This window comes from Pleurodeles waltl, chromosome 7, assembly GCF_031143425.1.
Source record: "Pleurodeles waltl isolate 20211129_DDA chromosome 7, aPleWal1.hap1.20221129, whole genome shotgun sequence".
In the NCBI taxonomy this organism is placed as follows: domain Eukaryota; kingdom Metazoa; phylum Chordata; class Amphibia; order Caudata; family Salamandridae; genus Pleurodeles; species Pleurodeles waltl.
Window position 1 is genome coordinate 1,518,083,921 of NC_090446.1, and position 68,040 is coordinate 1,518,151,960.

At 48.3% G+C, this 68,040-nt stretch overlaps 1 protein-coding gene across 2 annotated transcripts; it reads left to right on the plus strand.

The window, feature by feature from the left end:
• The first annotated feature begins 20,971 nt into the window (after positions 1–20,971).
• On the plus strand, positions 20,972–47,795 carry LOC138246627 (zinc finger protein 394-like). Of its 2 annotated transcripts, none has more exons than XM_069201338.1 (3): positions 20,972–21,249; positions 35,037–35,399; positions 45,283–47,795. In XM_069201338.1, the coding sequence occupies exons 1-3, from the start codon at positions 21,081–21,083 to the stop codon at positions 45,729–45,731; spliced, it is 981 nt and encodes a 326-aa protein (XP_069057439.1). In that variant the 5' UTR covers positions 20,972–21,080; the 3' UTR covers positions 45,732–47,795. The 2 variants fall into 2 exon arrangements, with proteins under 2 accessions (XP_069057439.1, XP_069057440.1); XM_069201339.1 differs by lacking the exon at positions 20,972–21,249 and adding an exon at positions 21,260–21,391.
• Positions 47,796–68,040: the final 20,245 nt, after the last annotated feature.

Here is a 68,040-nt window from a genome sequence, read left to right on the forward strand (position 1 = left end):
TGTCGTGGAAGTCCTGGGATGGAGGGATATTAGTGGCCTCAGCTAGTGGTTTGATGAAATCCTTGATGATGGAGAAAAGTTATTTTGTGTTGTGAGTGGTGGTGTTGATATAATCCTGCAGGGCAGTTTTTCTGGTAGCTCTGATGAGATCATGGTGGGATGTTGTGGTGGATTTGATGGCTGCAAGGTCCTCTGGGGATTTGCTGCTCTTCCATTTTTTCTCCAGTCTCCTGCACATGCCCTCCGATTCCTGGAGTGCAGGGTTGAACCAGCTGGCTTTCTTGGCGGTATGTTTCCGTGTGGTCGTGTGGATGCTGTTGACAGAAAAGAGTGTGTGTCCGGCGATGTGCGTTGGTGCAGTGACTAATTGCTTTAGACCGATTGTGTAGTGAGGAGGTGTTGTGGTCGTCGATGTGGAAGTTGAGGCGAGTGCGTGGGGGGCTATGATGTCGACGATAAAGACGTTAAAGGCTTGGCATGGGACGGGTCGTCTGTGGATGAGGGTTCTGCGGATGGTGGTCTTCAGGGTGATGTGGACTTGGAAGTGGAGGTGTTCCATGAGGGGGAGTTTTCCTGTGTGTGGATTGAGAGGCGGAGGGTGGTCTTGTGGGCAATGGCTAGTCTGCCGCCTGGCCTGGAAGGTCGGTCCTTGCAGAGCAGTTTGTAGTCGCTGGGAATGTTGATGGTGATATCCGGTGCAGATGCTGTGTTTGTCCTTGTCTCACTGAGGAAGGTGATGTCCGCGCGAGTGGAGTCTATCAGGTCCCAAAGTTCCACGGCCTGCTTGTGAAGGAAGTGAATGTTAAGGAGGATGCACTTTAGGGGATCTGAAGGGTTTGTGAAGGTTCTGTGGCTGGGAGGGTCTAGTGTTTGGAGTGCGGAGAAGGTGTGGTGGCAGTTGTGGCAGGCAAAAGGTCCATGGGTGCCTCTAGGGGAAGCGAGGTGGCAGGTGGTTGAACATCCTGGGTTCAGTGCACTGAGGGTTTCGGCATCGTATTGGTGGATGCTGCAAGAGCCACGGTCTGTGGCACTGGGCATAGTCCAGGTAAGGATGGGGCAGATGGGCTTGCCTTTGGCACGCCTCCTGTACGGCCGTGCAGTGGCCACCCTTAAGAAGAAGAGGGAGGGTGGAGGGATTGGCCAGCTGGGAGGCGGGATGGTGGGAAAGTGCTTCGAGGGTGGGTTTGCGAGGACAGCAGCAATGGGGAGGGAAGCGCAGGAGCAGCAAGAGTGCCAAAACCAGTGAAAAGTGAAAAAAGAGAGAGAAACAGAAAAAGGAGTAAAAACAGACAAAAGAGGAAAAACAGAAAAACAGACAGACACAGATGGCCTCTAGGCCACCAGGGATGAGGCACAGGTGGGTACTTGAGGGTGGAGACGGGCCTCAAAGAGCCGGAAGGCTCTGTAAGGCACACACACCGGCAGCAGCAGTGGTCACGCAGGAGAGAGCGATGGACGCTGACCAGAAGGGTCAGTGGAGTCACCACTCACTGCGCAGCGGCCACCCTTAAGAAGAGGAGGGAGGGATTGGTCAGCTGAAAGGGTGGGAAATCGCTGGGCCGCAGGGGCAGCATCAGAGGGGAGGGACGCGCCGGAGCAGCAAGAGCGCCAAAACCAGTGAAAAGTGCAAAAAAGAGAGAGAAACAGAAAAAGGAGCAAAAACAGGAAAATTAGGAATTGACAGAGTGAATGCTGTAGGATGCAACTTGGGCACCCAGGAGAAAATGAGGAGAAACTGGATTGACCTGCAGTGGAGAGTGCGTTCCCTGGTCTCCAAGCGTCACCTTGAAGCTTAGAGGACTGGTGGTGGTTCTCCCTCCTTACAGCTACATCTCTGGAAGGAGAAGGTCTTGCATATCCTATACCCTGAGGAGTGGAGACTGGTAAGTTATACTTTTGAATGTGTCACTAAAGCTAAATGTTGTTTTTGCTTTTAATTTAGCTGTTGCAAATGTGTGTTCCACCTTTTTCAAACATATAAACAAATATATATGTATTTTCTTTTTTCGGGGGGAATGTGTAGCATTATTGTTGCTTTTTTCGTTTAACTAATAGAATGTTTTGTCAATGAGTTTTTTTTCTCCATGTTAAATATTTCTTTTTGCCTTCTTTGTTTGCATGAATGTATTTTTTAATGTAAGATTACAGGTTTCATTCTCCATCAAATGTTACATGATGTTATGGTCCTTTTAAGTGTTTCGTCACCGAATACCACATTTCTTATATGTGTCCTGTATTGCAAATGTCTGTTTATTTCTACTGAATATCTTTACAAGGTATGTTTAACTTACAATTTTGCAAGTGTTGTTAATGTTTAATTGAAATGACTACAACTACCACAATGCCTTTCTTTTGTTTTTTTCAAATAATATTGCAATGTTTTTGGTCATTCTCTCTCATCTTACATATCTTCACATATGTTTAAATTGTCTTTTATTTATTAATCTCTATTTTATGCTATGTTTTGAACTGGTTCTTTGTTTAATTATGTAAGTTGTCATTTTCTTGTTATTTTATTGAATTGATGTTATTAATCTCACAAATCAAAGTTTGTTGACTTGCAAATTTTAATGTATGCTATTTTGTAGGCTAAATAGAAGTACCTTTTTTAATAAATGCACTTTGCAATGTTTATATGACGACTGATGCTACCTATCCAAGTTGTTTAATTTTCAGAATTTTACCCTGCTAGGCCTTTGAATGGTTTATTTCACATTTCTCCTCTCTACTGTGTTGTGTCGACAGTTTGGTATAGTTTATGTATACTTTATAACTTTTTTTTACATTTCAGGGCATCATTTTACATTCTTTTTTGAAGTAGTTTTGTGTAAAAAATAAACTGTTTTTATAACTTATTAAAGCGCCACTAAAAGGTATAATAATGATATTAATTGTCTTTTACCTTTTAGGTTGCATCATCTTTTGCTTCAAACTCATTTGATGTATAATCCAGACTTTAAAAACATTTTTTGTTGCAATTATTTATAGGTCCAACATCCAGAGCACGTGGACAACCATCTGCCCCTGCTGCTGAGGATACCTCCAGTCCAGACCATGAACAAGCCTTCAGTGTGGAATCCACGCCTGCAAGTCCAGATGATGAGGAGCAGGCTGGTCCAGCTGGTCTGTCTGGGCAGACAGCGCCAATGAGTCTCACTCAGCCCACACCTACACCTCAGCCTTTGGATACTTCCACTTCCTGTGTCTAAAAGGAACATCACCCCAATCTTGAGCCCACCAGTCTGCTGTTGATCCACTACCAACACCACCACCTCCAGTTCAGCCCCGACCCAGTGGGATGGAGCATACTGGGGTCAAGGGCACGGGGTTGTGAGGGTAGGGTTCATGGGAGGGAATCTGGGGGCCAGCAAAGTGAGACCTCTGGGTTGATTGTCACCCGGGCCATCATCTATAAGGTCTTTCGATCTCTCAATTAGCCCCAAGACATGGTGGGCCAGGTCCTTAGAGAGCTCTGGGAAATGAAGCAGTTGCAGAGGGAGCATAATTTTCAGATGGAAAATCTTAATTCAAATGTGGGGTCCCTGACTGGTGTGCTGCATGACCGTTTTACCCATATGTGCAGGATCTTCCTAGCAACATCTTTCATTGTCTGCAGTCCAACAACATATGGACCTACTACATCTGCCTCAAACACAGACAGGGAGGCCCTGCCACAAGAGGAAATACCTGCACCTAGCATAGTCCCTGCAAAGGTGTATCCATGAGTCCCCCTCAGGAGGGGACGTTCATCCAGACCAGCTGGAAAGGATGGCACGTACTCCATCACCACCAGCAAGAGACGCAGAACCTAATTTCCTCCAGTAGATGACTAGCATTCACTCTGTGGACTATTTTCTGGACACATATACCTTTTTGATGCCAGTTGTATTTTGTGCATTGGACTTCAAACAAGTTTGGATCTTCAATAATAGTTTAATTCACCAGGATTGTTTTTTACATTTAGTTTTTAGTTTTTCTTTCAAATCTTGTTTTTTTGAAAAATGTTGCTGAATAAAATCAAAGCATTACAAATTCAAAGACTTGTGTTGTATTTCTTTTCTCAGTTTGTTCTACTTTTATGTTTCATCATACATTTAAAAAAGTTTAAATTTAAAAAGATTGTTCATGCATAAATAAATTACATGTACGTAATGCTATTCTCATCTTTCAATGATAACAAAAACTTGCAAAAACAACAAATAAAAATGTATTATTTTGTTAAATTAGAATGAAGAATTGCTTTTAACATTTATCAAATACATTAGAATCCAGGCATAATCCCAATTCTTTTGGCTATATTTTCATATACAGTTGCATTCCTTGCCACCAAGGAAGAGCGGGATATAACCTAACAATTCTTATTAAATAGGCTAGTTAGTATTGATTTATGTAATCAGCTGGAGCTAGATGTTCTATCTCACAATAGGAATCCCACATCAATAACCAAAAGTGAAAATAAAGGCAGTACTCTATTTTGTGGCCACTGGATCATTCCATTACACTGTTGCAGTATCTGGTAGAATGTCACAATCAACATTCAGTGGTGTGTTACAAGACGTTCTTTCTTCAATGATAAGACACATCAACAGCGTCATACAGTTTCCCCAAAATGAGACTTTTGCCAACGTGAAGGGTGATTTCTATGCGTTGGCTTGACTTACACGCAGTTAGAAAAATGTAAGCAGCACATATTGCCTTGGTGGAAACATTCAACAGAAAACAAGTCTAATGTAATCGTAATAACTTCAATTCAACCACTGTGCAAGTTCTCTTCATACAGGATATACACATCCAAAGTGTGTGTGTGTCTTTCACATGATCATACCATGCTCCCTTAGTACTTTGCAACAACAGCATACAACTGCAAATGTCACAACTTTGAAATGTCCACATGAAGATGGCATGGTAAAGGAACATAAAAAAGAGTAAAACAAGCATTTCTTATTCTAAATACATTACAAAATAGACACATTACACATGACAAATTTTGAGGACACATTTTCTAAAAACTATCAAAGATATACAATGTAAATAAACACAGTAGTCATGTATCAAAACTTACATCAACAAACATCTTTGCCCTAGATTTTCCTTCACTTGCCCTTTTTAACAAATGTGTTGCATAGACTTTTATACTCATTAGATTGAAATTTGTTTCAACATGTAGTGTGTATATATATATATATATATATATATATATATATATATACATATATATACTTACACTCATGTGAAGAAGTTGTCAATAACATCTTGACATCAGTCTATTCCTTCTTCTTCAGAACTATCATCTTCAATTGCCATTTCAACATCCTCATTTTTCCAACAACATAAGTAAATATATAGGATGTTATATATTAATAAGCTGCTTAAGTACAGAATTGAAAATTTTAATTTTAACTTTAAAAAACAATATAACAGACACAAGATGCACAAGCACATACACATTAACACAAATACCTAAACACACACAAATGACACACCAACAAGCACAACTACAAGCACCATAACCACCAACACATGCCTAAGCACCACAACCACCACCACCCCGTCCACAAGCACCACAACCATCACCACACTCACAAGCACCACAACCACCACCCAACCCACAAGCACCACAACCACCACCACAGCCCCTAGAAGACATACCAGCTACCACCACAACACACTGTGACGCCGCGCTTAACAGCTGCGTTTCTGTTTACTAACGCAGTCGGACAGCACCTCTGATTATCAGAGCGCCGTCCTCCGCATTTTTGTCCAGCTTTTGCGATGCGTCCCAGGAAGCATTTTTTATGCTCCCAGTCGGGTCGTTCTTACCTGTCCTTGTAATATTTTTCTTTCCTGTCGGTGGTGGACTCCTTCCTTTTTTCTTTTTCTACATTTTTTCTGTCTTTTCTGTGCTCTTGTCTTTTTCTTCTTTTTGGTCTCAATGCTATCTTCTTTCAGGGATCCATGTTGTCTTGTTCTGTTCCTTTTTACCAGCATGCCTTTTTTCTCTTATACTGCTATTTTCTTCCCATTCTTTTCTATGGGCCTTTTCCTAATCCAAGATGGTGTTGTTTCCTTTTCCTGTGTTGTCACTTCCTGTATATAAGTCACTCAGTCCTGATCGGTTTTGCGTTGCAAACACTTCCTCTTGGTGGTGATCTTCGCTCCTGTTCATTGGGTTATTTCCGGTTCCTGTTTGAGATTTTTCCTTTTTCTGTTGCTGATTGAGAATTTTCCTTTTGTGCCTCTTTTAATCCCTGTTTTTCCTCTATTTCAGGAGTTCCAGTTTTTGAGGTTTTTCCCATTTGTGGGTTTTTTCCCCTCTGGGACTCCTTCTGGAGGGTACTGTCTGCTTAGGCGTTTTCCTGTCAAGCAGCATTGTGGCTACTAGAAAGGGTCGTCTCTATCTTGTTCTATCCGTAACCAGCAGAAGACTGTGTATCCTTTCAAATCCTTCAGTCAAAGGTGAGATGCATCATGTAGACCCTGACACACACTCATCAAAACCAATACACTCACCCAAAAGCACACCTACACACAAAACACCAACCAAGAGCAAATGCACACACTCACCAGAATATCACACAAAAGCGAAAAAACACACCCAAACATACAAAACAAACACCAGACCCACATGCAACTGACAAACATACAGACACAGGCACATCACCCACTCCAGCTCCCTCTACCTCCACAAGTCAATCCTCTACCACCCCTCCTACCCTTACTCCTCCTTCAGAATTATTCTCCTACCTTGCCTTGACCCCTACTATCCTTAAACAAAGCCTCCCAAGAAACAGCCTTGAGGTGCCTGCTCTGTGGCCAATAGATGCCTCTTCCTGAAGAGGTTAGGCTTCGACTGGGTTTAGGAGGCAAGTGATAGACAACAAATGTAGGAAAGTACCATCTTGCCTGGCATGTTACCCCCATTTTTTACTTATATGTCAGTTTGTTTTTGCCTGTGTCACTGGGATCCTGCTAGCCAGGACCCCAGTGCTCACAATTGTTGCCTGTATGTGTCCCCTGTGTGGTGCCTAACTGTATCACTGAGGCTCTTCTGACCAGAACCTCAGTATTTATGCTCTCTCTGCTTTTAAAATTGTCACCGCAGGCTAGAGACTATTTTCTCCAATTCTTATTGGCACACTGGACCACCCTTATAATTCCCTAGTATATGGTACCTAGGTACCCAGGGTATTGGGGTTCCAGGAGATCCCTATGGGCTGCAGCATTTCTTTTGCCACCCATAGGGAGCTCAGACAATTCTTACACAGGACTGCCACTGCAGCCTGAGTGAAATAACGTCCACATTATTTCACAGCCATTTAACACTGCACTTAAGTAACTTATAAGTCACCTATATGTCTAACCCTCACTTAGTGAAGGTTAGGTGCAAAGTTACTAAGTGTGAGGGCACCCTGGCACTAGCCAAGGTGCCCCCACATTGTTCGGGGCAATTTCCCCGTACTTTGTGAGTGTGGGGACAGCATTACACGTGTGAACTACATATAGGTCAATACCTATGTGTAGCTTCACAATGGTAACTCCAAACATGGCCATGTAACATGTCTAAGATCATGGAATTGTCCCCCTAAGCCAAATCTGGTATTGGGGTGCCAATCCCATGCATCCAGAGGCTCCAGCATGGACCCCGGGTACTGCCAAACTAGCTCTCTGGGGTTTTCTCTGCAGCTACCGCTGCTGCCAACCCTCAGACAGGTTTCTGCCCTCCTGGGGTCTGGGCAACCCAGTCCCAGGAAGGCAGAACAAAGGATTTCCTGTGAGAGAGGCTGTTACACCCTCTCCCTTTGGAAATAGGTGTTAAGGGCTGGGGAGGAGTAGCCTCCCCCAGCCTCTGAAAATACTTTCCAGAGGGTGCCCTCCTTGCATAAGCCAGTCCACACCGGTTCAGGGATCCCTCAGCCCCTGCTCTGGTGCAAAACTGGACAAAGGAAAGGGGAGTGACTACTCCCCTGTCGTAAGGAAATACCTCCTTGGCATGGTTACCCCCTGAATTTTTGCCTTTGCTGATGCTAAGTTTTGATTTGAAAGTGTGCTGAGGCCTGCTAACCAGACCCCAGCACCAGTGTTCTTTCCCTAACCTGTACTTTTGTTTTCACAATTGGCACACCCTGGCATCCAGGTAAGTCCCTTGTAACTGGTACCCCTGGTACCAAGGGCCCTGATGCCAGGGAAGGTCTCTAAGGGCTGCAGCATGTCTTATGCCACCCTGGGGACCCCTCACTCAGCACAGACACACTGCTTGCCAGCTTGTGTGTGCTGGTGAGGACAAAACAAGTAAGTCGACATGGCACTCCCCTCAGGGTGCCATGCCAACCTCACACTGCCTATGCAGTATAGATAAGTCACCCCTCTAGCAGGCCTTACAGCCCTAAGGCAGGGTGCACTATACCATAGGTGAGGGCACCAGTGCATGAGCACTGTGCCCCTACAGTGTCTAAGCAAAACCTTAGACATTGTAAGTGCAGGGTAGCCATAAGAGTATATGGTCTGGGAGTCTGTCAAACACGAACTCCACAGCACCATAATGGCTACACTGAAAACTGGGAACTTCTCAGCTTTAAAACAACTGCGTTTCCCGCAGGAAGCGTGAGACTTGGTAGTCTGCACCCGACGCCCCCGGCTCGACTTGTGGAGAACAAACACTTTAGGGAGGACTCCCCGGCGACTGCAAGACCGTGAGTAGCCAGAGTTGCCCCCCCCTGAGCCCCCACAGCGACGCCTGCAGAGGGAATCCCGAGGCTCCCCCTGACCGCGACTGCCTGGCTCCCAGATCCCGACGCCTGGTAAAGACTCTGCACCCGCAGCCCCCAGGACCTGAGAGATCGGAACTCCAGTGCAGGAGTGACCCCCAGGAGGCCCTCTCCCTTGCCCAGGTGGTGGCTACCCCGAGTAGCCCCCCACTTGCCTGCCTGCATCGCTGAAGAGACCCCTTGGTCTCCCATTGATTCCTATTACAAACCTGACGCTTGTTTGCACACTGCACCCGGCCGCCCCGCGCTGCTGAGGGTGTACTTTCTGTGTGGACTTGTGTCCCCCCCAGTGCCCTACAAAACCCCCCTGGTCTGCCCTCCGAAGACGCGGGTACTTACCTGCTGGCAGACTGGAACCGGGGCACCCCCTTCTCCATTGAAGCCTATGCGTTTTGGGCACCACTTTGACCTCTGCACCTGACCGGCCCTGACCGGCCCTGAGCTGCTGGTGTGGTAACTTTGGGGTTGCTCTGAACCCCCAACGGTGGGCTACCTTGGACCCAAACTTGAACCCCATAGGTGGTTTACTTACCTGCAAAAACTAACTAACTCTTACTCCCCCCAGGAACTGTTGAAAATTGCACTGTCTAGTTTTAAAATAGCTATATGTGATTTATGTGAAGACTGTATATGCTATTTTGATTATTCAAAGTTCCTAAAGTACCTACCTGCAATACCTTTCATTTGAAGTATTACATGTAAAATTTGAACCTGTGGTTCTTAAAAATAAACTAAGAAAATATATTTTTCTATACAAAAACCTATTGGCCTGGAATTGTCTCTGAGTGTGTGTTCCTCATTTATTGCTTGTGTATGTACAACAAATGCTTAACATTACTCCTTTGATAAGCCTACTGCTCGACCACACTACCACAAAATAGAGCATTAGAATTATCTCTTTTTGCCACTATCTTACCTCTAAGGGGAACCCTTGGACTCTGTGCATAATATTCCTTACTTTGAAATAGTGTATACAGAGCCAACTTCCTACATTGGTGGATCAGCGGTGGGGTACAAGACTTTGCATTTGCTGGACTACTCAGCCAATACCTGATCACATGACTAAATTCCAAAAATTGTCATTAGAAACTGATTTTTGCAATTTGTGCTATTTTTCTAAATTTTTAAAAGTCCTGCTAGGGCCTTGTGTTAGTCCCTGTTAGCATTTCTTTTAGAGTTTAAAAGTTTGTGAAAGTTTGAATTAGGTTCTAGAAATAGTTTTAGATTCTTAAAAAGTATTCCAACTTTTAGAAACATAATGTCTGGTGCAGAAGACAATGTGATGGAACTCAACCTCACATCTTACCTCCATCTTAAGATGAGGGAGCTAAGGTCTCTCTGCAAAATAAAGAAAATCCCAGTTGGCTTAAGACCCTCCAAACAACAGCTCCAGGAGCTGCTGGCAGAGTTTGAAAAAGCCAACCCCTCTGAGGATGACCTCACAGAGGGGGAAGATAATGACTTGGAGGAGAATTCCCCCCTTCCAGTCCTAATTAGGGAGATCAGGGACCCTCAATCCCTGACTCCAACCATAATAGTCAGAGATGCTGCTTCCCTCACAGGAGGGCACATCACCTCTGTTATCACTGAGGAAAGCCTCGTGAAGATGACCTCCTGTTAGCCAGGATGGCCAAAAGATTGGCTTTGGAGAGACAGCTCCTAGCCATAGAAAGGGAAAGACAAGAGATGGGTTTTGGTCCCATCCATGGTGGCAGCAACATAAATAGGGTCAGAGATTCTCCTGACATGTTGAAAATCCCAAAAGGGATTGTAACTAAATATGAAGATGGTGATGACATCACCAAATGGTTCACAGCTTTTGAGAGGGCTTGTGCAACCAGAAAAGCAAACAGATCTCACTGGGGTGCTCTCCTTTGGGAAATGTTCACTGGAAAGTGTAGGGATAGACTCCTCACACTCTCTGGAAAAGATGCAGAATCTTATGACCTCATGAAGGGTACCCTGATTGAGGGCTTTGGATTCTCCACTGAGTAGTATAGAATTAGATTCAGGGGGGCTCAAAAATCCTCGAGCCAGACCTGGGTTGATTTTGTGGACTACTCAGTGAAAACACTGGATGGTTGGATTCAAGGCAGTGGTGTAAATGATTATGATGGGCTGTACAATTTATTTGTGAAAGAACACCTATTAAGTAATTGTTCAAATGATAAACTGCATCAGCATCTGGTAGACCTAGGACCAATTTCTCCCCAAGAATTGGGAAAGAAGGCGGACCATTGGGTCAAGACTAGGGTGACCAAGACTTCCACAGGGGGTGACCAAAAGAAAGGGGTCACAAAGCCTCCCCAGGGGAAGAGTGTTGAGACATCCAAAAACAAAAATAGTAAAGAGTCTTCTACAGGCCCCCAAAAACCTACACAGGAGGGTGGGCCCAGAGCCTCTTCACAAACCAATTTTGGGTACAAGGGTAAAAGCTTTGATCCCAAAAAGGCCTGGTGTTGTAGCTGTAATCAGCCTGGACACCACCTGGAGACAAGGCCTGTCCTAAGAAAAGTACCACTTCTAACTCCACTCCAGCTAACACTGGAATGGCTAGTCTCCAAGTGGGATCAACAGTGTGCCCAGAGCAAATCAGGTGTCACACTGAAGCTACATTAGTCTCTGAGGGTGGGGTGGATTTAGCCACACTGGCTGCCTGGCCCCCTAACATGCAAAAATACAGGCAGCAGCTCTTAATTAATGGGACAAGTGTAGAAGGCCTGAGGGATACAGGTGCCAGTGTCACCATGGTGACAGAGAAACTGGTCTCCCCTGGTCAATACCTGGCTGGACAAACTTATCCAGTCACCAACGCTGACAATCAGACTAAAGTACATCCCATGGCTGTGGTAACTTTAGAGTGGGGAGGGGTCAATGGCCTGAAACAGGTGGTGGTCTCCTCAAATATCCCAGTAGACTGTTTGCTTGGAAATGACCTGGAGTCCTCAGCATGGGCAGAGGTAGAACTGAAAACCCATGCAGCCATGCTGGGTATCCCTGAACTGGTGTGTGTCAAGACAAAGGCACAGTGCAAGGCTCAGGGTGAAAAAGTAGAGCTGGAGCCTGGAAAAAGGGCCCAGCCTACCAAGAGAAAAGGAAAGACAACTGGGAAACCAGCTGCAACACAACAACAAAAAGAGAACCTCTCTTCTCAGGAAGAAGTTCTGCCCTCTGAGGGAACTGAGCCTATGGAGTTAGAACCTTATCAGGTTGAGCTTTTAGGCCCAGGGGGACCCTCAAGGGAGCAGTTGTGTAAGGGGCAAGAAACCTGTCCCTCTCTTGAAGGCCTTAGGCAGCAAGCTGCTGAAGAGTCCAATGGCAAGCAAACTGGAACACATAGGGTCTATTGGGAAGATGGACTCCTTTACACTGAGGCAAGAGATCCCAAACCTGGTGCCACTAGGAGAGTGGTAGTGCCTCAGGAGTTTAGGGAGTTCATACTGACCTTAGCCCATGATATTCCTCTTGCTGGGCATTTGGGACAAACCAAGACGTGGGAGAGACTAGTCAAACACTTCTATTGGCCCAAAATGTCCCAGAAGGTCAAGGAGTTTTGTGTCTCCTGTACCACCTGTCAAGCCAGTGGTAAGACAGGTGGGCACCCAAAGGCCCCCCTCATTCCACTTCCAGTGGTGGGGGTCCCCTTTGAAAGAGTGGGTGTGGACATAGTGGGTCCACTTGAACCTCCCACAGCCTCAGGGAACATGTACATACTAGTAGTAGTGGATCATGCTACTAGATACCCTGAAGCTATTCCTCTTAGGTCGACTACTGCCCCTGCAGTAGCCAAGGCCCTCATTGGTATTTTTACCAGAGTGGGTTTTCGTAAGGAGGTGGTGTCTGACAGAGGTACCAACTTCATGTCAGCATACCTGAAACACATGTGGAATGAGTGTGGAGTGACTTATAAATTCACTACACCCTATCATCCACAAACTAATGGCCTTGTTGAGAGATTCAACAAGACATTAAAGGGCATGATCATGGGGCTCCCAGAAAAACTCAAAAGGAGATGGGATGTCCTCTTGCCATGCCTGCTTTTTGCTTACAGAGAGGTGCCTCAGAAGGGAGTAGGGTTCTCACCCTTTGAACTTCTGTTTGGACACCCTGTAAGGGGACCACTAGCTCTTGTGAAAGAAGGCTGGGAGAGACCTCTTCATGAGCCTAAACAAGACATAGTGGACTGTGTACTTGGCCTATGTTCAAGGATGGCAGAGTACATGGAAAAGGCAAGTAAAAACCTTGAGGCCAGCCAACAGCTCCAGAAGTTTTGGTATGACCAAAAGGCTGCAATGGTTGAATTTCAGCCAGGGCAGAAAGTCTGGGTTCTGGAGCCTGTGGCTCCCAGGGCACTTCAGGACAAATGGAGTGGCCCTTACCCAGTGCTAGAGAAGAAGAGTCAGGTCACCTACCTGGTGGACCTAGGCACTAGCAGGAGCCCCAAGAGGGTGATCCATGTGAACCGCCTTAAGCTCTTCCATGACGGGGCTGATGTGAATCTGTTGATGGTAACAGATGAGGAACAGGAAGCTGAGAGTGAACCTCTCCCTGATCTCCTCTCCTCAGACCCTAAAGATGGTTCAGTTGATGGAGTGATCTATTCAGACACCCTCTCTGGCCAACAGCAATCTGACCGCAGGAAGGTCCTGCAACAGTTTGCTGAGCTCTTTTCCATAACCCCTGGTCAGACACACCTGTGTACCCATGATGTGGACACAGGAGACAGCATGCCTGTCAAAAACAAAATATTCAGACAGTCTGACCAAGTTAAGGAAAGCATCAAAGTGGAAGTCCACAAGATGCTGGAATTTGGAGTCATTGAGCACTCTGACAGCCCCAGGGCTAGCCCAGTGGTCTTAGTCCCCAAACCTCACACCAAAGATGGAAAGAGAGAGATGAGGTTTTGTGTGGACTACAGAGGACTTAATTCTGTCACCAAGACAGATGCCCATCCCATTCCAAGGGCAGATGAACTGATTGATAAATTAGGTGCTGCCAAATTCTTAAGTACCTTTGACTTAACAGCAGGGTACTGGCAAATCAAAATGGCACCAGGAGCAAAAGAAAAGACAGCATTCTCCACACCTGATGGGCATTATCAGTTTACTGTTATGCCCTTTGGTTTAAAGAATGCCCCTGCCACCTTCCAAAGGTTGGTGAATCATGTCCTTGCTGGTTTGGAGTCCTTTAGTGCAGCTTATCTTGACGATATTGCTGTCTTCAGCTCCAGCTGACAGGATCACCTGGTCCACCTGAAGAAGGTTTTGAAGGCTCTGCAATCAGCAGGCCTCTCTATCAAGGCATCCAAATGCCAGATAGGGCAGGGAACTGTGGTTTACTTGGGACACCTTGTAGGTGGAGGCCAAGTTCAGCCACTCCAGCCTAAGATCCAGACTATTCTGGACTGGGCAGCTCCAAAAACCCAGACTCAAGTCAGGGCATTCCTTGGCCTGACTGGGCATTACAGGAGGTTTGTGAAGGGATATAGATCCATAGTGATAGCCCTCACAGAACTTACCTCCAAGAAAATGCCCAAGAAGGTAAACTGGACTGTAGAATGCCAACAGGCCTTTGACACCCTGAAACAAGCAATGTGCACAGCACCAGTTCTAAAAGCTCCAGATTACTCCAAGCAGTTCATTGTGCAGACAGATGCCTCTGAACATGGGATAGGGGCAGTTTTGTCCCAAACAAATGATGATGGCATTGACCAGCCTGTTGCTTTCATTAGCAGGAGGTTACTCCCCAGGGAGCAGCGTTGGAGTGCCATTGAGAGGGAGGCCTTTCCTGTGGTTTGTTCCCTGAAGAAGCTGAGACCATACCTCTTTGGTACTCACTTTGTAGTTCAAACTGACCACAGACCTCTCAGATGGCTGATGCAAATGAAAGGTGAAAATCCAAAACTGTTGAGGTGGTCCATCTCCCTACAGGGAATGGACTTTGTAGTGGAACACAGACCTGGGACTGCCCATGCCAATGCAGATGGCCTTTCCAGGTTCTTCCACTTAGAAAATGAAGACTCTCTTGGGAAAGGTTAGTCTCGTCCTCTTTCGTTTGGGGGGGGGGGGGGGAGTTGTGTAAGGAAATGCCTCCTTGGCATGGTTACCCCCTGACTTTTTGCCTTTGCTGATGCTAAGTTTTGATTTGAAAGTATGCTGAGGCCTGCTAACCAGGCCCCAGCACCAGTGTTCTTTCCCTAGCCTGTACTTTTGTTTTCACAATTGGCACACCCTGGCATCCAGGTAAGTCCCTTGTAACTGGTACCCCTGGTACCAAGGGCCCTGATGCCAGGGAAGGTCTCTAAGGGCTGCAGCATGTCTTATGCCACCCTGGGGACCCCTCACTCAGCACAGACACACTGCTTGCCAGCTTGTGTGTGCTGGTGAGGACAAAACAAGTAAGTCGACATGGCACTCCCCTCAGGGTGCCATGCCAACCTCACACTGCCTATGCAGTATAGATAAGTCGACCCTCTAGCAGGCCTTACAGCCCTAAGGCAGGGTGCACTATACCATAGGTGAGGGCACCAGTGCATGAGCACTGTGCCCCTACAGTGTCTAAGCAAAACCTTAGACATTGTAAGTGCAGGGTAGCCATAAGAGTATATGGTCTGGGAGTCTGTCAAACACGAACTCCACAGCACCATAATGGCTACACTGAAAACTGGGAAGTTTGGTATCAAACTTCTCAGCACAATAAATGCACACTGATGCCAGTGTACATTTTATTGTGACATACACCCCAGAGGACACCTTAGAGGTGCCCCTGAAACCTTAACCAACTACCCGTGTAGGCTGACAGGTTTTAGCAGCCTGCCACACTCGAGACATGTTGCTGGCCACATGGGGAGAGTGCCTTTGTCACTCTGTGGCTAGTAACAAAGCCTGTACTGGGTGGAGGTGCTTCACACCTCCCCCTGCAGGAACTGTAACACCTGGTGGTGAGCCTCAAAGGCTCACCCCCTTTGTTACAGCACCACAGGGCACTCCAGCTAGTGGAGTTGCCCGCCCCCTCCGGCCACGGCCCCACTTTTGGTGGCAAGGCCGGAGGAGATAATGAGAATAACAAGGAGGAGTCACTGGCCAGTCAGGACAGCCCCTAAGGTGTCCTGAGCTGAGGTGACTGACTTTTAGAAATCCTAGGGATAGGAATGTGACCCCCTCCCCTTGGGAGGAGGCACAAAGAGGGTGTACCCACCCTCAGGGCTAGTAGCCATTGGCTACTCACCCCCCAGACCTAAACACACCCTTAAATTTAGTATTTAAGGGCTCCCCAGAACCTAGGAACTCAGATTCCTGCAACCTAAGAAGAAGAGGACTGCTAAGCTGAAAAACCCTGCCGAGAAGACTGGGACACCAACTGCTTTGGCCCCAGCTCTACCGGCCTGTCTCCCCCCCTTCTGAAGACACTGCTCCAGCGACGCTTTCCCCAGGGACCAGCGACCTCTGAATCCTCAGAGGACTGCCCTGCTCTACAAGGACCAAGAACTCCCGAGGACAGCGGCTCTGTTTATCCAAGACTGCAACTTTGTTTCCAAAGGAGCAACTTTAAAACAACTGCGTTTGCCGCCGGAAGCGTGAGACTTGCTACTCTGCAGCTGACGCCCCCGGCTCGACTTGTGGAGAACAAACACTTCAGGGAGGACTCCCCAGCGACTGCGAGACCGTGAGTAGCCAGAGTTGCCTCCCTGAGCCCCCACAGCGACGCCTGCAGAGGGAATCCCGAGGCTCCCCCTGACTGCGACTGCCTGGCTCCCAGATCCCGACGCCTGGTAAAAACTCTGCACCCACAGCCCCCAGGACCTGAGAGATCGGAACTCCAGTGCAGGAGTAACCCCCCAGGAGGCCCTCTCCCTTGCCCAGGTGGTGGCTACCCCGAGGAGCCCCCCCCTTGCCTGCCTGCATCGCTGAAGAGACCCCTTGGTCTCCCATTGATTCCTATTACAAACCAGACGCTTGTTTGCACACTGCACCCGGCCGCCCCCACGCTGCTGAGGGTGTACTTTCTGTGTGGACTTGTGTCCCCCCCGGTGCCCTAAAAAATCCTCCTGGTCTGCCCTCCGAAGACGCGGGTACTTACCTGCTGGCAGACTGGAACCGGGGCACCCCCTTCTCCATTGAAGCCTATGCGTTTTGGGCACCACTTTGACCTCTGCACCTGACCGGCCCTGAGCTGCTGGTGTGGTAACTTTGGGGTTGCTCTGAACCCCCAACGGTGGGCTACCTTGGACCCAAACTTGAACCCCGTAGGTGGTTTACTTACCTGCAAAAACTAACTAACTCTTACTCCCCCCAGGAACTGTTGAAAATTGCACTGTCTAGTTTTAAAATAGCTATATGTGATTTATGTGAAGACTGTATATGCTATTTTGATTATTCAAAGTTCCTAAAGTACCAACCTGCAATACCTTTCATTTGAAGTATTACATGTAAAATTTGAACCTGTGGTTCTTAAAAATAAACTAAGAAAATATATTTTTCTATACAAAAACCTATTGGCCTGGAATTGTCTCTGAGTGTGTGTTCCTCATTTATTGCTTGTGTATGTACAACAAATGCTTAACATTACTCCTTTGATAAGCTTACTGCTCGAACACACTACCACAAAATAGAGCATTAGAATTATCTCTTTTTGCCACTATCTTACCTCTAAGGGGAACCCTTGGACTCTGTGCATACTATTCCTTACTTTGAAATAGTGTATACAGAGCCAACTTCCTACACCTGTCCATCACCACCCCAGGGGTGGTGCAGAGCCCCTCCAGTGTGTCCCAGACCTCTCCCATCTTGAATGCAGAGGTGTGAGGGCACAATGGAGACCTCTAAGTGGCCAGTGCCAGCAGGTGACGTCAGAGACCCCTCCTGGTAGTTGCTTGCCTTTCTCTGTAGCCAATCCTCCTCTGAGGGCTATTTAGGGTCTCTCCTGTGGGTTTATTTTCAGATACCGAATGCAAGAGCTCACCAGAGTTCCTCTGCACTTCCCTCTTCGACTTCTGCCAAGGATCAACCGATGACTGCTCCAGGACGCCTGCAAAACCGCAACAAAGTAGCAAGAAGACTCCCAGCAACATTGTAGCGCCTCATCCTGCCGGCTTTCTCGACTGTTTCCAGGTGGTGCATGCTCTGAGGCCTGTCTGCCTTCACCCTGCACTGAAAGCCAAGAAGAAATCTCCTGTGGGTCGACGGAATCTTCCCCCTGCCAACGCTGGCACCAAACTTCTGCTTCACCGGTCCTCTGGGTCCCCTCTCATCTTGACGAGCGTGTTCCCTGGAACACAGGAGCTGGATCCAAGTGTCCCCGACAGTCCAGTGGCCCTTCTGTCCAAATGTGGTGGAGGTAAGTCCTTGCCTCCCCACGCCAGACAGTAATCCTGTGTACTGCGTGAACTGCAGCTGCTAGGGCTTCTGTGCACTTTAGCAAGACTTCCTTCGTGCACAGCCTAGCCCAGATGTCCAGCACTCCATCCTGCATTGCCCAACTCGCTTAGTTGGACTCCGACTTCGTGGGACCCTCTTTTGTTGTGCTGAGACGACCGACGTGCTCAGATCTTCTGAACGCCTGTTCAGATGCTTCTGCGGGTGCTGCCTGCTTCTGCGTGGGCTCTCTGTTGCTGAGCGCCCCCTCTGTCTCCTCCTCCAAGGGGCGACCTCCTGGTCCTTTCTGGCCCCGGGCAGCACCCAAAACCTTCAACCGCAACTTTTTCAGCTAGCAAGGCTTGTTTGCGGTCTTTCTGCGTAGAAACAACTCTGCATCCTCCAGCACGCCGTAGGACATCTTCTGACGAAAGGAGAAGTTCCTGGCACCTTCTGTTGTTGCAAAATCTTTGGCTTCTTCCACCCAGAGGCAGCCCTTTTGCACCTTAATCCGGGGTTTAGTGCGCTCCTGCCCACCCTGGACACTTGCAGGACTCTTGGACTTGGTCCCCTTCCTCTGCAGGTCCACAGGACCAGGAATCTATCTTCAGTGCTTTGCAGTCAGTTGTTGTCTTTGCAGAATCCCCTATCTCGCCTTTACTGTCTTTCTGTAGTGGTAGGGTAACTTTACTCCTACTTTTCAGGGTCTTGGGGTGGGGTATCTTGGACACCCTTCATGTTTTCTTACACTCCTAGCGACCCTCTACACACTACACTAGGCCTGGGGTCCATTTGTGGTTTGCATTCCACTTATTGAGTATATGGTTGGTGTTGACCCTAGGCCTATTGTCTCCTATTGCATTCTATTGTGTTCTACAGTGTTTGCACTACTTTTCTAACTGTTTACTTACCTGATTTTGGTTCGTGTGTATATTTTGTGTATATTACTTACCTCCTAAGGGAGTATATCCTCTGAGATACTTTTGGCATAATGTCACTAAAATAAAGTACCTTTATTTTTAGTAACCCAGAGTATTGTGTTTTCTTATGATATAGTGCTAAGTGATATAAGTTGTATGGTAGGAGCTTTGCATGTCTCCTAGTTCAGCCTAAGCTGCTCTGCTTTAGCTACCTCTATCAGCCTAAGCTGCTAGAACACCTCTAACCTACTAATAAGGGATAACTGGAGCTGGCACAAGGTGTAAGTACCACAAGGTACCCACTATAAGCCAGGCTAGCCTCATACAGCAGTGCATTCCCATAGTCCAGGCAACTAGTGATTAGCGCCTGGACTAGGGTCTTTCTTGATGAAGCAGGGTGTCAGAGGAAAGTTTTCCCAAGCAGGCGCAGAGTGCAGAAACAGGTGCCACATATAGTGCTGATTTAGCCATATTAGGAGCTTGCCCAAAAGAGATGACTAAAGTTGGGTATCATCAGCATAGGACACGATCTCAGACTTGCAGGATCTGACAATCTGCGTGATCGGGGCGATGTAGACATTGGATAATGTTGGGGTCAGGGAGGAAACCTGTGGGACTCCTCTGTTAACTCACATAGAGCGAGAACTGAAGGAGTCTAAGTGATGGTTTGGGTATGATTGCAAAGAAAATGCCTAAGGCACTGTAGTGTTCTGCCATGTATACCTGCATCATGCAGTCTGTGGATTATAATGGAATGTGAGACTGTGTTGAACTCTGCCGACACATCCTGCAGAACAAGCATTACTGGTTTGGCATAACCAATATCTCCCACGTGGGGAAGACCTATTGGTTTTGCCAATGTTTGTTTACATAAGTCACACCTCTAGTAAAAGATTCAGAGTTGCTCCTGCTTGACCATGCCAACAACTGCCCCTACTAGACCTCAAACTTTTTGATCCCACTTAAAGCCCTGCCAGTCATGCTTTCTTTTTCTAGGCTATTTGTAGCCGATGAATACTACCCTGTCCTCGATGACCTCTGCTTTTTTTACTTTGGTGATAGCTTAAGCTATTGGCTAATCCTTCTGTCCTGTGCTCTTTGTCTCAGAAAAGCTCATCTCTAGAGATCCGTCACTGCTCCGCTCTCTTTCCTGGTCTGTGCTCCACTATGTCTCTGGTGATCTGCACTATACCCTTGGGCTCTCTATCTCTGGTCTTTTGTAGGTCGAACATAGCAGCGTGCAAGGGCTGCTTTTCCAAGGTATTCATATGTATCTGGGCTTTGAACAACACCCATCTCACGCCCATCACGTTCACTCGTTCATGGGCTTGCCTTTCAAAAATAGTTTGTTATCATTGGTAAATGCTTTACGTTTGTCCCTCCTTGGGGCGGTTTTGTTACCGCCTTGGCCATCGTTCCTGTTACATGGATAATTGCTATTCTGCAGATAACTGACTGCGAGCGCACTTCTTTTTCCTTTTGTCGCTCTCCTTCGTGCTCATGCTCATGGCGGCCTTGGCGCTTTGAATCGGCTGCTTATGTCAACCGCTTAACTTTTTATTTTCAGTGTGTGTGGCAAGAACAGTTCAGTTAGGATTTTTTTAACGCTAATAGATCTACATCGAGCAAAAGGGAGACCCACTGCATTGCAAATACTTGTTATGCTCTGTATACATGCTCTACTTCCGGTTCATTTTATTCTACCCCTAGGCTCTGTTATTTCTGGTGATTTCTACTCCTTCACTGGTCACCCATGGGGATCTCTGTAAGACACATGCTTCTGCTTACATCTGCCTCCGCCTGAGTTAGTAATGAAACAAGAGTCCAGAGCCCTAGCCATTCTGGGGCCACCTCCACCCAGTGCAGAGCTCTGCGTTCCAAGCCTCGCTCTGAGGCGGGCGTTCCGCGTGCTGGGCTCCGCTCCGGTAGTGGTGTAACCCGTCAGGTGAATCCATTTGTACTTGTGTGCCTTTTGCTGCTACAGATAGGATCTCTGTTAGAGTGCCCAGCTGGGGTCTCTCGGTTTGAATAACCGCTCATAGATGGTCGTGTTGCTCATGCGTTTCAAGCCTCGCCTCGGCAGCGCTTCCGAGGACCCGGAAGTGACGTCACGCAGCTTCCTGCGCTTCCTCGGGAGGAGAGGGGCTTCTTCCTGTGGTCTTTGTGCGGCATCTCCACCGGCCCGGGGCGCTGCAGAGGCTCGGGGGTGGGGTAGGTAAGGCGAGAGGGGAGGGCGGCGGAGGGGAACATGGCCCGTTCGTGGCATGTCACAGCGCAGACATGCCCATACTGTGTGACCTCTGACCCATAGGGTCAGCCCATGGCTGAGGTCAGTGTATAGTGACCCTAAAAGGTGAGCACGTACTACCTGTCCGCGGACGTGAGCCTATGATGTCAGGTAGTGCCCGCCCCCGTTGTTAAGTGGAGTGCTGTGTGTGTGATTTAAGTAGCATATAGTGCCTGCTGCATCATGAGCTGCAGTCACCCCACAGCTTAGCCACGCAGTGTCTGTGTCTAACGTGTGAATATAATGCATGCCCCCAATTTGCACTTGCAATAGCTTTACCCTAACATAAGTGTATACTGTCTGCTCTAACAAGACTATTGGGCCTGCTCCTAAACCGAATATATTGTGTCTGCCAAACCAAATGTATAATGTCTCTGTTCTTTAGTTAAGGGTAATGTCAACCCCTAATATATATATACATATGTATATATATATGTGTTGTCAGGCCCTAATGGTAGCATATATAGTGACACCCTTAACTGTAGTGTTCAATCAATCAAAGCATTTGTAAAGTGCACTACTCACCCGCGAGGGTCTCAGGGCGCTAGGGGGTGGGGGTGGTGGGTGCTGCTACTGCTCGAACAGCCCTGTCTTGAGGGGTCTCCTGAAGGTTAGTAGGCCCTGTGTCTGTAGCAGGTGGATGGGAAGAGTGTTCCACGTCTTGGCGGTGAGGTGGGAGAACGATCTGCCACTGGTGGTCGTTCTGTGGGACGGTGGCAAGGACAAGGTCAGTCGAGCAAAGCTATCAGGTCGAGGTGTAGAAGGAGAGCCGTCTGTTGAGGTATTCTGGTCCGGTGTTGTGTAGTGCTTTCTGAGCTTGTATGAGGAGCTTGAACGTGATTCTCTTGTTGACAGGGAGCCACTGCAGGTCTCTCAGGTGGGCTGTGATGTGGTTGTGGCAGGGGATGTCCAGGCTGAGGTATACAGAGGCGTTCTGTATGCGTTGCATTCTTTTCTGGAGCTTGGCTATGGTTCCAGCGTAGAGGGTGTTGCCGTAGTCCAGTCTGCTGCTTACAAGGTCTTGGGTGACCGTCCTTCTGGTTCCGGTGGGGATCCATTTGTAGATCTTCCGAAGCATGTTGAAGCAGGAGGAAGAGATGGCGTTGACTTGCTGGGTCATTGATAGCAGTGTGTCCAGGATGAACCCCAGGTTCCGTGCGTTGTCGGTGCGGTTCCCAGTGTGGCAGGCCACCAGGAGTCTTCCCAGGCGGAAGGGGTGGAGCTGAGGATGAGGACCTCAGTTTTGTCAGAATTTCAGTTTCTACTGCAAACGTCTTTTCCTTGGAATGGTGGAGTTTGTCTAAATGTTCTGGTTCGATATTCTGTATTCTTAGAATGTCGTTGTTTAACTGCTGGGCTTGGCTGGAGTCCTGGAGCAGTGTGGACAAGCTCTTTTCAATAAAGACCAGAGTACAGCGATCTGGCCTGGTTCTTAGAGTAAGAAAATACTACAGATTGAGTGGCGAGCATAGCACCGAATGACTATAGATGTCACGATTCACCCTGAGCTTACCGTCGATGTTGGAGAGAGGTGGTGAGCGGCCCCGGTTCCTGCAAGTCCTGCTCTGGCCGAGGTAGGGGCGACCCCTTCCGGTAGCCACAGTGCTGTTTGACAATAGTAAGCCACTACAGTCCGTGCCCTCCAGAAGGAGTCCCAGAGGAAAAACCCCAAAAGGGTAAAAAACCTTCAACAGGAACTCCCTGAAACAGATGGAGGACACAAGGAATTACGATTTAAGATTCTGGATTTCTGGAGACTGAAGACACGTCAAGAACAACTGGCGCCACAAGAGGAAACCAGCCGGAGCGTGACTACCACCGCAGGAGTGTTGCAACGCAATGAGAAGGAAGATAGATTCCCCTTATATACCCCTAGACCGGAAGTGGGAAACAGGAAGTAGTAATACTACCATCTTGGTTTGGGAAAAGGTCATTACTTAAAATAGAAAACATGCTCCTGAGAAAAGAGAAACCATGCATGCAGGGAAGAGAGGAGTGAACAGCATGCTGGGAAGGAGAAAGGCATGCATAAAAACTAGTCATGTGCAGGCAGACTGCTTTTGACTGTGTGACAGGTAAGTGGGTAAAAGGAGGGAGGTCCCGGGCATCCAAAGTGCGTTATTTATATCTTGCGCGCTGAGCGCGGCAAGGACCGTGACCCGATTCAGGGTCTCCGGTCCTGCCGCGCTTGCCATGGAACTCGCGGCCGGAGGAAAGGGCCGCGGCGGGTGCTGCGACCCTTGAACCGAGCCGTGGCTTCTCCTGTGGCCCGCCCGCGGGCCGCCGCAGTTTCCACGAGTTGCGCCGCAGCGGGCCGTTGCTAGCGGCCGCGGCGCAACAATAGACCACATATGTCCTGATATTTTTGTGGCATGGGATCGCTAAAACTGACTCAGTCATTTCTGTTGGTGATATATGGCAAAAAAGATGTTTTTTGAGGTGGGTGCCGACTCAAGGTTTGGAACTTCAAGCATCGTCCTCAAAGAATTGCAACAGCCCCACATGACATTCAATTGGATGTATTCAGCCTACTTGTTCCTGGCAAATCAAGATGGGTTTTCCTAGAGAGAGGTATACTGAACTGAGTGCTATGCTGCAAATACACACAAGTGGCAGAGGAGATTGATTCATAAGCACCACAACACAGATGGCTCATGATTATGTATGGGCATTTGTGGTAGACTACATATAAGTGTGCATATTAAAAAAAAAAAAAATGGAAAACTGGTCATTGGAAGCTACTCATACCACTGGAAAAAATGGTCCTATATTGTGAACTTAGGTTACTTAGACAATAGCGGGATGAAAGCCTTCAGCTTCCTTTTTAATCTGCGTTTTGCCTCCCTCTTACTAGCATTGTGCTATTGACAGTTGAACCACTGCCTGAAGGCTTCCTAGTCTACAGTGTTTGAGATTTATCGCCTCACCTTTTGCATGGTTTGCGTACCCGGGGGCTGCATTAATTCTCAGAATTTTATCTCTGAGGAACCCAGCGACCTTGTCACTTATCAGAGTCATCCTGGATACAGTGCACGAAGTGGGGAGTCCAGGACATTTGGCTCTGGTACTGATTTTGCCGCCTTTCTCTTGGATTTCTCTGAGGAACATTCTGAGGCTACTGGGACTGTTTGTCATCTGCATCCTGTTGGTCAACATGGCTAGTTGACACATGCGGGCTCTCAGTGGGATCTAAAGTCCCAGTGGGTACAGCACCAGGTGAACCTGTCGCATTCCATCCAGGTTTTAGAACAATGGGGAGAACCCTGGCTAGATCTTCTTCCCTACCACCGAGAACATGTGAACAATTATGCGCTCTGGAGTTCCTAAGAATATAGACATAAAGTGGAACTTCAGGGTCCTGTTTACCTTTCCAGCCCTCCTCTCCTTGCACAAGTTCTCAAAAAGATAAGGAAACACCAGGCCCAACTCATCTTAGTGGCTCCGGATTTGGCAAGGGTAGTTTGGTACCTAGAACCCCTGGGTATCCGCATCTGTCCACTGATTAAGCTGCCACTTTGAGAGAACCTTTTGCTGCAGCAGCAGGGCCAGGATCTTGTACCCAGGTCTGCGTAACATCCCCATTGTGTGGAGATTGAGTGGCAGCTGTTGATTCCGTTTGATCTCCCTCTTGAGGTTGTTCATGTCATTCTGGCTGGTCAGCACCCTGCCACAAAGTCTGTGTATGCCGGCTTCTCACGCAGGTTTGTGGCTTGGTGTGGCAGCCACCAGATGGGCCCTTTACATGTCAAACATTTGGATGTTTTGCAGTTTTTTGTAATCTTTGGCCCAGCATGGACTTGCTCTGGGAATTGTTAAAGGCTATTTGTTGACTCTTTCCATTTTGTATGGTTACCTGGCCCGCCTTCTTTATTCAAATCACCTATTGGGGTGAGGTTTCTTAAAGATTTACATCATATGTTCGCACCAACATCCTCTGTGATGCCACAGTGAAATTTGAATCTAGTTCTCACTTTTTTGATGGCTCGCCGCCTTTGAGCTAGGACACAGTGGCCCACTATGGCTTTTGACCCTAAAAAATGGTGGTGTTGATGAGGTTAGCTTGTTGCATAAGCACGCTGCAGCCCAATTTGTTTCAACTGCCTAAGACCACCTTTTTCTACAGACAAACTGGGGCTGAGGTCTCGACCTTCATTTCTGCTGAAATTAGTGGCAGGTTATCACCCTTCTGGCTTTGTTTGCTTGCCTCACCCCTCGAAAAAGGAGAATAGACTCCATCCTTTGGAACCCAAGAGAGCTCTGTTTCTACATTGATTGTACCAGAAAATCAGCTCTTCTTTTGTGGGTTTCCTCAAGAGCAAGGAAAGATGTGTAATCCTCTGCAAGAAAATATGCTTTGCGCTAGCAAAGAAGCAGAAACTTAAAATCAAAAACATTTATAAAGCGTGCTACTCACCCGTGAGGGTCTCAAGGCGCTAGGGGGAAGGGGTTACTGCTGCTCGAAGAGCCAGGTCTTGAGTTTCCTCCGGAATGCGAGGTGGTCCTGGGTGGTCCTGAGGTTGTTGGGGAGGGAATTCCATTTCTTGGCCGCCAGGTAGGAGAAGGATTTCCCACCTGCCGTGGTGCGGCGGATGCGAGGGACGACGGCGAGTGCGAAGTTGGTGGAGCGAAGCTGACGGGTGGGAGTGTAGAAACTGAGGCGACGGTTGAGGTATTCGGTCCCTTGTTGTGGAGGGCTTTGTGTGCGTGGGTGAGGAGCCGGAAGGTGATCCTTTTGTTGACGGGAAGCCAGTGCAGGTGTCTCAGGTGGGTGGAGATGTGGCTGTTGCGGGGTATGTCGAGGACGAGGCGGGCGGAGGCGTTTTGAATTTGCTGCAGGCGTTTCTGGAGTTTAGCCGTGGTTCCTGCGTATAGGGTGTTGCCGTAGTCCAGGCGGCTCGTGACGAGGGCGTGGGTCACAGTCTTTCTGGTGTCGGCGGGGATCCAACGGAAGATCTTTCGGAGCATGCGGAGGGTGAGGAAGCAGGAGGATGATACAGCGTTGACTTGTTTGGTCATGGTGAGAAGAGGGTCCAGGATGAATCTGAGGTTGCGTGCGTGGTCTGAGGGGGTTGGTGCGGTGCCAAGGGCCGTGGGCCACTAGCAGTCGTCCCAGGCGGACGGGGTGTTTCCGAGGATGAAGACTTTCGTTTTGTCTGAGTTCAGTTTCAGACGGCTGAGTTTCATCCATTCTGCGACGTCTCTCATTCCATCTTGCAGGTTGGTCTTGGCGCTGGTGGGGTCCTTGGTGAGGGAAAGTATCAGCTGAGTGTCGTCGGCGTAGGAGGTGATGTTGATGTTGTGTTTGCGTACGATGTCGGCGAGGGGGCTCATGTAGACATTGAAGAGAGTCTGGCTGAGCGAGGAGCCTTGTGGGACGCCGCAGATGATCTCGGTGGAGTCTGAGCGGAAAGGTGGGAGATAGACTCTTTGGGAGCGGTTGGAGAGGAAGGTGGTGATCCAGTCCAGGGCCTGTCCTTGGATCCCGGTGGAGCGGAGGCGGGATATTAGGGTTCGGTGGCAGACGGTGTCGAAGGCAGCCGAGAGGTCGAGGAGGATGAGGGCGACTGTTTCTCCGTTGTGCATCAGAGTTCTGATGTCGTCTGTGACTGAGATGAGGGCGGTTTCTGTGCTGTGATTGGCTCGGAATCCGGACTGATTAAGGGCTCATTCCAGTCAAGCATAGGCTACTTCTGCTGTGTTGGCACGCGAAGCGCCTGTCCTCATAATTTGTCAGGCTGCTACGTGAGCATCAGTGCACACATTCACAAAGGACTAATGTCTTGACGCTTAGGTCGGTTGGGATGGGCATTTTGCCCTTCAGGATGTTGAGGTCTGAGCCATTTTGCAGACCCACCACCTAAGTAGGTACTGCTTTGATATCTATTCACAAGGTGAGAAACCTGCAATTAGAAGAATCAGAACAATAAGTTATGTCCTTCTTTAATGCTCTTTCTGGTGGAAACACTACCTTATTGCATATTTCTCACTGCCCTCACACTTCCTGTTCTGTGGAATTGACTGTTTTTCCATCTAAAAAAGTTCCAATCTAGACATCTTCATTCTCATAGTTTGGATTTGCTGATGGGCTCTGCACCTAAGGAAGTGACAAGCCTATGAAAAAAACTGACATCCACACGCATGGGTGGCACCTGTATGCGGTTCTGTAGTCACTTCTTGAGGAAAGGAAGGTTGATGCGGAGCCACGCCATGCCACCTGTCTGTGCGTAGGATTACTGCTTTTGAGTTTTCTGTCTCCAGCATTACTCCAGGGAATATTCACAAGGTGAGGTATATGTGTTTATATAGAGTTCCCACCAGGAAGAGCATTACCAATAGTAAGTAATTTATTTTGGTTGTACACAGTGGTTTAAATTGACGCATCCAAGGTTTCACTTTTTTGATGTGTTGTGAATTAAATGAGACATTCTCAAGGGCTTTTACAATTTTATAATGCTGAGCACCATAAGGATATTGGTGATGGTCAATGCCAAGTACAGAGTAATAGTTCAGTTTAAGGCACCAAAGTTAAACAAGGCTGGGCAACATTGGAACCTTGAGCTCCTTGAATTACTCCATGTAAAGTAGATAAAGGAGGCTGTCCATGCGGAGTTCCATCATTCTGTTGCAAAGATAAGATGAGAACTACTTAATCTCAGTCTTTAGTACCAAGCCTTCAGGTGTGTGCAGGTTTAAGTTATGGTCTATGTTGTCTAGAGCTGCAGAGAGGCCAAGAAGTGACCAGAGGCATGAGTAATCTTTATGATAAGAGTGTCGTCACCGACATGTAAAGTAGCAGATACAGTGCAGTGTCTTAATTAAAACCAGATTGGATGCCACATAGGAGGTTTTTGTGTCTTAGGTATAATTGTTCAGTTAAGAACCTGTGCTTAGCCAAGAATCTGAGGCCTGTTATGCGCTTATAGTTTTTAAGATCTACTTGGGAACTGATTTCTTGGCAAGGGACTTCAGGTGGCCTATTTTAAAGAGTCTTGCACACAGCAGTGGGCCACTCATGATGTTAGGCCATGATTTTTTAATTGAGGGCTACATTGTTGGCTGAGAAGCCCGTTGCAGGCCATCTGCATAAGATAAAGCTGGGGTGTGAAAGTCTTTAAAATACCCTTTTGTCCAAAATACGCCATACTTCAGAAATCTACTCTTATATAAAAAGAAAAATACACTTGTACTTTTTGGTGCCATGCAGTGTGCAGGAGCAGACTGTTAATCCCATCAGGCAATTCCAGGGGTTGGAGGAGACTGGATCCTAATGGAGGCCATTTTTTAAGCCTGACTGCTGCTTTCTCGCTCCACCAGCTCACTGGGGTTTATGACAGTAGGCGCAGTGGGGACAAAAGAAGATGGACAAAGAAAATGAATGGAAAGAGAGAGGATGGGAACTGGGTTGCTTTAAACTTTTTTTGCCAGGGCTGCTTTTGTCTTTCAACCTAGCCGTGGGAATGATATGACAAACTGGAGCAGCAGTCTCATTATATCAGACCTCTGATAATAGCCTCTCTGATCATAATGGGGCTCATGGTATTATATATTTTATGTCCGAGTTTATATATCTGAGCTAGTAGTAAATGGAAAGTGATAGTTTCAGGTTTGAAATGCCCTATATGTCTCTGTGCACGTACAAGCTAACATGTTCAGGAGTATTCACCAAATCCATTTTTTTGCCTCTCTGGAAAAGTTTGAAACTGTACTTCCGACAAGGACAGGAGTGCAACTATTTCCATGGTGGGAAACAAGCGTTGTAGAGAAAGTGAATCTGCAATGTCCCAGCAGATTTTTGCATGCTCAAACCTACATTTGAATTTACTCATGAGAATTTGAATATAGAAATGGTTTCTAGCGGTATGGTTTACAGGCTTATTCCTCAAAGTCTTTGAGGTGAGGAGGCTTCACAGATGTTCTACAATTTTCCCTTAATGAGAGCCTGGAGTCTTCATCACCACACATCTTTTTTTAAATTCGTATCACTCCCTTTTCACACAACTTCCTTCAAAAACATCTTACCCCGAAAGTTTTACCACCCTATTCATGTTTCATACCCTACGATCCTCAGTTTTAAGGGAAGGTTTGGGCCTGGTAAGTGGGTACATTTGCCAGATGGAATTGGTAGTTTAAAACTGCACACACACACAAACTGCAGTGGCAGGTCTGAGCCATGTTTACCGGGCTACTAATGTGGATGGCACAACCAGTGCTGCAGACCCACTAGTAGCATTTGATTTACAGGCCCTGGGCACCTCTAGTGCACTTTATTAGGGATTACACCTGTGTTCCACCTTAAAGTCCATCCCCTAAAGGGAAATAGACCACCTCAACAGTTTTGGATTCTCACCCCTCATCTGCATTAACCATCTGAGGGGCCTGCAGTCAGTCTGAATCCAGAAGTGAGTCCCAAACAAGTAGGGTCATAACTTCTTCAGCGCCCAGACTACAGCAAAAGCTTCACGCTCAACTGCACTCCACCTATGTTTCCGGGGAAGTAACCTCCTACTAATGAAGGCTACAGGCTGGTCTAGGCCCTCTTTATTTAGCTGTGATAACACTGCTCCTACACCATGCTTTAAAGCATCAGTCTGCACAACAAATTATTTGGAGAAGTCCTGTGCCTTCAGCACAGGTGCCGTGTACATCCCTGCCTTCAGGGCATCAAAAGCTGCCTGACAAGACTCAGTCTAGGCCACCTTTCTGGGCTGCTTCTGGGAGGTTAACTCAGTCAAGGAAGCAACAATAGTGCAATCCCCTTTGACAAACCTCCTGTAGTATCAGGTGAGACCTAAAGGCTCTCATCTCAGTCTGGGTCTTGGGGGCTCCTAAGCCAGAATGGTTCCATTCTTTGGCTGTAGGGGGTGCCACCTGTCCACTCCCCACCTGCTGTCCCAAGTACACAGCAGAACCCTGCCCTATTTGGCACTTACTAGCCTTAATAGTGAGGCCTGCCTTCAGCAGGGCCTCTAACACTTTGCAGATGTGCTGCAAGTGTTCCTCCCAAGTGGAGCTGAACACAGCAATGTCATCCAGGTAGGCTGCACTGAAATCATCCAGTCCAGCCAACACCTGGTTAACCAACCTCTGAAAGGTGGCAGGGGCATCCTTCATCTCAAAGGGCATCACCCTAAATTGGTAGGGCCCATCTGGGGTGGAAAATAGAGACCTCTCCTTAGCCCCCTCAGTCAGAGCAATCTGCCAATATGCAGAGGTCGAGTCAAAAGTACTTGGATATTTGGCAGCCCCTAACCAATCAATGAGCTCATCAGCTCGGGGGATGGGGTGTGTGTCTGTCTTTAGTGACCACATTGAGTGCCTGGTAGTCCACACAGAACCTGAGTTCTGGAGTGGCACCAGGAGCAGCAGCTTTTGGGACCAAGGCCACAGGGCTGGCCCAAGGGCTACCGGATAACTCAATTACCCCAAGGGCTAACATTTAGAATACCTCATCCTTTATGTTGGCCCTAACCTTGTCAGTTACTCTGTAAACCTTATTTTTAACAGGACAACTGTCCCCGGTGTCCACATCATTTGTACACAGATGAGTGACCCCTGAGATCAAGGAAAATAGAGAGGCAAACTGTCCCAACCCTTTGCGACAGTCCCTCTGTTGCTCTGGTGTCAGTGAGGGGGAGAGGTTCACACCCTCCACTGAACTATCCTTCTCTTTGTCAGACAGAAGGTCAGGAAGAGGCTCACTCTTTTCCTCCACCCCATCATCTGTGGCCAAGAGCATTGCTACCACTGTCCTCTCAAAATGAGGTTTGAAGCGGTTCACATGAAGGACCCTCAAAGGTTTCCTGGGAGTCCGCAAGTTCAGCAGACAGGTGACATCACTCTTGTGCTCCACTATCTCAAATGACCCAGTCCACTTATCTTGGAGAGCCCTAGGCTCAACTGGTGCCGTCACCCAAACTTTTTGGCCAGGCAGGATCTCAACCAGAGTGGCATTCTGGTTGTACCAGTGCTTCATATCTTCCTGGCTTGCTTCCAGGTTCTCTTGGGCGAGCTTCCTGAAGCGGGCTGTATGGTTCCTAAAAGCCAGCATATAACTGAAAACATCCTGGGGGGGCTTACTGGATGCCTTCACCAAGTCTTCCCTAACCAGACTCAAAGGTCCCTTGACAGAGTGGCCATACAGTAACTCAAAAGGGCTAAATCCAAGACCCCTTTGAGGCACCTCCCTGTATGCGAACAGAAGGAATGGCAAGAGGAAGTCCCACTTACGCCTCAAGGACTCCGTCAGGCCCATGATCATGCCTGTCAATGTGTGGTTGAATCTCTCAACCAGACTGTTACTTTTGGGGTGGTAAGGAGTGGTGAAGTTATTTCACCCCACACTCCTTCAACAGGGACTTCATATATGTTGATATGAAATTGGTACTCCTATCAGATACCACCTCCTTGGGAAACCCCATGCGGGTAAAAAAAAAAACATCAAAGCACGTCCACCCATAAAGGAGGTGATTGACCTCAGAAGAATGGCACCAAGATAAACCTGTTGTCCATGGCTGTCTTGGGATCTAGAGTCCCCACAATGTCAATACCCAAGCTTTCAAAGGGGGTGCTGACCACAGGAAAAGGTTGGAGGAGAGCCTTAAATTTCCCCCCACTCTTGCCACTTGCCTCACAAGTTTGGCAAGACCTACCATATGCATCTGAGTGCCTCCTCATTTGCGGCCAGTAAAAGTGAGTTACAAGCAGCTCAAAGGTCGTGTCCTGCCCCAAATGACCAGCTAAAGGCACATCATGAGCCAGGCCCAGTAGGAAGACTCTGAAGCACTGGGTACCACCAGCACACGGGCTGACCCAGGCTAAGCAACCTTAGGTTCACTATATCGGAGGCAGTCTTCCCAGTAGATCAACTGTGATCCAGGCTCCTTGCCACATGGCTGGTATGCAGCCTGCTGCCGCAAGCCCTATAGAGTAGGGCATGTCTTCTGTGCCTCACAGAATGCTTCCCTAGTGGGTCCCCCTTCCTGCTGCCCCCGAGTCAGCTCAAGGACCTCCCCCAGTTCTGCCACTTGTTCCCCTGTAGGCTCCAGGGCGTCACCCTTAGGTTCAGCCTACTCCTGGACCTTGGGAACTTCTGAAGCGGGTTCTCCACACCTCTTACCTTTCTTCCTTCTGGCAGACATCTGGGCCACTCTGTCAGGCTTCAGGGTCTCCTAATCACTCTGACGGGCTGCCATCAACAGGGTGGACACACACACACCCACCCAGGCAGACCCATCATCTCCAAGTGAGACCTGCATTCCACCTCCTTCCAAGGGAAATCCTCCAAGTCATTGCCAAGCAGACAATCTACAGGCATGGTTGGACTCTGATCTACTCTCAAGGCACCTGAGACCACCCCCCATCCCCATTTAAAGGGAACCTGCGCCACTCTGCACAGGTGCTCTGAGTTGTCTACCACAACTACTTGGTGAAGTACATGGGGATCTGCTCTTCAGACACCAAGTGACTTCTCACAGTAGTCACCCTGGCTCCTGTGTCTCAGACCCTCCACCCTCTGTCCATTGCTGGTCACCCACTGCCTGTACTTCTTAGTGTTCTCAGGCACAAGGGTTATCTGGACCATCTCACTGTCCCCTAGTGAGACGAGGGTCATCTCAGCTGGCTCCCACCCACCTGGAACCAACTCCTTTCCAAGCATTACACTGGCCAAACCATGTGACTGAGCACCAGTGGGTGCTGGTGTCCACTTGGGACATTCGGGTCCCCCGCTTCCCCCTGACATGACCCACCTGGTCACATGCATAGCATTTCCCTTTAGAAAACCAAGGCTTCTTTTCAACTGGGGACTGGGAATCAATACCCTGGGAACTAGGTTGGGGCCCTTTAGAGAACTCCCCCTGTTTACCCTTACCCCCTGTATTCTTATGAGATGGACCCTACCCACCCTTGGAGAGGTCTCCCCGATATCTCCTGTGGACTCTGATGCTCTCCCAACAGTCTGTTTCCTATGCAGGCTTCCTGGGGTCAGTCACCTTGCTGTCAATCAGGTGCTGGCACAGCTCTGGAAAACAAAGACTATACAAATGCTCCCAAGCGATCAAATTGTACAGCCCCTCAAAGGTTGTTACCTTATTGCCCTTCACCCAACCATTCAGTGACCTGCAAAAACACTCAACACATTCCAACCATGTTTGGGATTCCTTCTTTTTGTAGGACCTAAACTTGTCCTTATACTGCTTAGGATGAGACCATACCTTGTGAGAAGGGCGTCCTTCATAATAGAGTAGGTGAGTCCCTGAGGATCCCCTAAGAATGTCATAGTGTCCCTCTCCTCTGCATCAAAGAGCTTCCATAGACCCGCCCTCCCCCCCCATGTGCTTCAGGGACCAGGTTCATGTGGAGAGCAGACTCAAACCCCTTAAACCACAGATATATGTCTTCCTTCCTCTTGTAACCCTTCACTAAGTCCTTTGGAATGTGTACCCTCCTTTCAGGCTGCACCGAGGTACTGCTGTCACCATCCCTACTAGACTGGCTCCTCTGATCTAATCTAATTCCCTTAAACTAAGCTCATCAGCCAGCAGTATCTTCTTCTCCTCCATGGCCAGTCTCCACTCTTCCGTCTCCCTTTGCATCCTAAACTTCTCTTACTGATGAGCCCTCTCTGCCTGTCTGATCTGCAACTCTTTAGGAGTCAGACCCTTGGATGACACGCTGCTACCTGCCCTGGAGACCCCCCTCCCCCCAGGCATAATAGGTATATCCACTACCACATTATGAAGACTGCACCTCCTCATCCTTCTTCTCTGTGTGCCCCCCAGCCTCCTTGGCTGTCACCCAGGCCCTCAGTGCCTTTTGCAGCTCCTCCTTCCTGGTGGAACTCTTAATGGAACATGCAAGGTCCTTACAGAGCTGTTTCAATTGAACAACTGTGTAACTTTCCAGTTTCCCTAACTCAAAAAACACTCCAGCAGGTGCATCTCCGAATTGAGACAAGTCAAAAGTGCAAAGTTCCAAGACAGAAAAAAAGAGTTCCCAATGAGAAGTTCAAAAATCAACAAAAAGATCACCAACAATATGGAAGCAGGAAAACAAGTCCAAAAGAGAAAAAGCTAAAACAAGTAGTATGTGGTCACGTAATGGTCTGCACTGAAAACAGTAGTGTACACTTAATCACTGTATGTCAAGTACAAATACAAGTCCAATCCTCACCGCTGATCACCAATGTTAGAATAAAGGCCACATCTGCCCCCTACAAATGCTGCTGTGATAAAAAGTTGAAGGCTGCAAAGCCAACAGGGAGCTTGGTGCTCCCACTCCGCTCAAACTGTTTAGTAAATGTAGTAACCCATTTTTATTATGAACAGGGCTTTGAGGTGGTTGAGTCCATGTATAAATGATGAGTGTTCAGTATTCTCTCTCCCCTTTGTCAGTATGGCTTTCAGTGAGGTTAACACTGTTTTCACAATATACATGAGCCTTACAAACCATTAGAATTCTGGAAACTCTCCTTCAATTCCTGTTAGCCTGTGTATTAAAGGCATTTGCCATTGAATGGCAGGTACCACTCTTCCATATGTAAGCTGGTCCTTCCCACAATTGATCAGCACTCATATTCTTTTATCTAACTTACCGGCACTAAAATGAGACCAGTTTTTGAGGAGTGACCCAGTTTTTTTATGCAATTGGTGCATTACTTGGAGATGGTCTCATTGCAGTAAACCTGTAAACCATTGTATCTTTTACCTTCCAGGCCAGACGGCTCTATCAGTGATCAGTATGTCACGGCGGAGGAGGGAAGCGGCTAGTGGAACCACATTGAAGAAGAGGAAAGGAAAACCTGCAGCCCAAGGGGAGGTGGAGCAAGAACTCAGCGCCTCCACGGAAGATGCTACGGTGGGACCGGGGATGGTGTACATTGATTCCCTGGGCATCTCCTACCAGGAGTCTCCAAATGCTGTTCAATATGAGCTCCCCAACAAGGTGACAAAGAGTACGGTTCAAACCCAAGTCAAGCTTATTGATGAGAATGGAGTGACCACTGTGCAGACAAGTGCAGAGGACAGTGCCAGGTGCAAAGAGCAGGTGGCGTCTACCTCCACGGAAGAAACACAATGTAAGGCTCAACTCTCTGTTTACCATTGATTATTCTTTTGGATAAACAAGGAGCAGGACAGGCTTCCGGTTATGAGGTCTGCAGTACTGGTATATTTCTACAGTTCCCAAATCATACTGTCTTGTTGCTACTATGGGTATTTTTTAGACTAGAGATGTACTCCCTTGGCATTTATTTCCATAATTGTAAGATTATAGTGTTACTGGAAGGTGACCACGTTCTTTTCTAGGAGTGTTGTCCAATACAGGGGTCTGGAACCTCCAAGTTTATTTGCTCCTTTAATGCATCCTCTAGTGGCCAGTTTCCATAAATGTAAGAGTTCAAATTAAAAATGGTGCCTATTTTTCTAGGAGTGCTGTCATATGCAGTGGTTTGGAAATCCATGTTCACATGCTTAATTACCCCATCCTTCAGTGGCCAGTGTACCGTGAGGGCATTTAAATACCCAGTGTATGTACACATTACAAAGTCACCTGACCCTCAACCTTTACCTGTGTAGTTCGCTCTCACGCTGAACATCCTATTGCCGCCCGAAGGGTCTATCCACATTGATGGTTACATGTGCAGCAAGTCTGCTTGTAAAATGATCTGTCATAGGCTGACCTACTTCCTGTACTCATTGTGGTGTGGTTCATCTGACATTAATTAGACCAGCAGTTTGCATTGATTACCTGTCTTAATCATACTAAAGATACATTTGCATCTTCTGGATGAGTTCCCTGGTGCTGCATGCATGATTTGTGATGGGAAGGAACTTTCTCCATGAAAGGTTCGCTCCTTGGAAGTAACATCACGTCCTGGATTTCTCCTGGTTTCAGGTTGGATTTGCTGTTTCCACCTATAGATCAGGTCAACATGTGCTGCCACTGGCAGAGGTTTTGTGGAGTTAACTTCACTAGTTATGCACAGTTCATCAAGATGGTATTAAGCAGGCACATTTGCTACCCAAAGTTGTTTTTGAGGTACGAAGATAGAAGCATTGCCTGGACAGGTGCGACCCACCAGATACGTGTCAAAGTGGCCTCGTTCACTCTCCACAATTGGGCAAATACTCACCCTAGAAGGGAATAAGGTATAACCGACACATAAGAGTGTGCTCATCATGTTTCGCCTTAGGTATCCTGGTGAAAGCCCCATCATGTGCACCAGTAGTGATGCACCACTTGATTGAGCTCTACCGTGACCAACTTAGCTATCGACTTTTAGTATGACAATTGTTTTTGTCTTTTTGTGAATTTCATTCTACGAATAAGCATAATTAATAGTCCAGAATATATCTGTTTTAAAAGTATAAATATACTCCCATCGGGAGACAGAATTTTATTTTTGTTCATGTAAAAAATCATTAAACTTTTACTCTCTAAAACTAGAAAGTAAAGACTCTCTTCCTTCCACCACCTACCGGGAGGAGGTGTATCATTTAAAAGTTTTTTTTTATTGGAGAAAATGTGAAAAAAAAATATTAACAACCAGCAAGTTAAATCCTTTAAATATAGTCAAAAAAATGATTTAAATAAAACCCCATTGCTTTAATCAGATAGTTAAATTCTGGAAACTCTTCCACCTATTTGGAAGTCGAAATACTTTAATGCTTAAGGTTTTCAAATGGAATATTCTGTAGACCCAAAATAATCACAAATTATAAAAGAAAAAAAACGGAAGAGGAAAAAGGTACTTTATGCCCGTTGGAGATGACGCCGGAGACTCTAAATCTGGAAGTTCAAATTTAATTTCGGTGAAGTCTGTAAAACCAATATTTCATGCCTTTATTTAAGAACCTTTTTTGTTTAGGCTTTTTCTGCATCTGAAAATTTACTTAGTTCATGTTTACACTCTCTGAAGCTGTTCTGATTGGTAGATTTGTGTGACAGAAACCTACGGCTGTGCTGTATCTGTTCTGCCTGTGTGAAGCGTGCACTGGTGGTGAGTATGCTCTATTCAGTGTATGAGTGATGCCAGGGCTGCCTTTCCTATATCTATTCTGTGTGTGTGTGAAGCGTGCACTGGTGGTGAGTGTGCTTTATTCAGTGTATGAGTGATGGCTAGGCTGCTGCTGCCTATGCTGTATCTATTGTGTGTGTGTGTAGCGTGCACTAGTGGTGAGTATACTCTATTCAGTGAATGAGTGATGCTAGGGCTACCTATCCTGTATCTGTTCTATGTGTGTGTGAAGCGTGCACTGGTGGTGAGTGTTCTCTATTCCGTATATGAGTGATGCCAGGGCTGTTGCCGATTCTGTATCTATTCTGTGTGTGTGTGTGTGTGTGTGTGTGTTTGTATGTGTGTGAAGCGTTGACTGGTGGTGAGTGTATTCTATTCAGTATATGAGTGATGCCTAGACTACTGCTGCCTATGCTGCATCTATTCTGTGTGTGTGTGTGTCTGTGTGTGTGAAGCGTGCACTGGTTGCGAGTGTGCTCTATTCAGTATATGAGTGATGCCTAGGCTACTGCTGCCTATGCTGTATCTATTCTGTGTGTGTGTGTGTGTGAAGCGTGCACTGGTGGCGAATGTGCTCTATTCAGTATATGAGTGATGCCCAGGCTACTGCTGCCTATGCTGTATCTATTGTGTGTGTGTGTGTGTGAAGCGTGGACTGGTGGTGAGTATACTCTATTCAGTGTATGAGTGATGCTAGGGCTGCCTATCCTGTATCTATTCTGTGTGTGTGTGAAGCGTGCACTGGTGGTGAGTGTGCTCTATTCAGTATATGAGTGATGCCTAGGCTACTGCTGCCTATGCTGTATCTATTGTGTGTGTGTGTGTGTGTGTGAGAAGCGTGGACTGGTGGTGAGTATACTCTATTCAGTGTATGAGTGATGCTAGGGCTGCCTATCCTGTATCTATTCTGTGTGTATGTGAAGCGTGCACTGGTGGTGAGTGTGCTCTCTTCAGTATATGAGTGATGCCTAGACTACTGCTGCCTATGCTGCATCTATTGTGTGTGTGTGTGTGTGTGTGTATGTGTGAAGCGTGGACTGGTGGTGAGTATACTCTATTCAGTGTATGAGTGATGCTAGGGCTGCCTATCCTGTATCTATTCTGTGTGTGTGTGAAGCGTGCACTGGTGGTGAGTGTGCTCTATTCAGTATATGAGTGATGCCTAGGCTACTGCTGCCTATGCTGTATCTATTGTGTGTGTGTGTGTGAGAAGCGTGGACTGGTGGTGAGTATACTCTATTCAGTGTATGAGTGATGCTAGGGCTGCCTATCCTGTATCTATTCTGTGTGTATGTGAAGCGTGCACTGATGGTGAGTGTGCTCTCTTCAGTATATGAGTGATGCCTAGACTACTGCTGCCTATGCTGTATCTATTCTGTGTGTGTGTCGGTGTGTGTGAAGCGTGCACTGGTGGCGAGTGTGCTCTATTCAGTATATGAGTGATGCCTAGGCTACTGCTGCCTATGCTGTATCTATTGTGTGTGTGTGTGAAGCGTGGACTGGTGGTGAGTATACTCTATTCAGTGTATGAGTGATGCTAGGGCTGCCTATCCTGTATCTATTCTGTGTGTGTGTGAAGCATGCACTGGTGGTGAGTGTGCTCTATTCAGTATATGAGTGATGCCTAGGCTACTGCTGCCTATGCTGTATCGTGTGTGTGTCTGTGGCGCGCACTAGTGGTGAGTGTGCTCTCTTCAGTGTATGAGTGATGCCTAGACTGCTGCTGCCTATGCTGTATCTATTGTGTGTGTGTGTGTGTGTGAAGCGTGGACTGGTGGTGAGTATACTCTATTCAGTGTATGAGTGATGCTAGGGCTGCCTATCCTGTATCTATTCTGTGTGTGTGTGAAGTGTGCACTGGTGGCGAGTGTGCTCTCTTCAGTATATGAGTGATGCCTAGACTACTGCTGCCTATGCTGTATCTATTCTGTGTGTGTGTGTGTGTGTGTGTGTGTGTATGTATGTGAAGCGTGCACTGGTGGCGAGTGTGCTCTATTCAGTATATGAGAGATGCCTAGGCTACTGCTGCCTATGCTGTATCTATTGTGTGTGTGTGTGTGTGTGTGTGTGTGTGAAGCGTGGACTGGTGGTGAGTGTGCTCTCTTCAGTATATGAGTGATGCCTAGACTACTGCTGCCTATGCTGTATCTAGTGTGTGTGTGTGTGTGTGTGTGTGTGTGTGTGTGTGTGTGAAGCGTGCACTGGTGGCGAGTGTGCTCTCTTCAGTATATGAGTGATGCCTAGGCTGCTGCTGCCTATGCTGTATATATATTGTGTGTGTGTTTTGTGTGTACGGAAGGTTTTCCCTTCCTTTGTGTAAGTGAAGCTTTGACGGCTGTTCTCTAAGCTGCAGCTGTTGTGTGTGAGTGAAGCTTACATTCTTACTACATATGCTGCAGCTGTTCTGTGTGCGATGGGGTTTCCCTTCCTGTTCTCTGTGTGACTGTGTGTCTGCAGTTCCTTTCCTGTAATGGTGACATTTACACCGCTGCTGTCTGAGCTGCACCTGCTAGTGACGCTTACCTTGCTGCTGGTTACGCAGTACGCACTCTGTGTTTGTAGGCGCTTCTCCATGTTATGCTGTGTGTGCGGTACCTGATCTGTGTGAGTAACGCGTGTGTGCGGTACCTGATCTGTGTGAGTAACGCGTGTGTGCGGTACCTGATCTGTGTGAGTAACGCGTGTGTGCGGTACCTGATCTGTGTGAGTAACGCGTGTGTGCGGTACCTGATCTGTGTGAGTAACGCGTGTGTGCGGTACCTGATCTGTGTGAGTAACGCGTGTGTGCGGTACCTGATCTGTGTGAGTAACGCGTGTGTGCGGTACCTGATCTGTGAGTAACGCGTGTGTGCGGTACCTGATCTGTGAGTAACGCGTGTGTGCGGTACCTGATCTGTGAGTAACGCGTGTGCGGTACCTGATCTGTGTGAGTAACGCGTGTGTGCGGCACCTGATGCGTGTGAGTAACGCGTGTGTGCGGTACCTGATCTGTGAGTAACACGTGTGCGGTACCTGATGCGTGTGAGTAACGCGTGTGCGGTACCTAATCTGTGAGTAACGCGTGTGTGCGGTACCTGATCTGTGTGAGTAACGCGTGTGTGCGGTACCTGATCTGTGTGAGTAACGCGTGTGTGCGGTACCTGATCTGTGTGAGTAACGCGTGTGTGCGGCACCTGATGCGTGTGAGTAACGCGTGTGTGCGGTACCTGATCTGTGAGTAACACGTGTGCGGTACCTGATGCGTGTGAGTAACGCGTGTGCGGTACCTGATCTGTGAGTAACGCGTGTGTGCGGTACCTGATCTGTGTGAGTAACGCGTGTGTGCGGTACCTGATCTGTGTGAGTAACGCGTGTGTGCGGTACCTGATCTGTGTGAGTAACGCGTGTGTGCGGTACCTGATCTGTGTGAGTAACGCGTGTGTGCGGTACCTGATCTGTGTGAGTAACGTGTGTGTGCGGTACCTGATCTGTGTGAGTAACGCGTGTGTGCGGTACCTGATCTGTGTGAGTAACGCGTGTGTGCGGTACCTGATCTGTGTGAGTAACGCGTGTGTGCGGTACCTGATCTGTGAGTAACGCGTGTGTGCGGTACCTGATCTGTGAGTAACGCGTGTGCGGTACCTGATCTGTGTGAGTAACGCGTGTGTGCGGCACCTGATGCGTGTGAGTAACGCGTGTGTGCGGTACCTGATCTGTGAGTAACGCGTGTGTGCGGTACCTGATGCGTGTGAGTAACGCGTGTGCGGTACCTGATCTGTGTGAGTAACGCGTGTGTGCGGTACCTGATGCGTGTGAGTAACGCGTGTGCGGTACCTGATGCGTGTGAGTAACGCGTGTGTGCGGTACCTGATCTGTGAGTAACGCGTGTGCGGTACCTGATCTGTGTGAGTAACGCGTGTGTGCGGTACCTGATCTGTGAGTAACGCGTGTGTGCGGTACCTGATCTGTGTGAGTAACGCGTGTGTGCGGTACCTGATCTGTGAGTAACGCGTGTGCGGTACCTGATCTGTGTGAGTAACGCGTGTGTGCGGTACCTGATCTGTGAGTAACGCGTGTGCGGTACCTGATCTGTGTGAGTAACGCGTGTGCGGTACCTGATCTGTGTGAGTAACGCGTGTGTGCGGTACCTGATCTGTGTGAGTAACGCGTGTGTGCGGTACCTGATCTGTGTGAGTAACGCGTGTGTGCGGTACCTGATCTGTGAGTAACGCGTGTGCGGTACCTGATCTGTGTGAGTAACGCGTGTGTGCGGTACCTGATGTGTGTGAGTAACGCGTGTGTGCGGTACCTGATCTGTGAGTAACGCGTGTGCGGTACCTGATCTGTGTGAGTAACGCGTGTGTGCGGTACCTGATCTGTGTGAGTAACGCGTGTGCGGTACCTGATCTGTGAGTAACGCGTGTGCGGTACCTGATCTGTGTGAGTAACGCGTGTGTGCGGTACCTGATCTGTGAGTAACGCGTGTGCGGTACCTGATGCGTGTGAGTAACGCGTGTGTGCGGTACCTGATGCGTGTGAGTAACGCGTGTGTGCGGTACCTGATGCGTGTGAGTAACGCGTGTGCGGTACCTGATCTGTGTGAGTAACGCGTGTGTGCGGTACCTGATGCGTGTGAGTAACGCGTGTGCGGTACCTGATCTGTGTGAGTAACGCGTGTGTGCGGTACCTGATCTGTGTGAGTAACGCGTGTGTGCGGTACCTGATCTGTGAGTAACGCGTGTGCGGTACCTGATCTGTGTGAGTAACGCGTGTGTGCGGTACCTGATCTGTGAGTAACGCGTGTGCGGTACCTGATCTGTGTGAGTAACGCGTGTGTGCGGTACCTGATCTGTGTGAGTAACGCGTGTGCGGTACCTGATCTGTGAGTAACGCGTGTGCGGTACCTGATCTGTGAGTAACGCGTGTGCGGTACCTGATCTGTGTGAGTAACGCGTGTGTGCGGTACCTGATCTGTGAGTAACGCGTGTGCGGTACCTGATCTGTGTGAGTAACGCGTGTGTGCGGTACCTGATGCGTGTGAGTAAAGCGTGTGTGCGGTACCTGATCTGTGAGTAACACGTGTGCGGTACCTGATGCGTGTGAGTAACGCGTGTGCGGTACCTGATCTGTGAGTAACGCGTGTGTGCGGTACCTGATCTGTGTGAGTAACGCGTGTGTGCGGTACCTGATCTGTGAGTAACGCGTGTGCGGTACCTGATCTGTGTGAGTAACGCGTCTGTGCGGTACCTGATCTGTGAGTAACGCGTGTGCGGTACCTGATCTGTGTGAGTAACGCGTGTGCGGTACCTGATCTGTGTGAGTAACGCGTGTGCGGTACCTGATCTGTGTGAGTAACGCGTGTGTGCGGTACCTGATCTGTGTGAGTAACGCGTGTGTGCGGTACCTGATCTGTGTGAGTAACGCGTGTGTGCGGTACCTGATCTGTGAGTAACGCGTGTGCGGTACCTGATCTGTGTGAGTAACGCGTGTGTGCGGTACCTGATGTGTGTGAGTAACGCGTGTGTGCGGTACCTGATCTGTGAGTAACGCGTGTGCGGTACCTGATCTGTGTGAGTAACGCGTGTGTGCGGTACCTGATCTGTGTGAGTAACGCGTGTGCGGTACCTGATCTGTGAGTAACGCGTGTGCGGTACCTGATCTGTGTGAGTAACGCGTGTGTGCGGTACCTGATCTGTGAGTAACGCGTGTGCGGTACCTGATGCGTGTGAGTAACGCGTGTGTGCGGTACCTGATGCGTGTGAGTAACGCGTGTGTGCGGTACCTGATGCGTGTGAGTAACGCGTGTGCGGTACCTGATCTGTGTGAGTAACGCGTGTGTGCGGTACCTGATGCGTGTGAGTAACGCGTGTGCGGTACCTGATCTGTGTGAGTAACGCGTGTGTGCGGTACCTGATCTGTGTGAGTAACGCGTGTGTGCGGTACCTGATCTGTGAGTAACGCGTGTGCGGTACCTGATCTGTGTGAGTAACGCGTGTGTGCGGTACCTGATCTGTGAGTAACGCGTGTGCGGTACCTGATCTGTGTGAGTAACGCGTGTGCGGTACCTGATCTGTGTGAGTAACGCGTGTGCGGTACCTGATCTGTGTGAGTAACGCGTGTGTGCGGTACCTGATCTGTGTGAGTAACGCGTGTGCGGTACCTGATCTGTGTGAGTAACGCGTGTGTGCGGTACCTGATCTGTGAGTAACGCGTGTGCGGTACCTGATCTGTGTGAGTAACGCGTGTGTGCGGTACCTGATCTGTGAGTAACGCGTGTGTGCGGTACCTGATCTGTGTGAGTAACGCGTGTGTGCGGTACCTGATCTGTGAGTAACGCGTGTGCGGTACCTGATCTGTGTGAGTAACGCGTGTCTGCGGTACCTGATCTGTGAGTAACGCGTGTGCGGTACCTGATCTGTGTGAGTAACGCGTGTGCGGTACCTGATCTGTGTGAGTAACGCGTGTGTGCGGTACCTGATCTGTGTGAGTAACGCGTGTGTGCGGTACCTGATCTGTGTGAGTAACGCGTGTGTGCGGTACCTGATCTGTGAGTAACGCGTGTGCGGTACCTGATCTGTGTGAGTAACGCGTGTGTGCGGTACCTGATGTGTGTGAGTAACGCGTGTGTGCGGTACCTGATCTGTGAGTAACGCGTGTGCGGTACCTGATCTGTGTGAGTAACGCGTGTGTGCGGTACCTGATCTGTGTGAGTAACGCGTGTGCGGTACCTGATCTGTGAGTAACGCGTGTGCGGTACCTGATCTGTGTGAGTAACGCGTGTGTGCGGTACCTGATCTGTGAGTAACGCGTGTGCGGTACCTGATGCGTGTGAGTAACGCGTGTGTGCGGTACCTGATGCGTGTGAGTAACGCGTGTGTGCGGTACCTGATGCGTGTGAGTAACGCGTGTGCGGTACCTGATCTGTGTGAGTAACGCGTGTGTGCGGTACCTGATGCGTGTGAGTAACGCGTGTGCGGTACCTGATCTGTGTGAGTAACGCGTGTGTGCGGTACCTGATCTGTGTGAGTAACGCGTGTGTGCGGTACCTGATCTGTGAGTAACGCGTGTGCGGTACCTGATCTGTGTGAGTAACGCGTGTGTGCGGTACCTGATCTGTGAGTAACGCGTGTGCGGTACCTGATCTGTGTGAGTAACGCGTGTGCGGTACCTGATCTGTGTGAGTAACGCGTGTGTGCGGTACCTGATCTGTGTGAGTAACGCGTGTGTGCGGTACCTGATCTGTGTGAGTAACGCGTGTGTGCGGTACCTGATCTGTGAGTAACGCGTGTGTGCGGTACCTGATCTGTGAGTAACGCGTGTGCGGTACCTGATGTGTGTGAGTAACGCGTGTGTGCGGTACCTGATGTGTGTGAGTAACGCGTGTGTGCGGTACCTGATCTGTGAGTAACGCGTGTGTGCGGTACCTGATCTGTGAGTAACGCGTGTGCGGTACCTGATGTGTGTGAGTAACGCGTGTGTGCGGTACCTGATGTGTGTGAGTAACGCGTGTGTGCGGTACCTGATCTGTGAGTAACGCGTGTGCGGTACCTGATCTGTGAGTAACGCGTGTGTGCGGCACCTGATGCGTGTGAGTAACGCGTGTGTGCGGTACCTGATCTGTGAGTAACGCGTGTGCGGCACCTGATCTGTGTGAGTAACGCGTGTGTGCGGTACCTGATCTGTGAGTAACGCTTACCTCCTGCGTTCCTCGCAGCACCTATTCTGTGTGTTAGTAACGCTTGGGGCTGGCTGGCTGTGCGGTGCCCGTTTACTGCTGCTTGTGTCCTCAGGTTCTGAGTGTGACTGTGGCTTGTGCAAGCCTTCTAGGCGCTGCCAAACCCGCCGGCATCCTCAGCACGTGCGTCTGCTGCGGTTCCACCTCTGCTCTCCCCCTCCGCGTTAGTAGTTGTCTCTGTACTCTGAGCCGGCGGCCGCTCTCTCATTGTCTTCTGTCTTCTTCCAGATGTGGAGGACTCCATGCAGTGCTTTCCGTGCCACATCATCTTCACGACCATGGCCTCCAAGTTACGGCACATGAGACGGGACCACCCCGATGTCTTCGCCAAGCACGTGAAGTACAGCCCGCTCCCCTACCAGAAGTCCTACGAGAAGGAGCGCCGCCTGTACCGGCCCCCGAGCAAGGGCCGGGTGATGTGCCTGGAGTGCGGCGAGAGCTTCGGCAGCCGGAAGGTGATGCTGGCCCACAAGTCCAAGCACAAGAAGAACAGCACGTTCTCCTGCGCCATCTGTGGCCGCCGCTTCGAGCTGCTGCCCACCCTCCGGAAGCACCAGCGCTCCCACTCCTACGACGAGCAGGACAAGGCGGGGGGGCCCTACATCTGCCTGGACTGTGGCGCGGTGTTCCCGGCGAGCAGGGGCCTGCGGCTGCACGAGTCCATTCACAAGCGCTAGATCGGGTGCCCCTGGTGAAAATAATCCAGGAAATGGTGTAAAAAGAAGTTCGAGAGGTGATACAGAGGGGGTCACAGGGCTGTCAGCACAGGACCACCAGCACCTCCTATTTCAAGTTACTTCACCACCTGTGTCTCCTGCACCTCAAGCATTTCATGCATCATTTACACAGAAAAGCCAAGTAAGCTGGATAATGTGGGAGCATCTCTGGCTAGCACGGGGCCTAGAGATAGTTAAACATGGCTAGCACTTTGCTGTGCCTCCTGCTGGTGCAACAGCAGCAGCTAGGACCTCATCATTCACGAGCAGAACCAGCAGACTAAAGTTATAATTCTGGAGAATAACACCACCACATTAGCTAATGAAGAGGGCTTCTCCCACCAGAGACCAAGCCATGTATCGTGGCAGTGTCCACAAGCGTTTAGGATGCCTGCCTGCGAATCCTCAAATTGTGTCACCCTGATACTTGAAAAGAACAGGAGTTTGAGGCCTACTCAAAACAAATAGCATTATTTTGTTTGTTGTGGAGCGAGCAGGCACCACTCTGGTGTCAGCCAGCGTGAAGACTGATATTGTATTAGTGAAGATGGCCAACGCGCTCTGTGTGATCTTGACAGAATTGATCATGTCTGCCTCTAGACAGGAAGTTTGCCCTGTTGGCAAAGGAGGAAGAGTGTGTGAGGTCACGTGGCCCAGTGGCCTTCCTTCTGTTCCATGCTTGAGTGGAGGGCGATCTTCCAGTCCCTTAGGTCGTCTTCTTCCCTCTGTTGTCTGCTGTAGTTGTTTTGTTGACAGGGGAGCAGTTCTGTGGTCTGCCTTCCTTTCTCACCCACAGACTCGTGCCATGTGCGCACCTGTAACCTGACCGATCCCCCCATCCTCAGGCCTAGCTCCCCAGGAGTTCACCTACCTACACTGGCTGAAGCAGGAAGCACCCCCCAATGGGTCAAATGGCACTTTACACCACAGTACGGTTCATGAACAGTTGCCACAGTATTCAATTATGGTTGAAGATTGCTTGTGAGAAGCTGCTGCCTGACTTTGAAAAGTCATCAATATCACTTTATATATGTATATAATAATGTATGTTCACAAAAAGGCAAGCACTGCTTTTTGAAGTACTGTATTTCACTCTAAGAAAATATGGAATATCTGACAAGGTAAGGTAGAGTTTGACCTGCTGACAGAGAGTCTGTGCTTCCGCAGCCCAGCTGGACTGTCTTTGCTGGATAGAAGACGGAGATGGGTATTTAAAAAGTCTTTCTCTTGTTGGAATTCACAATGAGATGTTCACAGAACTCGACTTGGTTGTGCAGCCTTTACCTTGGGCAGAAAACGCCTTTTCCAGGGACTTTACAAAACTCAACCTGCTCTGGTGCTGCAAAGTATTCCAAGGATGCGAGTAATTGCATAATTACATGGTTTATTGTATTGGAATCATTGAATGCAGGGATTCATGGAAGAGGGGATCATTACGACCAAGAAAAGCAGCACCATTGCAGAAACGCTGGTGGAGGTCACTCCTAAATGTCACATCTTACCACGGCCTTCCAGCCACTGGGAGCCGTCACCGAGGCCTCCTGCTAACCTGCTCACGGACCTGCATCTTATTCCAGTTTTCTGTCTCTTTTGCAAACTTTATCTACATGAAAAAAAAACAATAAATCTGTATGATATTCTGTTGTTTAAATGTTGCACACCTATTTGTATCCGAGCATTCTATATATAAAACAACCAATGCTGTATGTGTTGCAGAAACAATTTTACCCAACTAAATTTTACAACCCCATGTGCAAAGCCTGTCACGTTTCATCTGGAATAGTGAATTGAATGCTTGAGTGGAGAACATTGTATAGAGTGTTTTAGTGGGAAGTGGGCTGCATGTTGTAAGTGCATAGACTGCTTTAGAAGGAAGTTTGTAGAAAGGTTTCCAGGAATGTGTACTTAATGCTTTAGGCACCTGTACTGCTGATTTGCTTATGGGAAAAAAAATACACCAAACAGATGTTCAAATATTTAAATAATTTCCTTAATTCACAATCAAATATAGAAAATGTTTTCAAATTTGCTTATTTATTTTTGTATACTTCATTAATTTTAATATTTAATTTTGTAGAACAGTTGCAGACCCCCTGAGTAGTCCTCATGGACCCCCACGTGTTCTCACGTCACAGGTTGAGAATCACCGCTTTATGGAACTGATTCGGAGCCTCCCTTCCTCCCCAACCAAGCGAAGGATGGATGTTCAATTGTTTAGATAAGGGCGCACAGTGCTTTAATCAAGTGCACTGAATGGTTTAGGGATGTTTGCATAATGCTTTAGGAAAGTACTTTGAATGCTTAAGGGACGGGCCCCAAATGCTTCAGAGGAATAGTTGTAGAAAGTTTCTGGGTTGTGTGCTGAATGCTCTATGGAGTGTGCGGAATGCCTTAGGAAGGCGCTTTGAATGCTTTTTTTGGGGTGGGGGTGGCTCTAAGTGCTTCAAAGGGATGTGCGTTCAATGCCTTTAGGGAACTAAACAGTTCTTTTAGGAAAATGTGCTGACACCTTTAGGGAGGTGTATGGATTGCTTTAGGAAAGTGGGTCGAATGCTTCAGGAGAACACCAACTACTTTACAAGCCAGTGTGCTGGATGCTTTCATGCAAGCGTGCTTGGGTGTTTTTATGCAAGCGTGCTTGGGTGCTTTTATGCAAGCGTGCTTGGGTGTTTTTTATGCAAGCGTGCTTGGGTGCTTTTATGCAGGTGCGCAGGGTGCTTTTATGCAGTTCGCAGGGTGCTTATGCAGGTGTGCTGGATGCTTGAATGCAAGCGTGCTGGATGATTGAATGCAAGCGTGCTGGGTGCTCTTATGCAAGTATGCTGGATGCTTTTATGAAAATGTGCTTGATGCTTTTATGCAGGCGCGCTGGATTCTTTTATGCAGGCGCTCTGGGTGCTTTTATGCAGGCGCTCTCGCTCTGGATGCTTTTATGCAGGTGCTCTGGGTGCTTTTATGCAGGCGCTCTCGCTCTGGATGCATTTATGCAGGTGCAGGCGCTCTGGATGCATTTATGCCGGTGCAGGCGCACTGGATGCTTTTATGCAGGCGCGCTGGATGCTTTTATGCAGGCGCTCTGGATGCTTTTATGCAGGTGCTCTGGATGCTTTTATGCAGGCGCTCTAGATGCTTTTATGCAGGCGCTCTAGATGCTTTTATGCAGGGGCGCTGGATGCTTTTATGCAGGGGCGCTGGATGCTTTTATGCAGGGGCGCTGGATGCTTTTATGCAGGGGCGCTGGATGCTTTTATGCAGGCGCTCTGGGTGCTTTTATGCAGGCGCTCTGGGTGCTTTTATGCAGGCGCTCTGGATGCTTTTATGCAGGTGCAGGTGCTCTGGATGCTTTCATGCAGGCATGCTGGATGCTTTTATGCAGGCGCTCTGGATGCTTTTATGCAGGCGCTCTGGATGCTTTTATGCAGGGGCGCTGGATGCTTTTATACAGGCGCTCTGGGTGCTTTTATGCAGGCGCTCTGGGTGCTTTTATGCAGGCGCTCTGGATGCTTTTATGCAGGCGCTCTGGATGCTTTTATGCAGGTGCAGGCGCTCTGGATGCTTTCATGCAGGCGCTCTGGATGCTTTCATGCAGGCGCTCTGGATGCTTTCATGCAGGGGCGCTGGATGCTTTTATGCAGGCGCGCTGGATGCTTTTATGCAGGCGCTCTGGATGCTTTTGTGCAGGCGCTCTGGATGCTTTTCTGCAGGCGCTCTGGATGCTTTTATGCAGGCGCTCTGGATGCTTTTGTGCAGGCGCTCTGGATGCTTTTGTGCAGGCGCTCTGGATGCTTTTGTGCAGGCGCTCTGGATGCTTTTATGCAGGCGCGCTGGATGCTTTTATGCAGGCGCGCTGGATGCTTTTATGCAGGCGCGCTGGATGCTTTTATGCAGGCGCGCTGGATGCTTTTATGCAGGCGCGCTGGATGCTTTTATGCAGGCGCGCTGGATGCTTTTATGCAGGCGCGCTGGATGCTTTTATGCAGGCGCGCTGGATGCTTTTATGCAGGCGCGCTGGATGCTTTTATGCAGGCGCTCTGGATGCTTTTATGCAGGCGCTCTGGATGCTTTTATGCAGGCGCTCTGGATGCTTTTGTGCAGGCGCTCTGGATGCTTTTGTGCAGGCGCTCTGGATGCTTTTATGCAGGCGCGCTGGATGCTTTTATGCAGGCGCGCTGGATGCTTTTATGCAGGCGCTCTAGATGCTTTTGTGCAGGCGCTCTAGATGCTTTTGTGCAGGCGCTCTGGATGCTTTTATGCTGCGCTCTGGATGCTTTTATGAAAGTGTGCTGGATGGTTTTAGGCAAGAGTCCTCAGTGCATTTCAGCGAGTGTGCTGAATGCGTATCTGAAAATGTGCTGAATGCTTGTGAGCAAGTGTGCCGAAGGCGTATCGGCAAGCGAGCTGAATGCTGTAAATCATTTAGGGGAGAGCGGTCTGAATGGTTTAAGAAAGGCTTCACGTCCTTAGGGAAGTGCGCAGAACGGTTTAGGGAGGTGCTTTCATTGCTTCAGGGGAGGACATACATTGCTTTAGAGGGATTGCATAGGATGCTTTTAGGGAAATGTGCTGAATTCTGTGTCAGGACATGAGGCTCAGGATTATGATTATACTTTAGCTTTGTTTACTGAGCTTGCAGCAGTGAGTTAAAAAAAAAAAAAAACAGCATTCAAAATGAATGAGCTCAAAGCATGTGACCATCAGCTCCTATGTATAGCTACAGAGGCTGCTCTAGCAGAGTCCTCGTCGCTTGTGGAAACGAGAAGTTATTTTCATTCCTTCAGTTGTTTTTCCTGAATTACTGCATGTTTTGACTGTCAGGTTCGTGCTTGTTTGTACTTGTTGACGGTGAAGTTTCCTCTGCTGTCTGCCCATGTGGCACTGTGCCTGTTGCACATGCCTATGACATCACGCCAGCCTGAGGAGGATTTTATCTTGAGCTCTCTTTCTGTGGGGAAGAAGGTTGGATTGGGAGGAGCTGTCTTGGGATTACTGCCCGAGGGACCAGTCCTATGTTTTCCCTTTTATGTGCTTAGTGGTAGCGTGTATGACATTAGTAAGTCAAAACTCTGATCGGCATGCTTCATACAAGGCTGACCTTTTCTAGCAGAAAGAGCTGTATTAACATTAACAGTATTGCCAAGTGCAATGTCATTTTAAAAGTGCGGTAGTTTATATCCCCTGGATTGGTTAGTTGGGTTTTGTTATACTTTACCTACCTTTACCTGGTCGCAGGTGGGTCCCTCAGTGGAGAGCTAGGGTCTAAAGAGCAGGTGGTGTCATTTGAAAAGTTGCATAAGCTCCTATGCTCAACCTAAGAGACACAATGTGATGAGATGCTGGACCCGTAACCTGTGTCGTGGGACAGTGGACACTTCTTATGAGACCAGGGGGGATACTGAGAAATGACTTGGAAAGGGAGTCTAGGAGTTTGAGAGACTTGTATCCCTTTGGGATGGGGGCAAGAAAAAGCTCAAGGGCAGGCTGGCAAACCCCTCTGAAGACCGAGATCACCATAGGGACCTATTTGATCCTGAATATAAAGGTGTCCTTGCTCCTCAAAGTACTAGCTGACAAACACGGCAGCATATAGCCTGATGTAGAAGCTTTAACACTCCATGAACTAGGAGGTCAGGAACTCTCAAGGGTAAAGTTGCTGCTATTACATAGCTTGCTTCCAACATGCTAACCTACGTGGGGATCCTCATAGGATCATTAAAACCCCAAAAGGGTCTTCAAAAGGTCATGGTAAGCATGTGATGCAGCAATAGAGTCTGAAGACAGAATAGGCCCTGAAGCCCAGCATCGGATATGCATGGTGAGTAATGCCAATTGTGCCACATCCACGGAGTGTACCCGCTCTATTTTATTAACATTGGATTGCAGGCTGAGGCAATTGGTCTCATCGAATGTGGAACCCAAGGCAAAGGGCAACTTGTTCAAATAGGCCTTCGCAAAAGGCCGGCCTAAATCTAGTCAGACCTTTATGGCGCTGGGCGAAGTGCAATCCTCCTTGCCGTGGGTGTTCACCCCTAGGGTTTTTGGCTCGACCAGATGTGGATGCACCTCTGACCGTCCTTTCAACCAAGGTCCCCGGAGAAACAAAGGACAAGAAAACCTGTGCACTCCCCCTCCTTCCTGTCAAGGAACAAATACAGCAAAAGTCACATTGGCAGAAACAGTGGCAGCGAAGCCCCTGCTTTTAAAGAGAAGACTTTGATATTCTTGCTTAATAAAACTAGGGGCAGGGCTGCAGTGTATCTCCAGAAGTGGCAGGAAACTTCCTCAGATGCATGGGTCCTCCAGACTGTTCAGAGTGTCAGGTTAGAGACCTGGGGTACCCCGTTTCAGATGGTGAGACCAACCCCCATAGTTTTCTCAGAGGAAGTCAGTTCCCTGGAGCGGGAGACCCAAAGCCTGAAGTACAAAGGATCTGTAGAGGAATTATTTTAACATCAGAGAGTTTTTCCGAGCAACAAATTTGTGGCCAGGAAAAAGGTCAAAGAGGGTGAGACGGCCGTTAACTTTTCTAAATTCAGTGGACGGTCGGTCCACAGACATTTCAGGGTGGAGGAACTACATTTTTAAGGGATCTCCTAAGGTAGGAGGATTGGCTGAACCATCTGGACCAGAGACTTCTATCTAACGAGTCCCATCTGAGTGCCCCACTGTTATTTTCTTCAGTTCCTTTGGAAGGGTTGATTTATGTTCAAGGCACTCCCACTCGGACTCTTGTCAGTTCAATGGAGCTCCTTTAAGCTCCTCAAACCGGTGGTGGCAGGACTACTGACGCAAGGTTGCAGATTGATCATCTTTCTGGGTGAACTCTTCTAAATGGCTCAGGACATACACATATTGCTGCTGCAGGCCTACATAGCCAATTTCTAACTTGGATTCCACCTAGGATACCTGATCAATCAGGAAAAGTAAGACTTGGGCACAAATAAAAAGACTGACTTCCTCTGCCTCATGTTGGGTTTTCAGCTAGCAGCCCTGGAGCTACCCCTCCACAAGATCACCTCAAGGACGAAAGGGGTGAGGGAAGTGAATGCGATAGAAATATTTTCAAAGTCTCAGCAGAGGTGTGGGACTCTTACTATCCTTATCTATACAAGTGGTTTCCCTGGGCCTGTTAGATTACAGAGCCCCCTTTAGAGACTCAAAACCACACTCTTGTAGAAAGGTTCCTCTCACTCTGAGAAGGTTCCACTATCAGGAAGATTGGACAGAGATGGTTTGGTGGCTGCGCCATATGGGGACAAGAAACAGCCGTGTGATCTTGGGTTCTTCTCCGATCATCATCATAGATTTGGATGCCAGTATGTACGGCTGGCTGGGGTGCTCGTTGAGAGGAGATCTCGAAAGGGGGAAGAAGGCCCCAGGAAGAACTGAACCTGCACATTAATTGCTTGCCAATTCTGGCAGAATAGTCTGCCATATGCAGTCCAGCAAAGATCAGAGTGAACGGTTGCATCCTCCACAAGATGGACAATATGTCTGCTGTCTGGAATGTCTACAAGTTTAGGGGTATTGGATCCAAAACACTGATGCTGGCAGCACTGCCTGGGAAGAGGGTGTGCATGAAAGTGATTCACCTTCCAGGCCAATCCAGCACAGTAGTGGATTCGAAGTATCACTTTTTGAAGGAATCCAGTGATTGGCATCTCGCCTTCAGTTGGTTTGTGAACTGTAACACAGAAGAGGCACCCCAGTCAGAGAATTACTTGCATCCAGGCTGAATGTATAAGTTCCACTATGTGTCAGCTGGAGACCAGACCTAGCAGCATCTCCAAGTGGATGCATTCCTGCAGAAGTACAGCAAGGGCCTCAGTTATGCCTTTTGTCCTTTCATGCTGATAGCTGTAGTAGTGAATCAGACCAGAAGTCAGTGAGCAGAGATGATTCTGGTGACCCTGATCTGGAGGATGCAACCTTGATTTCTCTTGCTTCTGGAGATGTGTTGTGACTTACTGGTCACGCTTCCCTTTCACTGCTACATTCTTTGGGGGAATGGGAGGGGAGCTCTACACCATGATGGTGGGCAATCTACTGACTCTTTATCTGAAGAATTTTCGTCTGCAGTGGCATCTGCCAGGTATTTTGCAGGACGTTTCTTTCTTGATCGAGCAATCCTGGGCTGTATAAACTCACAAAAGATGCAGATCAGCTTGGTTCAGGTGGTAATGTGCAAAAATACGTGGATCCCGAGGGGGCAGACTCCTTCATTTTGAAATTTCTTTCAGTGTTGGCAGTGGTTTGGAGAGCATACACCTCTATTGATGCTTGCAGATCTGAATCTCAGCAGGGCATCTCCCGTTCACAGATAACCCTGTGGGTGCTGACCCCCTAGTTTGCAAACTTATAAGGACCATGAAGCTGATGAAACCTTCAGACATAGCTACTCTGAAATGTGAGATGTTAACAGAATTCTTAATCTTTTTGTAAATGGTCAGGTTGTAGTGATCCCTCCAGTAAACAGCTGGTTGCAAAATTGTCAATGTTATGCCTCCTCTCTTGCAAGAGGGTCTCGGATGTACAAACGTTAAACTTATCAGGGCGATCCTTTACCCCATATTGGGTTCATACTTACCATCTCTGTGCACCAAGTCCTTCATTGGACAGCTTGCTATCCATCGTTCCCTAACAACCCAACGTTGTGTGTGGTGAGATGCTGAGAAGTATATCATTCTGTTTCCAGGAAGCTCAGGCCCACAGGAGTGAATTGTTTATTGATTATGCTCACAAGACGGCACCATCACCCGCTTCTGCTAGATGGGTCTGGTTGGGAATTGCAGGAAGCAAGGACTGATGCCTCCTCTGTTGATACTCCTTGCCATGTGCTTAATGAGAACCTCTGCCCTGATGTATCTACCATGAAGGAAAGTTTCAACCTATTAAGGACACTGGAGTGAAGATTATCCCACCTGAATTTGGACATGTCCACCCCACGCTGCTCTATTATTGATTGGATAGAAATGTGGTATTTCACGCTTATATATTACAGGTATCTACTTTGAATGTTAAATTTGATGTCATATTTGCTTGCGATGTTGCTGATAATTGAATTTGTCCTTTATTGGGTTAGTACTTGGCAAGAGACATCGGCTTGTCGTTTAGGGAATTGAGATTAGTCTTACGGCATGCACAAGGAAGGACAGTGGCTAACTTTGCTTCTCACCCTTATAGTTGCGGACATAAAAGTAGTAACTAGGCTTTCAAGAGAAGTTTCAAGATGGAGTCTCTCCCCGTGCAAAGAAAGGTGACTAATGACTGGAGGAATATACTATGTGATGGGTATTGATTGGTGGCTATAGTCACATGTTCTGATGTCATTCACTTTGAACACTGGGTTTTGTAGTTTTTTATTTGCTGCTGTGAGTTCAGTAAAGGCAGTTAAAGCACAACCTACGCCTCTGTGCCCGTTAGTAAAAAGAACATGTCCTTTCACAATAGATAGGGAATTTTTCATTTGCAGGCAGTGTGCTGAATACTTTAGGGAGATATACAGAATTATTTAGGAAGGTGTTTTGAATGTCCAAGGAGGGCTCCAAATGCTTTACAGAATGGCACACAAAATGAAATGCATGTAGGCAACTGTGCTGAATTATTTTAGCAAGTGTGCTGAGTGCAAAGGTCACAGCATTGGTAACTGAAGTATTGGCACTGCATTCCTGGCTCAGGTGCGCCTCTCTTTAGGCAATATGTAAATGTGATCAGGCAAAATGATGCCAACTCCCAAGAGAGCCAGTCGTGAACGTAATCTGACCCATTGCCACATGCTGTAGTGGGTAGAAGCAAATAGTGACTGGCAGTTGAACCCATCAGAGGATGAAGAGGTCTGACACAAAGCCCCTCTGTGTGAATATATGGATCTATGCTTTTATTTATGATTTTTTGTATTACATCAATCAATCATAGCATTTGTAAAGCGCACTACTCACCCGTGAGGGTCTCAAGGCGCTGAGGCTGGAGAGACAGCTAAAGATGTCTGTAGGCTGGACTACTGAATGTTTGAATGTATGTGCAGAGGATACTTTCAGGGATGTGTGCTGAACTCTTGAGCCCTGGCTCGGTCTCATCCTTAGAGTTCCTTGTTCAGAGCCTGCTCTAGGGTCTGTATTCCTCAGGTTGACAGTCTGAAGAAGATACGAAGGAAGATGTTGTTCGGAGGAGGGAGTCCTTTCCAAGAACAAATCCTACTTTGTTTTTCCACCACATCAAGTATTTCTGGATCCTTATTTTGTGACACTTCACCAAATGTTCCTTCCTGATAGTCTATCTAAATATCCATATCTGTAAAGGTGATCATGTGATACATTTTTAATAATGTTTGCTATCTGACTAAACAGGATTATGTGATATTCATTTACAAGCAGCTGTTCAAATGAATCACGTATACAGCTTTTATGCTCTGTGTGAAGTAAAGATCAGTTGTGCCTTTATACTAGAACCCACACCTTGCTGTGTTCTTTCACAGTGTTTATGCTGGAGGTGTGCTAAGGTGTCCTGTCCTGAGTGAGCACACTATGTTAACCAACCCTAAAAAGTCTAAGGGATGCTTTTTTCCCTTTTTAAATCCTTGACATTTTTATTCATTTCTCGAAAACGTAAAGTATCTTGTGTACGTCTTGTGTGGCATGTTACTATGAACACCTCAAGGATCCATGCTTTGGCTATTCTTATCAATGCGCTTTTTGTATATTCCTTGCATAGTATAAGGGGCGCCTTTTAACCACTGAAATATTCTTATCCAGATGTCACCAAATTCCCATCTGAAAGTCCCCCCTGTGAATTCAGTGTGATAGTGCCCAGCAGATTGTGCACCATTACAGGTTCGAAGAAGACTAACATTGCCTTAACCACCAACCGCTTCTGCTCATTTGTGTTCTTGAAGCATTTTGCACAAAAGCAACATTTTTATATGCGTAAAAATGTGGCTGCAGAAATTTTAGAATGAGTTAAAAATGTCATATTTGCAATATATTCAGTCATCCAGTCAAGAGGGCCTTCTAGGATGGCTGTTCTGTCAGATTGGTCTGACTTAGGCCCTGTGTGTCCCTGGTGGTAGCGTATCCTTGATTGATACCTGGTGCCCATTCACAAGTGGTCCACTCCCATGTGGCCAAACTGCATCTGGTCCTTGAGTCTGTTGCTCCTCCCTGGTCGCTCAGTATGAGATCGAGGTCTTCCTCCTTCCCTCTGGATTCACTCCAGCAGCTAACGTCTTTGATTATGGTCAAATGGGTTATCTGAGCAAAAGAGTTTTTTAAAGCAGCAAAAAAAGCTGCAAAGGTTTCCCGTGCCAATGAGGAAAGAGGCAAGATTATTTCCTTGCACCTCTGTTACTCCTGCTCCACTTGTATATTAAGGTCTCAATGCAGCTTTCCAGGGATCAGCGCAGAGCATTCCGCTGCTGACCAGTGAAAGCTCTCTGCTGATCCTATTTGAAAATGATGTGGTTGTCGTGCCCAGACCTGGGAGAGCTTTCCATTCATTGTTATTGCAACTTGTTGCTGTGATGTGGAATATATGCCTTACACTACGAGTCCGTCTTCTCTTTCAATAACCTGCTTAGGAGGTGCCAGGGGAGAGAACCTTCAGATGTATATATGTTCAGATTGAGAAAGACCTTCAACCAAAGTAGATGTTGCTAGGAAGCTCTACTGAGCAAACGTGGCTGCTTTAGATGCAGGGCACCGATCATCAACTCTAAATTCATTTTGAAATTATTTTTTCCCAGAATGGACAGCTTGGGTAATTTGTTTTTAGCAGGAAGTGCATCTTTTGTTTTTTAACGGGGGCAGTGCCATAGAGAGTGAGACTATTGTACATAGAGTGTCAGCTTCATCTTCCTGTCTTGAAGATTCATCCCTGTTCGTTGTGCAGCTATTTGAAGTTATGGATTTGGATTCTTGAGAGAACGCATCACTCATTTTTTGTCTGCAATCCCAGCTGTTTCACCCACTCTTTGAATATGTGTATTTTTTTGTAAAATCAAGTAAGTTCAGTATTTTTCAAAATGTTTCAGGGAGGGCAGGCACCACTAATTTTCTTCCACTTTTTGGAATTGTGTTAGTGGCGTTGCGGCTGGATGGCCTGGAGTTAGAGTAAGCACTTGTAGGGTAGCCCATGTTGGAATTAATGGATACGAATGTACGGTTGATTTACATTTTGGCATGGTGGAGGCCTGTGATTTTACATATATTTCCTTTTTTCCCTTTGTCTGAATTTATATTATACTGTAGTGTTTTACTGTTTGATTATAGCCTCTTCTTGTAGGCTGTTGATGTGGATTTGACACTATCTTGGACCCATGAGTAATTAAAATTGTTGTCATTAATCAACAGCGTACACATGGATATTTATTCATTGTGCTCCGTAACTGAACTGTACTTCCGGAGTTTGCTATTTCTAAAGCTAACGTTGCTGTTCTAACATTCTAAATTGTAACTAATGATGTCACACTATCATATCTCCCGCCCTTTTTTTAAACAAATAATTAAAAAAAAATAATCAATATTGTTCATTAAGTCTTGTGGGTTTTTTAAAAGTTCTGTAGATCTTCTAAGCATAATATTATGTTCAACCAAATAATTTTCTTTATGACTCAACCACTTCATTTGATGAATATTGCAGCAATCAGAATTTGAATCACTAACCGTTTCTTCAGTTCAAAATTTCTTGAAATAAGATTTGTTTGTAGCTGTTTCTCTGTTCTATCTTGTACCAAAATTGCAGCTCCATATATTTTTGTTATTTTAAACGGAGAAGGATGAAAATAGATTTGTGACGTCTTATTTGACATTGTTTTATAGTACCAAATCCCTAACTTGATACTCTCTGGAAGTATATGTTTACCCTCTTCTTAGCTGGCATGCTGTTTAATATTTTTTTTATTTTTATTTTTAAACTTTTTTAACAACATCATGTTCCTTTTGAGTTTGAGGATGAAGTTGTGAAATATGAGATCAAGATTATCCAAATATGAATTCTGCTGGACACTTAAACCAGTTGGATCACGTGGAAGTTTTTTACAGTCTCTCAATGCTTGGCACAATCTGAATTAACTTTGCTCTCTGTACAGCTTTTTTTAAAGATGACCATTTATCTCTCTACAGCTCCATTTGGTCGGGGCCACTGACCTCACATTTCTCTTCATTTAACATAAGTTTAGCAGTGTCTAGTTGTTTATTATTTCCTCTAGAGCTTGGTTATGTTCTTGAGATTTACAAAAAACTAAGATGTCATGACTGTAATTCATTGAATTGCTTATTGACCGTATTACATATCTTACATTTTCCTGTAATATTCCTGCAGCTGAACAAATTCCAAAATTGAACCTTTTTATATCTGAACAATACCAAATGAGTAAAAAATGTAATATATCTGGATTGTCCATCAATTTCAAGCTGGTGATAACCTTTACAAGGTCTGATTTTGAAAATACAACAGCATCATTAAGGTTACCAATCATGTAATTTAGATGGGGTTTGGGATGTCTTTTTTTTTTTTTTAACCCCTTCGCTGCCAGGCCTTTTCCCTTCAGGTGGCAGGCCTTTTTTTGGCTATTAAGGGCAGTTCGCGCTTAGGTCCTCATAACTGTTTGTCCACATAAGCTACCCACGCTAAAATTTGTGTCCTTTTTTTTCCAACATCCTAGGAATTCTATAGGTACCCAGAGTTTGTGAGTTCCCTTGGAGCAGACCAAGAAAGTAGGCAAAATACAGTGAAAAGTTCATAAAAAAAAAACAAAAATGAATAAATGGGAAAAAGGGCTGCAGAAGAAAGCGTGTGTTCCCCCCCCCCCCCCCGAAAATGGCATCAACAAAGGGTTTGTGGTGCTAAAATCACCATCTTCCCAGCTTTCAGGGACAGGCAAGCTTTGATGGGAGCAGTGGCAGACTGTTTAGCTGAGATGCTGGGCTGGGTCGTTGGTACCCTACTCTTATGGACAGGATGGGGGGGGGGGGAAGTTGGTGGAGGGGGATAGAAGAGGAAGAGGTCCAGTTGGGCAAGGAAAAGTTTCTTAGGTACGTTGGGGCGGGATGTGGGAGGACGGATGGGTGTGGAAGTTGAGGGAGTGATTGTCTGAGGTGTACGTCTGCTGGACTTGGGTGCAGGTCATTGGACAGTGTGCGTGTGTGAGGTGAATGGCTTTTGGGAGTCTGAGTGCATGCGTTTGTGTCTCTTAGGAGGGGGGCAGACAGGGAGGGAGAGGACAAATGGGACACGTGGATGGATGTTGTGGAGCTGTCTGCAGGTGAGGTGTGTGTGCTGCATGATGGGGTGATGGTGGTGGTGGCTGTTGAAGCAGTGCATGCAGGTGTGAGTGCGAATGTGACTTTGAGGGAGGAGGGGGAGACAGTGGATGTTGTTGTGTGTGCAACTGTCTGTTGTTTGTGTGAGTGCTTGTGACCTGAAGTGTGCTGTCTGTGTTTGACTGAGCTACTCTTGTCTGATGTTTTGTGTGCATGCTTGTTTGTATGTGTGCATGGGATGGGTTGGGGATGAGCAGACTGGGATTGGGAAGTGGTAGTTGAAGGGGGGACGGTAGGAACAGGGACAAGGCTGCCATCAGAGAGGAGCCAGAGTCTGAAACAATCTCTGTAGGGCTGCCAACCCACTGTGGATGTCCTCCAGGAACGCATTGCATTGCTGCATCTGTGATGCCAGCCCCGGGATGGCATTCACTATGGTTGACTGCCCTACATAGATGGATCTCAGAGGCTCAATAGCCTCCTCACTGAGGGCAGCAGGGCTCACTGGGGCAGGGCCTGATGTGCCTGGGGCGAAAGAGATGCCCACCCTCCTGGGTGAGTGGGCACGGGCATCTCGGTGAGGGCAACTGGGAGGGCGGTGCTGGTACAGGGGGTGTCGGCTGCGGTGGTTCGAGAGGTGTCCACCACCACCAGGGAGCTTGCATCGGAGGAGGTATCAGAGTCAGTGTTGTCACCTGCTGTCTCTGCCATGCTGCTTACCTCGCTCTCCGTCCCATTGGTCCCCTCAGCGTCAGTGGACTCTGCGTCCTGGGACCTGCAGTGCTGGACTATATTAGAGTCCTTCGGTTGGCCAGCGGCATGTGACAGATCTCTTCAGGTATTCCATGCCTTTCCAATTGCTGATGGCTGAGCGAAGGATCAGACCGGTAGCGTGTATGTCTAGTGTGAGTGTAAGATGATCAAGCTATAATTGGCTGCCGACCCCTGAGTGCTTCTTAGAAGGGCAGCCACGTTCAGCTGTTCATGTGGAATAGTGGAATATTTTTGTGGTTCTGATGTTTTTTTGTAGGCTACAGTAGAATGAGTTTATCTTGTTTATCTTTTGATTTTCTACTCTTGCGCTATAGTATGATCAGTTGTGTTTCATTCTTTTGAAGTTGTTATCAGTCCATGTAGTGTGGTTTTTATGGGTAACCCTGGATGTGGTCTTTACCGGTGTCTGTTTCTCCGGTGCAGTGGAGCTCCAGTTGTACAAGGTGTGTATGTCTTGAGTTTGCATATTTGTTTGAGAGTTGACTGTGAAGGTATCCATTGTCTTTGTAAATGTGTGTTGTTGTTGGTTTTCGTGTCTTGAAATTGTTGTCGATAATAAGTCTGATGATCTTGAAGGTGATGATGTTGTGGTTGCTTCAATGTACAGGGGGTTGTATGTTACTGTGGCCTGTCTCAAGGGATCATTTGTAACATTTAGAGTGTGTCCAATGGAGTGAGTTGGTCCGAAAACAATTTGTTGTAGGTTGAAGGCTTCAAGTTTGGTTATGATAGATATGGTTGTGGTTAGATTCTTCTTCTCAAACCATATCTTAAAGTCTCCTAGAATGCACTGGTTCGGGTGATTTAGATGGGTCTTGGTCACTGTAGTTTGCATTGCTGGGTGGTGGTCTGTATGTTAAGAAGCAATAAGTGAGAGTTGGATTGGGTTGACATCTTCTCATCATAGATTTGCAACCTTCCATATTGTGGTTTTTGATGTGCTATTTGTAGATATTTTTTATGGATGGCCAGGTCTCCTCCAACATTACTAAAGCAATTTTTATTGATAGTGTGAAATTTTAGTAGAGGTGGATTTGGGGTGTTTTTGTTCAAAGTCCTTGCAGAGCCTTGTTTATGTAACGAAGGTGAGAACTGGTATGTTTTCTGAGAATAGATGAAAAGTGATGAAGCAATGTTTGTTCACGGATCTTGCATTAAAGAATAAGCATTTTAATTGTGTTAACTTCCTCGTTTTGTCATGGTGCTTGGAGGGGGATGTGTGGTGTAGTACGGGAGAAGGAATGGAGCACTGGGAAATTTGGTGTGGGAGGTTTACATTATTGCAGCTTGGAGTGGACGAGACGTTGTTGGATTAGAAAATTGTGAGGTTTGAGAGGTGTGTGTATGTAAGTGAGCTTTTCCTGGGAGCTAGTGGTATTGCAGCGGCTGTATTTTCTGGTGGTATCAATGGGGTGTGGAGGGTTCAAGAACAAAGGTGAGACCAAGAAACGTAGTGATCATGTGCTCGTGCCTTGATTTTTAGTTTTCTTCTGGCATGTGATATTGTCGCTTGTTTGGGTTATGGTTTTACACTTAGGTGGTCATTACAACCCTGGCGGACGGTGTTAAAGTGGCGGTAAGATCGCCAACAGGCCGGCGGTAAAAAATTTGCAATTACGACTGTGGCGGAAACCGCCAACAAAGACAGCCACTTTAACACTCAGACCGCCACGGCGGTACAGACCAACAGCTTGGCGGTCACCGCCAACAGACAGGCGGGAGCCAATGTACCGCCCACACTATTATGACAGACCAATCCGCCACCTTTTCCGGGACGGATACAACGCAGATAAAAACACGGCGGAAACAGGCATTTCAAATGAAAAACGCTCACCTCTACACACTCCACGAGGAAGAAGGACAGCATGGAGCCGGAACTTCACATTCTTCCAGCGCTAATCTTCCTGCTCTTCTACGAGGATCACCAATGCCGGCGGTGAAGAGCACTGTGAGTACTGCACCTACGACATAGGGGAGGCAAAAAAACAGGGACACACACACACTCAACACCCCAACCCCCACCCCGACCCTCACCCACTACAACACACACACCAATGCTTATCTATACATTACAGTAACACACCCCACCACCCCTCGGAAGAATGCAAAGACAAAAGAAAATTAGTGTAACTATTGTAATATATAAAAAATCAGTAAGCAAAAATATACATATATATATATATATACACACACTATAAACAAAATATACACCACGATGATTAGTGCAGGTTTTGCATCATTCATAGGCCCACACAAGATACCCGAACATGACGGAGAGAACACTGCTGGGGCATCAGATAGAAATACAACAGGCACCTCAGGGGGAAGGGAAGGGGGGGCACCTCAGCCGGATGAGTGCACAACGCCAGATCCACACAATGGGGCTCCATGCCCATTGATCAATCCTGGGGAGTGCAAAGCCACAGTCTCTCAAGTCTCACCAGTGGGTGGGTTGCCCACTGTACCATCCTGGGGAGTGCAAAGCCACAGTCTCTCAAGTCTCACCAGTGGTTGGTTTTCCCACTGTACCATCCTGGGGAGTGCAAAGCCACAGTCTCTCAAGTCTCTACAGTGGGTGGAGTGCCCACTGTACCATCCTGGGAAGTGCAAAGCCACAGTCTCTCAAGTCTCACCAGTGGTTGGTTTGTCCACTGTACCATCCTGGGGAGTGCAAAGCCACAGTCTCTCAAGTCTCTACAGTGGGTGGGTTGCCCACTGTACCATCCTGGGGAGTGCAAAGCCACAGTCTCTCAAGTCTCACCAGTGGTTGGTTTGCCCACTGTACCATCCTGGGGAGTGCAAAGCCACAGTCTCTCAAGTCTCTACAGTGGGTGGGTTGCCCACTGTACCATCCTGGGGAGTGCAAAGCCACAGTCTCTCAAGTCTCACCAGTGGTTGGTTTGCCCACTGTACCATCCTGGGGAGTGCAAAGCCACAGTCTCTCAAGTCTCTACAGTGGGTGGGTTGCCCACTGTACCATCCTGGGGAGTGCAAAGCCACAGTCTCTCAGGTCTCTACAGTGGGTGGGTTGCCCACTGTACCATCCTGGGGAGTGCAAAGCCACAGTCTCTCAGGTCTCTATAGTGGGTGGGTTGCCCACTGTTCCATCCTGGGGAGTGCAAAGCCACAACCTCTCAAGTCTCTACAGTGGTTGGTTTGCCCACTGTACCATCCTGGGGAGTGCAGAGCCACAGTCCTTTAAAGTCTCTACAGTGGTTGGTTTGCCCACTGTACCATCCTGGGGAGTGCAAAGCCACAGTCTCTCAAGTCGATGTATGTCTCCACTGGTTCTGGAGGGGGACTGGTGCCCAGAGTGCAGCACTCACCCTGTGACGGTCCCAGTTGCGTCACTGCCCCTGCCGCAAATGGGCTAGCAGTGTTTTCCATGGCGGTCTTTGCCCTGTTCAGTGGTGCTTGCCCTGTTCAGCGGTGCTTGAGTTGGCAGTTTCTGACCTGTTCAGCGGTGCTTGCCCTGTTCAGAGGTGCTTGCCATGGCGGTCTTTGCCCTGTTCAGCGGTGCTTGCCCTGTTCAGCGGTGCTTGCCATGTCGGTCCTTGCCCTGTTCAGCAGTGCTTGTGTTGGCAGTTTCTGACCTGTTCAGCGGTGCTTGCCCTGTTCAGCGGTGTTTGCCCTGGCGGTCTTTGCCCTGTTCAGCGGTGCTTGCCCTGTTCAGCGGTGCTTGTGTTGGCAGTTTCTGACCTGTTCAGCGGTGCTTGCCCTGTTCAGCGGTGCTTGAGTTGGCAGTTTCTGACCTGTTCAGCGGTGCTTGCCCTGTTCAGCGGTGCTTGCCATGGCGGTCTGTGCCCTGTTCAGCGGTCCTTGCCCTGTTCAGCGGTGCTTGTGTTGGCAGTTTCTGACCTGTTCAGCGGCGCTTGCCCTGTTCAGCGGTGCTTGAGTTGGCAGTTTCTGACCTGTTCAGCGGTGCTTGCCCTGTTCAGCGGTGCTTGCCATGTCAGTCTTTGCCCTGTTCAGCGGTCCTTGCCCTGTTCATCAGTCCTTGCCCTGTTCAGCGGTCCTTGCCCTGTTCAGCGGTGCTTGCCCTATTCAGCGGTGCTTGAGTTGGCAGTTTCTGACCTGTTCAGCGGTGCTTGCCCTGTTCAGCGGTGCTTGCCCTGTTCCGCGGTGCTTGTGTTGGCAGTTTCTGACCTGTTCAGCGGTGCTTGCCCTGTTCAGCGGTGCTTGAGTTAGCAGTTTCTGACCTGTTCAGCGGTGCTTGCCCTGTTCAGCGGTGCTTGCCATGGCGGTCTTTGCCCTGTTCAGCGGTCCTTACCCTGTTCAGCGGTGCTTGTGTTGGCAGTTTCTGACCTGTTCAGTGGTGCTTGCCCTGTTCAGCGGTGCTTGAGTTGGCAGTTTCTGACCTGTTCAGCGGTGTTTGCCCTGTTCAGCGGTAATGGCCATGGCGGTCTTTGCCCTATTCATGCGGTGCTTGCCATGGCGGTCTTTGCCCTGTTCAGTGGTCCTTGCCCTGTTCAGCGGTCCTTGCCCTGTTCAGCAGTGTTTGCAATGGCGGTCCGTCATTGCCCAGCTGGCCTGTGTCTGGCGGTCCTTCATGGGTCTGCTGGGCTGTGGCTTGCGGGGCCCTCCTGGGCAGTGACAATGAGGCCGGCGGTGGCCTCCTCCTGGGCAGTGACGATGGGGCTGGCGGTGGCCTCCTCCTGGGCAGTGACGATGGGGCTGGCGGTGGCCTCCTGGCCGGCGGGGATGATGGCGGTCTTCTCCGCCGTGCTGCTCCTCCCAGACTGTGCAGGTTTCCTCTGCCCCTTCCCCACCTTGGGAGGAGTCACAGCTGAGTACACAATCCCCCCCGGACCCCTGTGAGCGGCTTGGCTGGCTGGAGTCTTCCCCCTCTCCCGCCGGGCACTGTCCAACTTCTGGTGCTTCACAGGGGGGGGACTGGCTGTGCTGTGGCTCTGTGCCAGACTGGCTGCCCTGGTGGCCGGTGCACTCCACATACCTGTAACAACAGGCACCACTGGTCCCGGAGATTTTTTGGCTGAGGTGCTAGTACAGGACCTATGAGTTGGAGGGGGGAGTGGTGGGAAATAGGTTAAGGGGGACAGGAAAAGTTTTTTGGACACACTGGGATGGGTAGCTGGAGGGGGTTTGGGAGTGAAGGAAGAGGTTGTGGTTGTAGGAGGTGTAAGTTTTGTGGATTTGGGTGCAGGTGCATGCGCTGGAGGCTGTCGTGAGGTGGATGGCTGTTGGGTGGGTGTGTGCCTGCATTTGTGTATCTTCGGAGGGGGCATCACAGACACACTGGGAGAGGACACAGGGGACGTGTAAATGGTACTGGGGGTGGCGAGTGCACATGAGCGGCGTGTGGTGGTGGGTGTGCTTGTGCGGGACATAGTGCCTGTAGTGGTAGTGCATGCAGGTGTGTGTGTAGACAAGACTGGGAGGGAGGAGGGAGATGACGAGAAGGGGGACACAGTGGAGGCAGTGGATGTTGGTGTGTCTGTATGTGTGTGATGCTTGCGTGAGTGCCTGTGGGATGTGTGGTGCTTATGTTTGCCTGAGCTTCCCTTGTGTGGTGAGGTGTGTGCAGGCTGGTCTGATGGTGTGCTTGGGATAGGCAGAGGTACAGGGTATTGGGTCTGGGTGGAAGAAGTTGGAGGGGGAGGCTAGACACAGGGACAATGGCTGCCATCAGTGCTGAGGCCAGAGTTTGAACAGTTCGATGAAGGGCAGCCTGACCAGAATGAATGCCCTCCAGGAATGCATTTGTGTGTTGCAACTCCCTTTCTACACCCTGGATGGCATTCAAAATGGTAGACTGCCCAACAGTGAGGGACCTGAGGAGGTCAATGGCCTCCTCACTGAGGGCAGCAGAGGTGACAGGGGCAGGGGCTGAGGTGCCTGGGGCGAAGGTGATGCCCACCCTCCTGGGTGAGCGGGCACGGGACACACGCTGAGGGGCTGCTGGGAGGGCGGTGCTGGTAGGGGGGTGGTGGCTGTACCTATAGTAGTGGGGGGCACAGATGTTGCTGCCACCACAAGGGAGCTCCCATCGGAGGACGAGTCCGTGTCGCTGGTTGCAGATCCTGTGAACGCCGTGGTGCTCCCCATGCCCTCCGTCCCACTGGTGTATTCTGAGTCCGTAGTGTGGGCCTCTGTGCCCATGTGGGATGCAGCTCCTTCGTGCTCCGGTGCCACTGTACCTCCGCCTGATGATGCTAATGCACACAAGAACAGGGAGACCGCAAAAAAAGGGGGGGGGGAAACAGTAGAAAGACAGGTTGAGTGCATGGCTTACCGCTACCGTTGGCGGACAATACAGACACAGCAGCCCCCTGCACTACGCCGCGCTGTTGGGCTCTACAGATGCAGTACCTGGGATATGGCCTACATGGCTATGGTGGACATCTGCACACATAAATGACACAGGGGCATGTATACCGTACTTGGCACTCTACAGAGGTGGGGTGGAGTGCCACATGGCCTGCATTACGGAGGGGACTAGCCTACGGAACTCGCCCTGGCCTAGGGGAACCCACAGCCCTCCTCCCCACCCAGACACCTTCACTGCGCACAGTCAGCTGAATGATAGTGTACTCACCCCCTTGTGTCTGCTGTGTTGCCCTCAAGTGCCCATCCAACTCAGGGTAGGCCACCGCCAGGATCCGGAACATCAGGGGGGTCATGGTTCGACGGGCACCCCTCCCACGTTGGGAGGCCATCCCCAGCTGAGTCTCCGCCGTCTTCTTGCTCCAGCGGCGAATGTCCTCCCATCTCTTCTGGCAGTGGGTGCTCCGTCTGTAGTGGACCCCCAGGGTCCGGACGTCCTTGGCGATGGCATGCCAAATATCCTTCTTCTGGTGGGCGCTGACCTACATGAAATGTACAGGGGAAGAGGAGAAGTCATTACCAACTGCACCGTCAAAGTGAGCGGCCACCATCCCTACCCTTGCCATGTGGCCCATGCATTCACCATCTTTCATGCACTCAGAACTCTGCCCCCTTACTTCTTACAACCAGCCCTCTCCACACAGGCATAGCCCATACAACATGCTCCCTGTGTACTTACCTGTTGGTCTGGAGGACCGTAGAGTAGCGTGTACTGGGGGAGGACCCCCTCGACGAGCTTCTCCAACTCCTCTGCAGTGAAGGCAGTGGCCCTTTCCCCAGACGCACGAGCCATTGTCTCTTCCAGACCAAGGTCAGAGCAGCACTTGAGGTGTAGGTACTCTCCTGTCGAAGATCAGGTATCGAGAGATTAAACAGTTAGAAAATGGCGGTCACGTCCG

What these genes read in the sequence shown, in the direction of transcription:
- LOC138246627 (XM_069201338.1), top strand. Translation starts at nt 21,081, where the DNA reads ATGGTCGTGTTGCTCATGCGTTTCAAGCCTCGCCTCGGCAGCGCTTCC. An exon ending in TGCAGAGGCTCGGGGGTGGG is followed by an intron (nt 21,250 to 35,036) that starts GTAGGTAAGGCG and finishes TTTACCTTCCAG; the next exon opens with GCCAGACGGCTCTATCAGTG. An exon ending in CTCCACGGAAGAAACACAAT is followed by an intron (nt 35,400 to 45,282) that starts GTAAGGCTCAAC and finishes GTCTTCTTCCAG; the next exon opens with ATGTGGAGGACTCCATGCAG.